Here is a 69,478-nt window from a genome sequence, read left to right on the forward strand (position 1 = left end):
TGGGGGGTCAAGGGGACTTTATAATGGTGGCAACACTCTGACAGTGAACTGCCATCGTGTTTGTGTCTAACTCACAAGTGGCTCCCAAGGAAGCATTCCATACACAGATGAAGCCAGATGGCAGAGTGACAACAGCTGCTGACTCACAGTGGCTGGCAATTAGTAATCAGTGGTCTAGTCTTTCAGCTCTTCTGAATGTCTGATGTTTTCATATTAAAAAGCTGGTGAGGGGGAGGGCAGTCATATCACAAGACTTCACACCCAAAGTCTGAGGTGCTAGTGGCCTGACAGGGCTTTTCAGCAGGAAGCTAGGAAGGTGGCACTCAAAGCCGGGGAGGGGAAGGGAAGGGAGAGGATGTGAGGTGAGGAGGAGAGGCAAAGAGAGGTTGAGGAAGGCCTGGGGGAAGAAAAGAAAAAGAAAACTTTGTAACAGGCAGATACAATCAGAGTACACAGAAGACGTCTATCTCCAAGGGCATGGTCGGGCGCTGCTGGGATGGTTCAAGGGGTAAAGGTGCTTGCTGCCAAGCCTGACAACCTTGAGTTTGATCCCTGGGACCCACGTGTTAGGAGAAGAGAACCAATTCTCCTAAGTTGTCCTCTGACCTCCAAATGTGTTTCACAGCACACTCGTGCCCACATACACATAAACACAAAATAAATGTTAAAAATAAGAGAGAGAGCTGAGTTGACCACATTAAATAACACCAGCAGGCTTAAGGGAGGACGACAATGACCAAGACAGCAAATGTGGTGACAAGGAATTCCCTAGTCACCCATGCTCTGGGAAGCCATCCCATCCAGAGTGATAGGTCAGATGAAGGCCAAAGGTGAAAGGTCATGAGAAATGGGAGAGACAACCAATTCCACCAGCTCAGGACTGGGATGCCCCAGCAGCAGGGAGAGAGGTTTTCTTCCCTGGCTAGAAGATGATGTCATCAACCTTCAGGGCCCTCCAAGTCCCTTAAGTCATTAAAACAGAAGCAGACAAATATGAGATGCTCCAACACCACATACGCCAAGCCTGACACACAGTTGCGTGCCTGTAAACTTCCCACCTGGCCTTCAACAACAACCATGCACATCACATCAGCGGCTCTCACAAAAGGCTCAGAGATGAGATCGGCACAAAGCCTGCCAGAGCCCAAGCTCTGCTGCAGTATGCAAATGAAGGATGCTTTCTTTGAGGGAGACTACAGGAAATCTCTGTCAGTGCTAGCTGTGTTTTCATCTTTCTGGGCTGGTTGGGTAGGGCTGACTGGCTCTCCCCCAACCCCCAAGCATGACTCAGTATCTTAATTTCTTAAAAAAACTTTAAATTGCCATAGTCAGACTGTTTTCCCAGATGTGTCCATGTTATCAGGTTAAACCAAAAATGACCCAGCAAGTGTTTCAGTCCCTTGACTCAGCTGTAGGCTAGCAAATGCTGCTGCTGCTGAAGTCTTTCAAAACAAGCAAAAACCCTGAAAATGCCCAACCATATATATAACCAACCAGATTTAACCCCTAAATGGTAGCCATTCCATATTTACTGCTGACTGGGTCTTTGTAAGGGTGTAGGGTTTGCCTATTGGGTATGAGGGGCCAAAGGTCATGGACTTGCTTTGAGGACCCCCCCCCCAACACCACACCACACACATTTTTCTGGGTCTCTGGGCAACCTGGACACCCATGACCAAGGCTTCAGTCAACAGTCACCCTGAGATGAAGGGCAAAACCCCTGGAACAGATACATTCAGACAGCCATTAATGTGATTCAATTTTACTCTGAGCTACAAAAAAATCCAACAAGCACCTGGCTCTTCCCTGTTGTCTGCAGTCCCAGGTTGGGAGGCTCCTAACAGACCCCTGGGGCTGACTCTAGGGTCACTGTAGCACCCAAGTGCTGTCCCCCAACCCCACCAGTGGACAGAGCCTGAGGAAGGAGCTCCAGTCAAAGGACCAAGTACCTATTGAGAATGCTTTCTAACCCATCCTAAGTGCCTTCCCCACCTTAGATTGTCAACCTCACCCAAGAACAGTCTAGTCACAAGCAGGGACTCTCAAAGCGTCTATGGACCATACTGTCTTGGGAGAACCCAGAGCAATCACTCTGACTCCACTGAGGGAATCACTAGGGCAGCAGACACTGATCACGTGCCCATGTCATTCACGTTACACATGATAACTGTACTCCTTTTTAAAAATGTGGGCCCCAAATAGTTTCCAGGGGATTCCATGAGGCCCAGTGGTGTATAAAATAGTAAAAGACAACAGTTCTTGACTAAAAAGAAAATGGAAAAGAAAAAAAAAAAAGCAAGGTTTAGTACCTCGAAGTGGTGGCCTTTAATCCCAGCACTGAGGAGGCAGAGGCAGAAGCAGAGAGAGGCAGGTGGATCTCTGTGAGTTAGAGGCTGGCCCTGTCTACAGAGGGAGGGAGTTCCAGGACAACCAGGGATACACAGAAAAGCCCTTGAAGCCCCCCCCCCCCCAGGCAAGGACATCAGTGAATCAGGTAAGACACAAACACACCTTCCATGGTCTAAAGCGAACACAGGGCAGGGGAAGGAAAGAAACTGAGGTGGACCTCAGCCTCTCCAAGGAGTCCTTCCTAACCCTGATACATGAGTCAGCATTCCCAGAAGTAGGATGACAGCAGCAGCAGAGGGGGCAAGTGAGGCTGGAGTTCCACTGTTGATGGGATAGGAGGTGCCAACTACTGAGGGTCCACCCTCCTGCTGGCCTCAGGGGGTGGAAGGTGGTACTAAGGGCTGGACTGAGTCGGGCTAGTGCTAGAGTTCCCCTGAAACACAGAGCATTCTTCATGGCTCTGAGGATGAGTAAGGTTAGGGAAGGAGCCATTGGCTCACAACAGCATATGGACCGCTCCACCTGCAACCCACACCTCCACGTTCACCTAGAGCCACCCCCATCCGCTACCCCGCTAAGGCTTTTCAATCCCAGTCTATGGTTCCTGTATGTACACCAAGAAGCTTTACTGTCTCAGGTAAAAATGGCTTTCCCTTCAGTCTGTTTTCAGGACACCCCCCACTTAGGCAGTGTGATGCCTGCTGCTCCTCACTTTTCTCCTCTAGACCACCAAGTAACAGCATCTCATTTAGATAGTTGCTGTGAGCACTGAGTGAGCAGAGTGCCTGATACACAAAAGGTAGGCCTGAGCTGTGATCCTAGGAGAAAAACATCATCTAACCCTTGGGATTCATCCTTATCACCTATCTTGTGGGAATTTCAGAAGATCTTCCAGCCAAGTTGGAGCATTTGAGAGGCAGAGTCAAGCAGATCACAGTAAGCTGGATACCAGTCTGGTCTACATACTTACACACTGCATTTCAGGCTATTGGGGCTACATGGTAAGACTATGCCTCAAAAGCCACTGCTACCGCCATTGAGGGTATCCTCCAGTTTTGGGGAGCCATTCAGTCAGCTGTGTACCTGCAGATTTGCTGTCTGCTCCTGGAGGCAGGCAGGTGCTATTCTAGTTGTACCTTAAATAAGCCCCCCCCCCCCCAGTTTTCAGACAGGGTTTCTCTGTATATCCCTGGCACTCACTCTGCAGACAAGACTGGCCTCAAACTCAGAGATCCTCCTGCCTCTGCCTTCGGAGTGCTGGGATTAAAGGCATGTGCTACCACCGCCAGGCTAAATTTCTTATAAAGTGAAAGTTATGAGATTCATGAGTACCTCTAGAAAAAGGCTCCCAAAGTCACACTTATCACCATCACTCATGATACAGGAATTAGGAATTCCCATGCTACTGAAACAAGCCTTCCAAGGTGCCTTATGCTTTAGCACTGCCCTGCGACCCAGGGAGGTGATATTCCGTGAATTAGAATAGTGTCTGAATGATCAAGTAACCCCTAGACGAGCAATGCTGTGCTTCTGACTACTCCACCAGTGCAGGCTCATTTCAGGGGCTAGAGAGTCATCTTACTTTCCACTGAAGAGAGATGAGGCAATGACTTAGCCAAGGTCAATCAGAGCAGGTGCTAGCCAGAGGAACACCCAAGGGTTTTGACTTCCAATTGCAATCCAAACACACATCCCTCATCTGGTCAAAGTGCCCTTGAGTCGGGCAATTACCACACAGAGACACAATTGTGGCCTCAAGGCCAAGGAGTTAGAGGAAAAATCAAGGAACAAAATAAAATCACAGGACAGCTGTGAAGAGTCTCCAAGCTGTGATCCTATCTGAATAGAAGGCAATTTAGAAGCACTTAGTCCTGCGTCTTGCTTTAACCTTACATAACTCCTTCCTATTGCATCACTAAGAACAATCCCTTTAATGGGCTCCCATACCTGGACAAGTGAGACAATCGTCTTGGGCTATGATGCTACACCTAAATAGCTTTCCTCATGGAAATGCTGGCCTGAGTAGGAACCAAAAATAAACTGCAAAGCCAATTCCAGAGGGACCTGTCATCAGGGCACTTCACACACCCCACACACAGCCACACAAAAGCAGTGTGTAATAGCAAGCAGCTTGAATTCAGACACCATGTCTCAAATCTGGGAGACACTAAGTGTTTCGGCAACTTAAAAGACAACACCCGGGGAGAGGTGGGAAAGCGACTGTGGGGTGTGGTGGCACACACCTGCCTGCATCCCAGCCCTTGGGAGTGGGAGGAGGCAAAAGGGTCAGAAGTACAAAGTCATCCATCCTCTGCTACAAGGTGAGTTTGAGGGCAGCATGGGTGACATGAGACCCTATTAAGGGAAGAAAGGAAGGGAGGTGGGGAGAAGAGAAACAAAAAAGCTGAAACAAGCACCACCAGAAGGAATCTTGAACTGACTGACAGGCAGCAATGGGGCTCTTTCCTCAGGACTGCTCTGTCCCAGCATGACAGGTGGCAACAAGGAAGACCACCTGTGTAGCCAGGGCTCAGGCCAGTAAGGGGCTTCATTTCAGAATGGTATTCAAAGGATGAGCAGAGGAAAAGGCAAGCTTGCACAGCCAATAGGTGACAGCCAGGCTGGTCAGAAACTGGCTGTTTGCTTAAGTTTTTTCAGGGGGTGGGGAGGTGAAGGGTGGGGCTTTTTTGTTGTTGTTGTTTTTTGAAACTGGGTCTATGTAGCTCAGGCTGTTGTGAACTCATTATGTAGATCAAGCTGGCCTGGAGTGCTAAGACTGAAGGTGTGCACCGCTACATTCGGCTGTTCTTTAGCTTAATCTTGGATGCTAGGAGCTTCAGGAACACAACCATAAATTCTACGATTTCTGAAAGAAGCAACTTTATTTCTGCTGCTCATTTTGTGGAGGGGACAGGAAGGGAGTCAGGCTTGCTGCCTATCTCTTCACCTTCTTTTAAAAAGGTTCACTAAAAGCTTGCATTTAGAGTAAAATAGTAGGGCTAGAGAGATGGCTCAGCAGTTAAGAGTCCTTGCTGTTCTTCCAGGACCCAAGTTCAGTTCCCAGCACCCATGTCAGGCAGTTCACACATCCCTACACAGACAAATATACCCACACACATAATTAAAAATATAAACAATTTTTTTCTTGGTTTTTCAAGACAGGGTTTCTCTGTGTAGCTTTGGAGGTTGTCCTGGCACTCACTCTGTAGACCAGGCTGGCCTCAAACTCACAGAGATCCTCCTGCTTCTGCCTCCTGAGTACTGGGATTAAAGGCGTGCACCACCAATGCCAGGCTAAAACAAATCTTTTTAAAGAGAGAGAGAGGTATTAAGACAGGCATGGCAGTACACACCAAAATCACAGCTATTCAGCGAGCTGAGGCAGGAGGATGTTAAGTTTCAGGTCAGTGTGGCTACAATAAAGTGTCTTGGGCCTGGATGACAGGGAAACCCAGGGAAGGGACACTAGTATTAAGTCCCATTCATATTCTCCAAGTGAACATGTGAACTACAAAAATACTCTAGGATATAAGAAATACTCCAGACACAGTTAAAACTATTCCAATAACTGGGCTGGAGAGATGGCTCAGAGGTTAAGAGCACTGGCTGCTCTTCCAGAGGTCCTGAGTTCAATTCCCAGCAACCACATGGGGGCTCACAACCATCTATAATGAGAGCTGGTGCCCTCTTCTGGGGTGCAGGCTGAACACTGTATACATGATAAATCTTTAAAAAAAAAAAGATAACAAAAACTCACTATTCCAATAACTGTAAAAAAAAAAAAAAAAAGCCAGGCAGTGGTGGCACATACCTTTAATCCCAGCACTTGGGAGGCCTAGGCAGGTGGATCTCTGAGTTCCAGTGAACTCAGCCTGATTTACATAGTAAGTTCCAGGCCAACCTGGTCTATAGGGAGTTCCAGGACAGCCAGAGATACATAGAGAACCTTGTCTCAGAAAACCAACCAACCTACCAACCAACAACAACAAAACAAACAAAACACTGGGTGTGGTGGTGTACATCTTTAACTCCAGTACTTGAGAGGCAGAGTCAAGAAGATCTCTGAGTTTGAAGACAGAATGGTCTACATAGTGAGTTCTAGGACAGCCAGGGCTAGAAAGAAATCCAGCCATTTTATTCTGCCAATAACATAACCAGATTCATGAGGAGCAGAAACCAAGACACTAACCATTCAAACCTTTCTTTTTGGCAGTCACCCTGATATTAAGATGAATGAGTTGGGGGAGGGGAGGACAAGCTCCCTAAACAAAGTGCAGCAAGGCCCCAGGGCCCACTTCTGTCATCTGTGTCTGTAGCTCATGATGACAGACAGCTGCTCCCTATAAATGCACACCCACCCCAAACATCTGCTCTCCAGTTCTCAGCAACAGAATGGGGTCCTCTCACTGCGGTGAGTGGATACTCACAGACTACCATTCCTTGGAATCCCATTGCTGGAAGCTACAAAAGTAAACACCATCAGAGCCACAAGATGAGATCCAATGCACTCAAACCAAGTTACAAGAGGGAATCTTCAAAACCTACCTGAACAGAGGCCTTTTAAAGTTGTTTTGTATGTAACTCCAAAGTAGGCTTTTCAGGTCAAATATTATTACACGTGTTCGGGAGGCAGAGCTGTAAATGAAGTTAACCACCAAGATCCCGAAGAACAGAAACAACTGACAAAAATGTCAGTGCCTGGTGGCAGAGCTAGGCCAAGCTCTGAGCCAGGGCTGCAGTCAAAGCTCGGGGGAAGCTGGGTGACAGACGGAAAGCATTTTCTGAACCTCTTAGCATGGTGGCTCTCGCCTTTAATCCCAGCACTCGGATCTGTGAGTTCAAAACCAGCCAGGGCTGTTATACAGAGACACCCTGTCTCCAAAAAAACAAAAGAAAAGAAAACTTCTGGCAACACAATGCAGACACAAAATGAGCAAGAAGTTTTTCCCCAACACAACACTAATCATTTTTAATAGGAATTCTGCTTCAAAATGGACTATGTTCCAAATTCTTTTGCTTGTGAATTCAGTTTTCTTAAGAAGCAGAGAAGCTGTTGCCTGACTTAGTTTTTCCGAGCAGCTGAGGTGTGTGGACGTGTGCCTGTGGATGTGCACTCTTGATGAAAGAGATGCTGGTATCCGCAATCACTCCTGCACAACAACTAGAATTCACGAGTGGAGCTTTTTCCTCCCTGGTCTCCTGCCATTCTCCATCCGCAGTCTCCTTTCTTAGTATGGCATGAAGCCATATTTTTCTGCTGTCTTCTTCTCCCAGTATGAAAAACCCAAATTAACTTTTGTTTGTTTGTTTTGAGACAGGGTCTCGTGTAGCTCTGGCTGTCCTAGAACTCGATTTGTAGACCAGACTTGCCTCAAACTCAGAGATCCTCCGGCCTCAGTCTACTGAGTGCTGGGATTAAAGGTGAGTGCTGCCACACCCAGCCCTAGATTAACTTCTGAAGAGCTTCCTCTGATGGGTTTAGTGGTATGGCTCCCTTTAATCCTCCATAATGGAGAGACTGAGGTGGGATTATTGAAATTCCCAGGCCTGCCTGTACAACTTGGCTTGGGTTGAGGATGTAGCTCTGTGGAAAAGCACCAGTCCATTATCAAGTCCCTGGGTTCAACCCTTAGCACTGCAAAAATTAATGAATCGCCGGGCGTTGGTGGGGCACAGCTTTAATCCCAGCACTCGGGAGGCAGAGACAGGCAGATCTCTGTGAGTTCGAGACCAGCCTGGTCTACAGAGCTAGTTCCAGGGCAGGCCCCAAAACAATACAGAGAAACCCTGTCTCGAAAAACCAAAGGGAAAAAAAAAATTAACAGCATCCCCCCAAAACCAGACCTTTCACCTTCCCGGGACCTAAAACGAGGCAGGCCTGATTCATGCTTAGAAATGTTTCCTGACTCGGCAGGAGGGAGAGCTGGGAGATACAGATAGGTGTTTGAGAAAGACTCACTGACAGAAATTACACACTCAGGAGAACAGGCCTGCAGACCAAGCTTGGTTCAAGGTTTATGAAGACAGACCTCTTTGGTAGAATTGTTCCATTCACTAACCTCATCTCACCTCAGTGGGGGAGTGTGGTATTTGCCTAACAGCTCCAGGTTAAGAAAAACCCGACAGTTTTCCCCACGGGCTGCACAGGATATCCCACCCCAAGAAGTCCAAAAGGACACCAATCACAGCTGCCACCATCTCCCCCGGTACTATTAATATCGTGGCTCTGGACTGCCCATCATCATTTTCCTCACAAAGTTCTCCACAGCAGTTCAAAGGAGGCAGCAGGGTTGAAACAAAAAGGCCGCGGGGCCGCTTCCCCACCGCGCATTCCCTCAGCATCTGCTCAACTTCTTGGGTTTTCACCTCGATCTTTGTTTTGGAATTGCCCACCACAGCCAAGCCCTCCCCGGCACGCACGGCCTTCCCTTCTGGAAGCACAATGCAGCATGGAGCCTTTTTTTTTTTTTTTTTTTTTTTTTTGGAGAGGGAGGGTGTCAGCAAAACGCCGCACTAGTGTAATGCCGAACACGCCTCAGGGCCTGAGGAGGTCCCCACGGGCGTCCGACTCTGCGCGACGCGTCCATCACCGAGGCCCACACCGCAGCGGAGCTCGCCTCGCTCGCAAGGCCCCTCCCCTCGCTCGCCTCGAGCCGGGAGCCGGGAGCCGGGAGCCGCGAGCCGGGCCGGCGTGCGCGCCCAGGCCGGTGCGATGACGGTGCACGGAGCGCTGGGGCGGCGCTCCCCCGCCTGCCCTCCCGGCCCGCCCGGCCCTCCCGGCCCGCCTCACCTTGGTCTCCTTTACGTGCTGCTTGACGCCCTCCGGGTACCACTGGACGCGCACGTAGCCGCGCCGCAGCGGGCTGGCCCGGCCCTCCTCGTGGCCCGCGCCCCCGGCCTCGGAGCAGCCCGAGCTGCCGCGGCCGTCCTCCTCGCCCTCCGAGTCCGAGTCCTCGCCGTGGATGAGGCGCACCAGCCCGAAGTGCACCGAGCCGCGGTAACGGCCCGACACCAGGTCGTGAGAGAACAGCAGGCGTTGCGAGCCCGCCTCGGGGCCGGATTCGGAGGACGGCCCTGAGGCCGAGTCCGTGGCGGGCGCGGGCGGCGGGGCGGCGGCGGGGCTGCGGCCGGGGCGGGGTCGGGGACGGGGTCGGGGCGGCGGCCGGGGCCGGGGCCGGGGCCTGGGCGGGCGCGGGCGCGGGCGCTGCGGGATCCGCCATAACTGCTCTGCGCGAGTCTCGGGCGGCGGGCGGCGGCGGCGGCTACAGCGGCGGCGGCACCTTAAGCGCGGGGAGGCGGGGCCGGCGGCGCGGGGGCGGGGCCAAGCGCGCTGACGTGGCCCTACGTGCCGCCGTCGTTAGGGCGCTGGGATGCTGTTGCTAGGAGCCGCCGCCCGGTCGCTAGGGGACGCTGAAGATGCTGGGGGCGGGGGCGGAAGGTCTGCCGCGGGGCGTGGCAGGGAGGCAGGGAATTAAGGGGGCAGGATGAGGGGTGGAAGGAAGGGCAGTGGTCCGCAGAGGCGTACAGGGGGCGGAGACTGCACCCCGGGCTGACAACTTTTTAAAAAAAATTAAGCTGTTTAGTCCGGCGGTCCTGGGACGCGCCTTTAATCCCAGCACTCCGGAGGCAGAGGCAGGTGGATCTCTGTCACGAGTTTGAGACCAGCCTGCTCTACAAGAGCGAGTTCCAGGACAGCCTCCAAAGCTACACAGAGAAACCCTGTTCCGAAAAGCCTAAATAAATAAATAAGCAAATAAATAAGAATTAAGCCGTTTTGGTGGTGGCGCACGCCTTTAATTCCAGCACTTGGAGACAGAGGTAGGCGGAGCTCCTAAATTCAAGATAGGCAGGGCTACAAAGAGAAACCCTGTCTTGAAAACAAAAATAAATAAAATAAATAAAATAAAATTTTAAATTATCGATTATGGTTATATGTGCGTATACGATGGGTGTTGTACAAGTGACGTGGGAGTTAGAGTACAACTTAGTGGAGTTGGTTCTTTCTTTTCACCTTTATGTGGGGTTCTGGGGATTGAACTCAGGTCATCAGGCTTGTATAGCAAATCCTTTGCCTACTGAGCCATCTCATCAATCCCCCAACTTTTTTTCATTTTACTGTAATAGTAATTTTTTTTTTTTTGAGACAGGGTCTTTCTATGTAGCCCTCGCTGGCCTGGAATTCACTATGTATGTAAATCAGGCTGGGCTCAAACTCAGAGATCTGCCAGACTCTGCCTCCCAAGTGAGTACTGGGATTAAAGGTATGTGTTACCAGTAGGGCATTGGTGGCACACGCCTTTAGTCCCAGCACTCGGGAGGCAGTTTGAGACCAGCCTGGTCTACAGATTGAGTGCCAGGACAGCCTCCAAAGCCACAGTGAAACCGTGTCTCGAAACCCGACCCCCAAAAAAGGGTGTGTCACCACTCCTAGTCAGTCAACAAGTTCTAACAAGCTCCTTTGGCCTTCCAGTCTAGTTGTAGCCCTGCAGGGTGATACCATCTTTATCTTTTAGGTGCCTACATCACTGTAGCACACCCTTCCCCATACCCATCATATATGCACATATAATCATAATTTAAAAATTTTTTAAAAGTTGTCAGCTAGGTGTGTTGGTATATACCCTTAACAGGTGCCTTAGAGGACAATGTCTTTGGGCACATAAAACAAATACTCATTAAATCGCTGAAAAAGCAACTCTAAGATAGCTTGTAAGCAAGGCTGTAATAGATAGGTATAGAGTATTTAGAGTCCCAAGCAGAACTTGGAAGGTCATGACCCCTTAGGGATTGTTTGGTCTAGAGGTTTCGATAGAGAGAGAGAGAGAGGCAAGAAAGTACTAGTGGTTTGCCTTTAAATCCCTCTTGCGGGGCTGGAGAGATGGCTCAGTGGTTAAGAGAACTGACTGTTCTTTTTTATTTCGAGACAGGATTTCTCTGTGTAGCTTTGGAGCCTATCCTAGAACTAGCTCTTGTAGACCAGGCTAGCCTCGTACTCACAGAGATCTGCCTGCCTCTGCTCCCAAGTGCTGGGATTACAGGCGTGCACCACCAATGCCTGGCTAGAGAACTGACTATTCTTCCAGAGAACTCAGGTTCAATTCCTAGCACCCACATGACAGTTCACAAGTGTCTGTAATTCCAGTTCCATGGGATCTGGCACCCTTGGTCAAAGTGCCAATGCACATAAAATCAAGATATAAATAAATAAATAAATACATATATACTACATACATACATACACCCCTCTTGGTGAATCTGGATCTCGGTGAGGCCTCCTATGCACAGCTCGAGGGTAGCTGGGAGTGATTAAAAGTAAGAACCAGGCAGATCTCTGAGTTCTAGCCCAGCCTGGTCTACATAGTTAGTTCCAGGACAGCCAGAACTACATAGTAAGACCTGGAGTTGAGAACAACAAAACAAAGCAATAACAGAAAAAAGTAGGAGCTATGATTCCAAATCTTGACTGCCTAGTGCTGATCTATAAAAACAAGCAATTTGAGCTGGGTGTTGGTGGCTCATGCCTTTAATCCCAGCACTAAGGAGGCAGAGGCAGAGGCAGAGGCAGTCGGATTTCTGTGAGTTCCAGGAGAGCCAGGACTGTTACACAGTCTCAAAAAACCAACCAAAGCCGGGTGGTGGTGGCGCATGCCTTTAATCCCAGCACTCGGGAGGCAGAGGCAGACGGATCTCTGTGAGTTCGAGACCAGCCTGGTCTACAAGAGCTAGTTCCAGGACAGCCTCCACAGAGAAACCCTGTCTCAGAAAAAAAAAAAAAAGAAAAAGAAAAGAAAAAGAAAAGAAAAAAAGAAAAAAAAAAACCAACCAAAACAAAACATCCCTCCCCCCCCCAAAAAATCCAAGCAACTGAGTTTCTTTCTTCCTGAAACTATTGTTTGGGGGAGAAGGACGGACAGTGAAAGAGAGAGTCCTGGTGCACATGTGGATGTCAAAGGACAGCTCCCAGGAACTGCTCTCTCTTTCCACCCGTTGGGTCCTGGGGTTTGAACTCAGGTCATCAGGCTTGACAGCAAATGCCTTTACCCTATGAGCCTTCTTGCCAGCCCTCTTCTTTTCTCTTCTTTTCTTTTCTTTCTTTCTTTCTTTTTCTTCAAGACAGGGTTTTTCTGTGTAGCTTTGGAACCTGTTCTGGCACTCTGTAGACCAGGCTGGTCTCGAACTCACATAGATTCTTCTGTCTCTGCCTCCCGAGTGCTGGGATTAAAGGTGTGTGCCAACACCACCCGGCTCCCAGCCCTTTTCTTCATTAAAATTTGTATTACTTTTTGTTATTTGGTGTGTGTGTGTGGTTTGTGTAAGTGTGGGCCGAGGTGTGCCATGGCTTCCTGTAGAAGTCAGAGGGGAACTTGGAGGACCTGAGCCAGTTCAGTTGGCTTTTTTTCCACCTCTGTCTTCCTGTATGTAAGGTCAGGTTGACAATGGCAGTGCCTGCACCATAGCAGGGCTGAGATTAAATGATGTAGAGGCATGCCTGGCATGGAGCTCTCTCGGTATCATTTAATCATTACCGTAATACTTCAAAGCCCCCTGCCTAGACTAAACTACAGACTGGCAGAACTGTTGTTATTCAGCCACCCTATGGTTGGCTCCTTATTATCATTGTAAAATATAAATAGTAATTCTATTAATTTGGTGTGTCACCTTATTCAGGCCCTAAAGATGAAGAATTTCTAGTGGGCTGTTTAAAAGAAATTAAGAATACTCAAGATCTGCTTCTAACCTTGCTCAGTGAAAAGCATTTTTCACACATTTCCCCTCGAGACACTCAGTGACAATTAGTCAGGTGGTTTGTTATTACAGTATTTAGGCCCTTCCAGAGGGGAAAGGGGCAGAAACCTGCACTTTGAGTAATTTTCCAGATACTGGGGATATGGAACTACACTCAGGGAAAGATTAATATGCACAGGACTGGGCTGGAGAGATGGCTCAGTGGTTAAGAGCACTGACTGCCCTTCCAGAGGTCCTGAGTTCAATTCCCAGCAACCATATGGTGGCTCACAACCATCTGTAATGAAGTCTGGTGCTTCTTCTGGGGTGCGGGCTGAACAGTGTAAACATAATAAATAAAATCTTTTAAAAAATATGCACAGGCCGGGCGTTGGTGGTGCATGCCTTTAGTCCCAGCACTCGGGAGGCAGAGGCAGGCGTATCTCTGTGAGTTCGAGGCCAGTCTGGTTTCTAGAGGGAGTGCCAGGATAGGCTCCAAAGCTACACAGAGAAACCCTGTCTCGAAAAAGAAAAAAAACAAAAAACAAAAAACACAGGACTGGAGAGATGGCTGAGCAGTTATGGGCACTGGATGCTCTTCCAGAGGACCCAGGCTCAATTCCCAGCAGCAGATGGGGGCTTATCACTCCAGTTCCAGGGGATCTGGTGCTGTGGTCTGGCCTCCTCCAGCACTGCATACATGTAGTTCACAGACATACTAACAGGCAAAACACCGGTACACATAAAATATAATTAAAATTTACAAGTGGCATGGTGGAAAACACCTTTAATCCTAGCACTCAAGAGGCTGAACCAAGGTAGATCTCTTGGAATGTGAGGCCAGCCTGGTGTACAAATCAAGTTGCAGATCCTATCTCAAAAGACAAATAAAAATAAGCTGGAGAGTGGTGGCACACGTTTTTAGTCCCAGAACTCAGGAGGCAGAGGCAGGCGCATCTCTGTGAGTCAGAGACCAGCCTAGACTGCATACAGATTGAGTTCCAGGACAGCCTCCAAAGCTACAGAGAAACCCTGTCTAGAAAAACAAATCCAAGCCAGGCATTGGTGGCGCATGCCTTTAATCTCAGCACTCGGGAGGCAGAGGCAGGCGGATCTCTGTGAGTTCGAGGCCAGCCTGGTCTGCAGTGCGAGTGCCAGGATAGGCTCCAAAGCCACAGAGAAACCCTGTCTCAAAAAACAAAAAACAAACAAATAAACAAAAAATCCAAGTGAAGGGGCTGGAGGGTTGGCTCAGTGGGTAAAATGCTTGCCAAACAATCATGAGAACCAGAGTTTGGATCCCCAACACTCATGGCAATGTTAGAAGTGGTGATCTACCTGTAATTCAAGTGCTCAGGAGGTGGAGAGAGGGGATGGCTAGAGTAAGCCGGTTGCTAGAATATCTAAATCAGTGCGCCCTGGATTGATATGAGAGTAGTCTTATGGCAACTTGTCACAAACAAAAGTTATCTAAGAGGAGAGAACCTCAATTAAGAAAATGCCTCCTTAAGATTGGGCTGTGGGCAACCTGTAGGGCATTTTCTCAATTAGTTACCAATGGAGGAGGACCCAGCCCTGGGCAGTGGGCAGTGCCATCCCTGGGCTGGTGGTCCTGGGTTCTATAACAAGCAGGCTGAGCAAGCCATGGGAGCAGGTCAGTAAACCACACCCCTCCATGGCTTCTGCATCAGCTCCTGCCTCCAGGTTCCTGCCCTGATTGAGTTCCTATTTGACTTCCTTTCATGTTGAACAGTGATGTGGACGTGTGAGCCAAATAAACCCTTTCCTTCCCAACTTGCTTTTGGTCGTGGTGTTCCATTGCAGCAATAACCCTGACTCAGACACCCTACTTCAATACGTAAGGTGGAGAACAATCCAAGGTGACACTTGACATCCTCTTCTGGCCTCCACATCCGTAAGCACACAAGTTCAAGGTCACCCAAACACACAGTGCCCCCACACATATGTGAGCATGCATTCACATGGATGCATACAACACCACACCCCAACTCCAAATGACTTTTGCACTTTTCTCCAGCTTATGCCTGCATTCTCTGCTTTAATATGAAGAGGCAGAGCCCCTCCCTTCCTAATCACTGAGTAAAATGGGAAGAAGTGGCCCATCTATTCCACAGCTTCCGGTGACAGTGGCTAATAATAGCTCCACTCACTGAGGTGTAACTTCATGCCCAGTTCTATACTCCATGCTTTGCACAGATTATCCGGAACCTGCCACGGTGGAGGTGAGAAATGTCTGATGTTAAATGCTGATCTCACCATCACTGGACAAAACTGAACTGTGTGCCTCGTGTCCTAGTTGTGTAATTATCGCTGGTGCCCAGTATAACACCTGGCAACAACACTGGAGTTTGCTAATGTGTCACGTGGGTAGATATGAGAAGGCCTGGCACTTCCAAACCTCCCCTGGGTGAGCTTCCTATGCTCCCAAAGGCGTTCCATGCATTGAAGCCAGGAAGGGGAAGACCTCTTCAGGCTGCCTATACCTGTGCAGCCTCCCCCAAACCCCTCATCTCCCCCGCCCCCCGCCTGCCCAGTTCGAGCTATATTGGAGTCACTGTGGAGACTCAACCTCCGGAAGTTCCGCACCACCTTTTGGTATCTTCCAGGGACTTCACCAGATCCCAGATGCTCCCAAGCCTTGGGGGGTGACTCCCTTCTGAGCCCTGAGCTGCAGCTACATGGTGGCTCACAACCATCTGTAACTCTAGTTCCAGGGGATCTGACACCCCCTTCTGACCTCTACAGTCACTGCACATACATGGCACACAGATTCAGGCAAAACATCCATACATGTAAAATGAAAATACATCTTTAAAAAGGGGAGGAGCTCCACCAGGGGTGAAAGTGGGGGTGGGCTACCAACGGAGAGAATGCAGCCAGGCTTAGGGAATCTCTCAGGTACTGGAGAGTTAAGGGGGACACAGTAACCAGGACTGCAGAATGGGGTGGCTGCTGTTGGGGACAGTTGAAGCGTTAGAGGCAAGAAAGGTGCTGAGTTAATTGACAATTGAAAGCAACTTAGAAAAGTTAGACCATCTCCTTGGTAGCATATAAGGAAATTGACCTGAATAGGGGGCAGTGGGAAGTCCAGGGTCAGGATCTAGCTTAATTATGCGGGCAGGTGGATCTCTGTGAGTCTGTGGCCAGCCTGGTCTACAGAGAGAGTTTCAGGACAGTCAGGGCTATATAGAGAGGCCCTGTCTTAAATATATGTATTTACTTGCCAACCGTAGGGAATGCATGGAGGAGCCTGACTAGGAAAAGTGAGACTCCAAGACACCCAGGGATATCTGGGTCGCTGCACTCAAGAAAATCCTGAAGTAGGGGCTGGTGAGATAGCTGACCAGACGCAGTGACTGTGGTGCAGGTGTGAGAACTGGGGGTCACATGCCTATAACCCACTTAAAATTGGGCAGGCTTGGTAACTCCTGGTGTCAACTTCAGTGTTGTGCACGCATGTATGCATCCAGGCATGCTAGACAAAATCTTGGAAGTGCCAACTTCTTGATCCCTTTTGTTTTTGTTTTGTTTTCAAGACAAGGTCTCACTATGTAGTTCTGGCTGTGCTGGCACTTACTATGCAGACCAGGCTGGCCTTGAACTCACAGAGTCCTGCCTCTGCCTCCTGAGTGCTGAGTGCTGAGTGCTCAGGAATTCAAGGCCTGCGCCTCTACACCCAGCTTCTGGAGCCTTTTGGATTAGGAGAAGTCTGGCCCCCTCCTTGCCTGAGCAAATATGTGTTGTCTCTCCCCCCACCCCTAAATTCTATTCCATCTCTCTTCCTTTGCACAAGTCCATCTCCAGCTTTCAATCCCAGGGGGAGAAAGAGACTGCTCTGGGAGCCCAGACGGTGTCTGCAGACCAGGAGACTGGGCCTGAAGAATGCTGGGTAAGGATGGTGTTACCCCAACAAGGACCCCAGAAGTTGTATAAACCTACTGCTAAAGAGGTTCTTGGGAGCTTGGAAAAAGAAATCCAGAACTCCTTACCTATCTGACCCCCTGGCTCACAACTCCCAGCTGTTGCCTTGACTGAAGAAATCTGCTTCACCCAGGGTAGGACAAAAAAGCCTGGCCTGACCTTGAGTTTCCTGTGCTTCTGGCCCCCGAGTTCTGTGGGTCCCCAGCAAGTCATCACTGCCCAGATGCACTTCCTGTGACGGCCAGCAGGGGGAGCTCCCAAGAGCGTGCCTGCTACGTCTGCAGCACCTGCTCCTCAGCCCAGGCTATTCCATTGGCCTAGGAAGCTGTGTTCTGCACAAAGGTGAAGAAAAGAACTCAAAACGATATAGTGCAGGGCATACGAGGCCGACTTCAAATGAGGATGCGTAAGGTAGAAGCTTCCTTGGCCCAGGGGCCTGTGTCCTGCCACGGGCCTAGGCAGATACTCATTGCCCCTGCAGCACTGGGCTCTCCAATTGCTGTAGGCCTCAGGCCTCGAGACAGGGAGGGACTGTAAGTGTCAGTGAGTCAGCATGCCTTTAGCAGATGGCCACCCCCACCAGCTGCCTGCTACTCCTCTGTGCCTGCCTATCCTCAGCACCATCCCTCGCTCCAGAAAGGAGTCTTTTATTTTTCAGAGAGACAGAGAGGGTATAAATGTGTTTGCACGTGCCCACGGCTGATGCTAAGAGTCATTCTCCATCACTCTTCTACGTTACTCATTGACCCAGGTCTCTCAATGAAACCCGGAACTTGCCAATATCGCTAGTTTTGCTAGCCAGCTTGCTCCGGAAATCCCTGGGCTCTGCCTTCTGAATTATAGGTGGACTGCCATGCCTACCCAACACTCACCTGTCAGGGTTCAGGGGATAAACCTCAGTCTTCGTGTTTGGGTGACACCACTTTTAATCACGGAGTCATTTCCCCAGTCCTTCCATTTAAGGTCATCAGAGTCTAGCTTAGTGTTTTGGTTCTTCCCTTTAATCCGGGCACTCAGAAGGCTGAAGCAGGATGGCTTCAGTAAGTTTGAGCCTAGCATAGGCTACAGTGTGAGACATGATTCCAGGCCAGCCTAGGTGTCAGTGTGAGATTCTACTTCACACACACACACACACACACACACACACACACACACACACACACACACACGGCAGGGGGGCATCAGGAGCCACCTTGTTAGCAGAATCTGAGATCTATTCCTCATTCTTGGTAGCATTTGATGGTGTGGTCTGTCATGTCCTTTGGGTTTTGGAACATGTCCCACCTCATGACCTCACCATTCTTCCTACTAACGGCTTTTCCCCCCACAGTGAACAACCCCAAATCCCAGCCCTTAGCATACCTGCCATGCCCTCCCATTGTTCATCTGTTCTTTCACTTAGCATGTTTCCAGGTTCATCAGAGTTGGAACTTCCATCTGCCTTCCTCTTAATGGCTGAGTAGCATCCAATCATACACACAGACAATTTGTTTATCCACACGAGTCTCTGCAAGGAGACGTTAGCGTCTCTCTCTCTCTCTCTCTCTCTCTCTCTCTCTCTCTCTCTCTCTCTCCCTCCCTCCCTCCTTCTCTGTCGTCTCCTCCTCCTCCTTTGCTGTTGTTTTTCAAGACAAGGTTTCTCTTTGTAGCCGTCCTGGCTGTCCTGGCTGCTCTATAGACCAGGCTGGCCTCGAACTCACAGAGATCCACCTGCCTCTGCCTCCCAAGCGCTGGGACTAAAGGTGTGTGCCACCACTGCCTGGTGACATTGACTTTCTTAAAGGCTTTAGTACTTGTGGCAGTTTTCAGGTCACAGCAAAACTGAATACAAAGCACTCAACCTCTCCCTCCTTCCCTGCCATCTCCTACAACATTCCTGCCAGAGTGGTCCTTTTGCTATAACCCTCAAAAAGGAACACACAATCCTCCAACACTGTATTAGCCATCATTCTTGATGTTACACCTTCCATGGGTTTGGACACATTTAGGATGGAATTACGGAGTTACATGAGTAGCCTCCTGGCCCTAGACATCCTCTGTATTCTGTATTCTGGGGCATCCACTTTTTTGTTGTTATTGTTATTGTTTTTGTTTTTCGAGACAGGGTTTCTCTGTGTAGTTTTGGAGCCTATCCTGGCACTCAATGTGGAGACCAGGCTGGACTCGAACTCACAGAGATCCGCCTGCCTCTGCCTCCCGAGTTCTGGGATTAAAAGCATGCGCCAAGACTAACTTCACTTCTAAAGGACAGACAGGAGAGGAATCTGGGCTGAGAACACAGCTCAGTGGCACATTTGCCTAGCATGCTTGAGGCCTTGTTTTCAATTCCCAGCAGGAGGTGGGAGGCAGAAGGAGGGAGGGAGGGAGGGAGGGAGAACCAGGAGAGGATGGAGTTGCAAGACAGAGAGATGGGGTCAGCACAGCCCAAAGCCCTGCGGACTGGAGTGCCCTGGAGACAGGATAGCTGTCCGGAAGCCAGCAATCTCCATGGACTCTCAAAGGCTTGCTGGCTGGAGAAGTCAGTTTATAGTCTTTCCCTATGGGAAGGGGAGGGTCATTGGATTTAGTTGCCGAGAGCGGGTTAGGGCTGTGGGAGGTGTATCAGTCCATTTTCTGATGCTTTAATGAAATGCTGTTACGCCACATGCTGCGTGCTTCACAAGGCAATATCTATCGTTTTGGTTGGTGAAAGCCCAAGGTCTCGGAGCCCCATGTACTCAGTTTCTGGAAAGGCCAGAACGACATGACATCACATTATAGTGGGAGCATGTGTGAGAAGAGATATCACATGTCAAGACAGCAAGCCAGAGAGAGCTCACCAGACACCCTCTGTATAACAACCCTCTTGATAGAAATAGCCAGGGTCCTATGAGAATTACAGCAACGCTTTTTGAAAGCAGTACTCTCAGTTACTTCACACAGGTCCCCGCCCCTTAAAGGGCCTGCACGTCTCCTCCCAACCTGGGCACACCGATCACCAACTTCTCAGTACATGTACTCTTGAGGGACCCACTCCAAACACGTCCAAGCCACCCGACCACAGGTTGAAGCCGGGGATTGAGGAGATATCAAGAACAAAGACCTCGGGGTTCACATGCACACCGAAGCTCCCTACAAGGATGGTGCTTTCTCTCCATCCCCTGAACCTGGGCAGAAGGGGGCACACTGTTGTAGTCAGCCACAGGCAGACAGAAACAAATGTCATTTCTGGAGAGGATGGTGTCCCTGGGAGAAAGCGGGGCACAGGATGCTGTGAGATGGTCCATCTGTGTGGCATTCGGTTTCTCTCGGGCGGGGGGGGGGGTCCTCATTTCCCCATCCCCCACTCCTAGCAGGCCTTCTGGCCAGTGGGGGCTGAGGCACTGACTCCCCACGAGGAAGATAAACAGGTGCAACCCTACCAGGCCCAGAAGGCTGTGGAGAAAGCACAAAGGACACTGGTTCTCTGCTTAGGGCTGAGCTGTTGGTGGCAGGGATGGCCTCAGCTTCTCACATCCAGCTCTCCAATGCTAAGATCCAGGTCTCTAGGGCTGACCAAAGTTTTAGATTTTTTGTTTGTTTGTTTTGTTTTTTGTTTTTGGTTACTCGGGACAGGGTTTCTCTATGTAGCTCTGGCTATCCTGGAACTCACTCTGTAGCCCAGGCTGGCCTCGAACTCACAGAGATCCACTTGCCTCTGCCTCCTGAGTGCTGGGATTAAAGGTGTGTGCCACCACTGCCTGGCTAGAATTTTTTATAATTACTGTTTTTTTGTTGTTGTTGTTGTTGTTGTTGTTTTCTAGACAGGGTTTCTCTGTGGCTTTGGAGGCTGTCCTGGAACTAGCTCTTATAGACCAGGCTGGTCTCTAACTGTGAGTTCTGCCTCCCGAGTGCTGGGATTAAAGGTGTGCGCCACCAACGCCCGGCAATTACTTATTTTTTTATAAAAATTATTTTTATTTTTTTAGGGTTCAGGTGTTTGCCTGCATGTATGTAACTGTGTCACATGTGTGCAACACCAGTAGAGGTCATGAGACAGCATTGGAATCCCTGGAACTGGAGTTACAGATGGTTGTGAGCCACCATGTAGCTCCGGGACTCAAACCTGGGTCATTTGGATGAGTAGCCAGTTCTCCTAACCACTGATCCATTTCTAGTCCCCTAATTATTTTATTTTATGTGTATGGGTGTTTTGCCTGCGTGTAGGGCATCTGTGTTCCACATACATGTCTGGTGCCCACAGAGGCCAGAAGAGGGTGATGGAGTCCTGTGAACTGAAGTTACAGATGGTTTTGAGCTGCCATGTGGGTGCTGAGGATTGAACCCATGTCTTCTGGAAGAGCACCCTGTGCTCTTAAAGGCTGAGCCATCTCTCCAGCATTGCCCAGCCCCCAAATCCCAGGTGATTCCAATCTTTAGCCAGGAATGAGGACTACTGGTTTGGAGTAGGGATGTTCTGGAGTCTGCTTAGGACCAACACAACTCACACACCAAGTCAATGCAAATGACAAGAATTTTTTTGTAATCAAGATGATGTAGCCTTTGCCTGCTGAGTGTTGGGATTAAAGGAGTGCACCACCACCGCCACCCGACTAGTTTTGTCAACTTGACACAAACCGAGACACATCTGGAAAGAGGAATGTCAGTTGAGGAATTGCCCCCATCACATTGCCCTGTGAGCATGTCTGTGGGGCATTTTCTTGATTATTGATTGCTGTGTGAGGCAGTGCCATCCCTGGACAGGTGGTCCTGGGTTGTATAAGAAAGCAAGCTGGTGCTGGAGACATGGCTCAGAGGTTAAGAGCACTGGCTGCTCTTCCAGAGGTCCTGAGTTCAATTCCCAGCAACTACATGGTGGCTCATAACCGTCTATAATGAGATCTGGTGCCCTCTTCTGGCGTAAAGGCAGAGCACTGTATGTAAAATAAATAAATACATCCTTAAAGAAAACTAAACAAACTATAAAGAGCAAGCCAATGAGAGGCGTTCCTCCATAGTTTCTTCTTCAGTTTCTGCCTCTAGGGTCCTGCCTTGAGCTCTTGCGCTGACTTCCCGGCATGATGGCCTGTAATTCAGGGCATCCGATCTTTGATCATTGCACCTCTCAATATGGGATGCTTTCCCCTATGCCGTTTTCCTTCCTCTCCCCCCTCCCTCCCCTCCCTCCTCCCTCCCTCCCTCTCTCTTTCTCTCTGCCTCTGTTGTAACTAAGATCGATCTTAAACTATGTAGCTTGAACTCCGGATCCTGTCTCCCCATCCCATCACAGGCCTGTGCCATCACACCTGGCATTTACAGTGCTGGGGTAGGTAAGCATTCTACTGGCTGAGCCACATCCCCAGTTCAGTAGCGTGTTTTCTTCCTATTGCCCAGCAGAGAACCCGGCCATCACCTTCCTTCTCCTTCACTTCCGCCTCTTGGCTGGTGCAGCATGATTCCCCAGTTTAGCCATGTCCAATACATTGCCCTTTCCTGTTTTCAGAGGGTCACCATGTGTAGAGAGTGGTGTTTTCCAGATGGTACCTAGCCATGAGGATGGTCCATGACAAGGGATGGAACTGTGGGCATCCACCCGTAATTGTGATTGGACACCAGGGGGTGCAATGGAGCCTTCAACTAAGAAGGACACAGCCTTGGGAAACCCTGGACGTTGGCAGTATGGGTGCTTAGCTGGGGGTCCTGAATGTGTTCCCCACCAGGCCCAAGGAGGTCTTTCTGATCAACCATGGGAAGTCTGCTGAGGGTCTCCTGCAGGGGAGAGATGGAAATGGCCGGGAGCAAGCAGTTGGGGCAACAACAGGAACATCAGACAGCAGAGAGAGGCCCTGGGGAAAGAGGACGCCACAGATAGCAAAATGTGTGTGTGGTGGCAGAGAGGTTCAGGCATTATGCTGGCCTGCCCCTGTTACCTGGCGGAACAGGCAGTACCCTGGTCAGCCAAGGGTTCCATGGGAACTAAGTCTGCACTCAGGTGCAGAGGACTCCTTTAAAAGACAGACCCCTGCCCATTTATACTCTCTCTACTCATCTACACCCTCTCTTTAACTCTCTACATTCTCTCTCTCTGCCTCTCTATGGCGACCAGCCTTGGCGGTCAGCCTAATACCATGTTTCTCTTCTCCCTTAGTCTCCCTACTCTGCCGGGTCTATAACAAACTGGTTAATATGTCTCATCTGACGCCTCTTCTTCCTCTTCCTCTTCCTCTTCCCTCCTTCCCTCCCTCCCTCTCTCCCTCTCTCTCTTTCTTTCTTTCTTCTTCATTTTTAATTTAAACAAAAGAATGACAGTGCGCCCTGGTCTCCCCAAGGTTCAAGGCTGGAACTGCTGCCCCTGTGTCAGGATCATGAATAGTAAGTAGCAGGTGCACCCTCTGCTGGTGGCTTCGGGGAATGCACCTCCTGGCTCAGAGCCTTGAGCGGACAAGGAGCCTGGTACACTGACTGCCCCTGGTGAAGAAGGGAACATATGATATAAGGACAGGGCAGGTGCTGGGCAGGGCAGAGCAGAGGGTGGTGTGAGTGGGGAGGCGAGGGGGACAGCTGTGTGAGGAACAGAGATTGCAGGTGCTGAAGGTCCTACAGGCTGGGATGGTTGGAGCTGAGATGGAGCTCAGAGGTCTTTGGAGTTTAAGAATGCAAATGTAACAAGCATACAGACAGTTGCATGACCTAGCATTGTACAACAGACCGGTTACCTCACTAGTATCCCTAAGGTCAGTCCCTGGGCAGCCCCCAGCCGGTCCCCGGTACCTGGGTCCTGTGCTAGACTGGAAACCACCATGTGTTTCTTGCTTTCTGGCTTCTATCACCCTTGTGTTGGTGTCTTCCAGATGCTGCCTGGTGGCAGCTCAAGGTGGCAGCTCTCTCTTTGGTTGACGGTATTTAGGTGTTTCTGCTCTGAAGGCTATGAAAACTGTTTCTGGGGACTTCTCTGCTCTCTTAGTGCCTGACTGAGTCCATGAGGTTATTGAAGAGCCTCATTTTCCTCCTCTGTAAGATGGAGGCAATTACACTCACCTGGGAGGATGTCCCCTGGGTTGTAGAAAATGCCTCCCCAGGCATGTGGCTATAAAAAGTAGCAGGCTGTCTGACCAGGAAGGACCCTCTGAGGCATGGGCAAACTGGCCTCTGAAGGACATAAGGTGATTGCTGGTACCCAGCCAGCTGGGGACAGGGCAGGGATTACAGTCAGACCCCCAGGCTTAGCCCATGCTTTTCCTATAGCCCAGGGCTTGAGACAGCTACTAGTAATTCCTTCTGTGTCGTTTGCGCCACTGCTGACGCCTGTCCTCAGCATGATGGGGCCAGGGTCTGACCGCCCAGTCCTGCTGGCATCATACCGCCTGATGTAACATGGGAGGCAGGGTCGGGGGATTAGACATCTCAGAGCTCATCACATGCTGCCAGGGAAACAGGTGCTACAGCTGCCTTGCAGACAGGAGTCTCAGGTTCGCCTAGTTCCTGCACCTGGCGACAGCCCCTAGGGTGACTGGCTCTGTATTGGGGACACTTGGACTACTGACAGTTCTGGTAAGTGGACGCAATGCCTGACTCTTTGTGTGGATGTGTGTGCATGTGTAATGGAGGCCAGAGGTTTGGTTTGGGTGTCCTTCTCGGGAACCATCTACTTCATCTTTTGGGATAGGGTCTCTTGCTGTTCTGAAGCTCACCAAGTAGACTAGGCTGGCTAAGGGAGCCAGTGAGCTCCAGGGGTTCGCCCATCCTGTCTTGCCCGTTCTAGGACTGCAGATACTGGCAATGGGTACTGACTCTGGGTTTTTCTTATGTTTTGGGGGGATTGTGCTTAGGCCCTCATCCGGGAGCTATCTCCACTGCCCACCTAAAATAAGAACATTTTTATTCTATTTATTTAATGTGCGTGTGTGGGTGTGAACATGTGTGAGACAGGGGCAACTTGTAGGAATCGGTTCTCCCTCTCACTTGGGTTCCTGGGATCAAACTCAGGTTCTCAGGCTTGGTGGCAAGTCCCTGTACCTGCTGAGCCACCTCACCTTAACTCCCCAGCCCCTTTTGAAGGCAGAGACATGGAAGGCATCTTTATAGGGTGTCATAGGAAAGAGGGTACCCACAGGGGCATCTGCCATGAGTCTAAGCTGGTGGACAGTCTCCCTGAATGCCCCCCATACCAGGCCACTCTCCAGTCTCAGACTCTTTAACCATCTTATCCCTCGTCTCCTGAGCATGACCTAGTCTTGACGTCATCTGGGGAAACGGGCGCTCAGCCTCACATTAATTAAAGAGCTTTTTCTCCTGGACTAAAGTCTGGGGCAACCTAAAAGGAAGGAGAGATGACTCAGAGATTAAGAGTCTGTATCCCTTTCCCTGAGGACTTGAGTTCGGTTCCCAGCACCCACACTGGGTAGCTCCAGCACCAGGCCCAATGGCTCTGTCCTCTGTGGGCTCCTGCACGCATGTGGCATAGCCATCAGATACACCTCCTTTAAAAAACAAGAACCAAACATTCTCATGGCCACTGTACTATCTCATACAGAAAGAAGGCTAGAAGTCTCCTTTTGGGTGAGAGAAGCCTTATGACCTCAGTATCAGAGGCCTGGGTGTCTCCCACAGATTCAGGAGAGGAGGCTGGAGGTTCATGCAACATTGCTCCACTGTCCCCTTGGGCAACAGGGTTGGGGTGGCCACAATCTGCCAAGGCTCAGGTACCTGGAGGGCAGTGGAATCTGTCTGGAGCATTGGACAACTTCTCAGAGGGACCGATAGCTCTTTTGTTGTTGTTGTTTATAATTTATTTATTCTTATTTTATGTGCATTGGTGTTTTGCCTGCATGTGTGTCTGTGTGAGGATGCCCTGGAATGGGAGTTACAGACAGCTGTGAGCTGCCATGTGAATGCTGGGAATTGAACCCGGGTCCTCTGGAAGAGCAGCCAGTGCTTTTATCTGCGGAGCCATCTCTCCAGCTGACCTCTAGCTCTTGAGTGAAAAGAGGAGATACACTAACATTCCAAGTTCCTGGAATTTGCCTGGAGGTCCAGGCACCTGAGGACGGCACTATCCCCAGAGATACCTGACTTACATTCTTCAAGACGAAGGCCAGGCTCCCTGTCTTCTCTCACAGGAGCTTAGAGACCACTTCTGAAGCTGGAGAACCCCAGGGAGGGTTCAGCGACCAGATGCCCATGTTGAGCATCCACTCCCTGGAACCTGAGGCCATGCACCTGCCGCCTGGGACCTCAGAGTTCCTAGGCTGCCAGCGGCGCCACACACTCCCTGCCAGCGAGTTCCGTTGCCTTACCCCCAGGGATGCTATCAGTGTGTTTGAGATTGAGCGTGAAGGTGAGTGGCTCTTGGGAAGGTGCTCGAGGGAACTGTTGTCTTCCCCTGAGGCTCCTGCCTTTGGGAGTTAAATTTGAGAGAGAGAGAGGACTGAGGGAGGGAGGGAGAAAGGGAAGGAGGGAGGGAAGGAGGGAGGGAGGGAAGGTGCTCTCGAGTAGGAGGCAACAGCCCAGAGTCAATGCCTTCCTGGAGGGGGGCGTCTGAGTGACCACTCGTGAACACAAACAGTGAGCAAGTGGCATAGCAAACAGTCGCCCATCCTTGCCTTCCGCCGTAGCCTTCATCTCTGTCTCTGGTACCTGTCCCCTCTACTTGGAGGAGATCCGACACTTCCTGACCCTCTGTCCAGAGCTGTCATTGGGCTGGTTTGAGGAGGGTCGCCTTGTGGCCTTCATCATCGGCTCACTTTGGGACCAGGAGAGACTTACTCAGGTGAGGGCAGGGTGAACTCCTCAGAGATGGAAGTCTCCTTCCCAGCAGGGAGTAAATGCAAGCAGCAGACCCTCCCAAGGCAAGAGCCCTCTGCCCAAGCCTCTACAGCAGGGTTCTCAGTCTTCCTGATGCTTCGGCACTCTAACACAGGTCCTCACGCTGTGGTGACCATAACATTACTTTTTGTTGGGACTTTTATTACTGTAACTTTGCCACTGTTATGAATCGTAATGTAAGTACCTGTTTTCCGACAGTCTTAGGTGACACCTAAAACTGCCGCTTTAGAGTCTCGAAAGACCACTGAAGCTTTGTCTGTAGGAGTGTAGATGTGGCTCACAGTGGGGCCCTGTCAGGGTAAGAAGGGAGCCTGGGCTTCTCCCGGTACCCGGGACACCCTTCCTCTTGGTTAGGGTTGGGTTTGGAGGAGCAGGTTATCAGCAGAAGTAACCCTGACATCGTCCCTTACCCACCCCAGGAGTCACTGGCACTGCACAGGCCTGGAGGCCGCACGGCCCACCTGCACATACTGGCAGTGCACCGCGCCTTCCGGCAGCAGGGCAAGGGCTCTGTGTTGCTATGGCGATACCTGCACCACCTGGGGAGCCAGCCAGCCGTGCGCCGGGCTGTGCTCATGTGCGAGGATGCACTGGTGCCCTTCTATGAGAAATTTGGCTTCCAGGCTGTGGGCCCGTGTGCTGTCACCGTGGGCTCCCTCACCTTCACGGAGCTACAGTGCTCCTTGCGGTGCCATGCCTTCCTGCGCAGGAACAGCGGCTGCTGAACCAGGCTGCCTGCTTGGCCATGGAGAGGTGGGAGCAGCAGGCTGGGGGTTCCTAACTCCCATGCCACACCCTCCTCTGCCTAGAGCCCATCCAAGTAGAGCTGGCTAGCACGAAGGGAGACAGCAGCTGCCAACTGGAGTAGAGAGGTAAGGGTCAGTGAAGAGGACAGGAGGTAGCTCCGCCCCAGGGCAGGCTGCCACCTGCCCCCAAAGGCCCTCTTGCATTCTGAACTGTGCACAAAGCCGAGACCAGGATAGGCAATCAGTGCAATGGCAGGATTGTCCCCACACTTCCTCCTCTACCCACTCTGTTTCTGCATCCCACATCCCAGTGTAGCTCCCTGATTCCTGCGGTCCTTGCCCTCCCCAGACTGACACCCCTTCCTGGCTCCTCACAGGAATGAGGGCCAGCCAGGAGCTTAATTTGAGAAGGGCCTGGGGCTTGGACCTGTGAATGGTGGCGAACTTGGAGTAGGGACATGCTGTGGGGCCACGCCCACTGCACCTGGGCACCAGTGTGCCCACCTACCCGCTCGCCCAGACTTGCCTTCTATTCTGGTTCCCCCTAATAAAGTCCCACTAATAAAGCAGTTATGTCCCAGTGGCTGACTTATGGGTGTGTACAGGGTCTTCTAAGTGAGCTGACTGGAGAAGCAAACACTGCCTGATCTCCCGCTAAGAGTGCCTCTGCCAGAACAGGCCATTTCTGCAGATGGTCAGCCCTCTGACTGCCCGAGAGCAAAGGCAGAGCAGTTGGGGTTAAAAGGTCTCAGGGCTCTACATGCAACCCAGGCCTCGCAGGGTTCTCGGCGTCTTTGTGATGATCGAATCTGGTTTTGGGCTCAACGAAATGCCAGAGAAATCCTAAGTTCTCTAGTTTGCCTCAGCCCCGTGGCTGCTGCCCTCTCACCTAAGTGTTTATTTTTTAAATTAAAAAGAAAATATTTTTGATAGGGTCTTACTAGATAGCTCAGGCTGGTCTAGAACTCACTATGTATACCAGGCTGCCCTCAAGTGCCACCATGCCTAGCTTTCAAAATGAAAAACATTAAAAAACTTTATGTACATGTGTCTGCATGTCTATCTGTGTAGCAAACATACAGATAGAGTTGGATCCCCTGGGACTGTAGTTTCAGGTGAGCCGCCATGTGGGTGCTGGGAACTGAACCCAGGTCTTCTACAAAAGCCGCCAGTGCTTTTAATCTTGCCAGTCTTTGAGTGGTTTTTTGTTTATTTTGTTTTCTGAGACAGGGTTTCTGTGTGTAGCCCTGGCTATCCTGGAACTCCCTCTGTGAATCAATCTGGCCTTGAATTCAGAGATCTGCCTGCCTCTGCCTCTTGAGTGTTGAGCTTAAAGGTGCCCACTACCACTGCCTGGCTTGAGTATTTCTTTTTATAAATATTCATTTTTATGTGTGTGTGTTTGTGTGTGAGAGAGAGAGAGAGACAAGGTGCCCACAGAGGCCAGAGGGGAGCATGGGATTCCCTGGAGCTGAAGTTACAGTAGTGTGAGCCACCTGACACGGGAGCCAGGAACTGAATCCAAGTCCACCTCAAGGACAGGCCGTGAGCATCTCTCTAGCTCCATTCTCATTCTCCTAGAAGCCTGAGGCTAAAAGCAGTATTTTAGAGACACTGAATAGAGAATGCTATTTAATAAATTTGAGACATTGTCCATACAAAGTTAGCGTTACTTTAAAAAATTAGGACCGGAATATAAATTGAAAAAGAAAAAAAAAAAACCCAAAAAACAAAAAAATAAGACACCAGCCCTGGCTGAGCCTCAAGTGTTCCCTGGGAGTCAGTCCTCAAGGTGGGTCAGCACCTGGCCACACAGGCAGGAGTGAGGAAGAGGTGGAGGGACACCCAGCATCAGAACTGACCTGTGTGGTCAGACAGAAGTCCTGGAGCTAGGGCTGAGCTGGTGGTTCACCAGATCTGGCTTCTTTGATTAACAAAAGCCCTTAGCAGACCCCTATAGCCATCTCTCCTTGCTGTCACTGGCCCTAGACAATGGCCAAAGCCTCTCCCACACACTAATCCAGGAGCCTTAGGAGCAGGTTCATGAACCCATGGACAAATGCAGGGAGGGCTTGTAGGACAGGGAGGAGAGGAGAGACAGGAAAAGGGTCATAGCAGCATGGTGGGGACCTCAACCCCGGGGACAACTGAGGGAGCAGCTGTGTGTATGTCTGGTGAGGTCACAGTCACAGTGACAATGAGAAGATGGCACCTGCAGAGGCCAGAGCGCTGAGCCCTGGTAAGAAAAGTTATTGTCTCTATAGGGGAAGAAAGGCAGGCAGGGCCTAGGACCTGAGCTGTGAAGAAACAGGCGTTCTGGACATCCCCCAAACTTGGGTCAGGAACATTCGGGCCCAAGATAGGGAGGTCTCATCTCCCTGGGGAATCTGCCTTTACTACCTGTCTCATCTGGAGAGTGAGCCCCGGCTCAGGGCTCAGCGGTCAGCAAGTCCCTACAGACACCACCTCTGCAATTAGTGTAGCACCTGGTCCAGGTCGTACTTCTCGCAGAAGCGGCTGGTGAAGGGAAAGCAGGTGAGGTGTTCGATCCAGGGCCAATTGATGGGATAGATGTACAGCCACAGCACCAGGGAGGCAAAGAGCCCAGCGAACACCAGCAGCGAGGCCAGGATGAGCGCCCGCTTGCGGTACTTGTCACTGGTGCCGAAGGTGATGTAGGGCAGGAAGGCGAAGGCCAGCAGCATACCGCTGAGGAAACCGAAGATGTGGGCAATGTTGTCTATCCAGGGCAGGAGGCCACAGATGAAGAGAAAAAGCACGATGGCCGACAGGTTGAAGAACGCCTTCCACGGCCGCTCCAGCAGTTGCCAGCTCTGGAAAAGCTCCACAAAGAGACACGCGAGGAGGCCAAACTGTGACCCGGCTGGGCCCACCTAGGGTTGGGGAGGAGAGAGGCGGCCCACGGACTCAGTCCCAGGACACAGGCAGTGGGCAGAGCACAGACCAGAAGGAGCAATAGACTTAAGGTGAATGGTCAAGAGACATTTCCTGGAGCTGGGCGGTGGTGGCGCACGCCTTTAGTCCCAGCACTCGGGAGGCAGAGGCAGGTGGATCTCTGTAAGTTCAAGACCAGCCTGGTCTACAAGAGCTAGTTCCAGGACAGGCTCCAAAGCCACAGAGAAACCCTGTCTCGAAAAAAAAAAAAAAAAAAAAAGGCCTTTCCTCCTGAGGGTGGAGATCCCCACAGTGAGCAAGGAGTGGGGATCCCTGGTGACTTCAGACTATCCCTGTGCCCCACTGCCAGGAATGAAGGGACCAAACAGTAAGTCCCAGCTTAACTGTCCGTCTTGTAGTTAAGCTTGACACAACAAGGACTCTGTATCCTTGCTGCAGATCCCGGGGTGGGACTAGAGCAAGAACCAGTGGGGTCGGTCCTCCCACGTGCCACAACACTTTAGGCCCACAAGGAAGGGCGCATCCCACCCTCTCTGCCCTTGTCTCCCAAGTCCCTACCTCTGCCCGATAGGGGAGGAAGATGGCGCTGGCCAGGTTGCCTGTGATGCCGCTAAGGATGAAGATGATGGAGATGCGGTGCCAGCCGGCCAGCTTCTCTAGGTCCCTCAGGATGGTCATTTGGAAGACCACAGACACGAGGCAGTGCACTATCCTGGGGGCAGAGACACCAGCATCACCAGCCAGCCGGGCATGCCTCAGGGGCGTCAGCACTGGCAGGGTGAGCCAGCTGTATGGGGGCCAGAAGCCCTTTCTCTAGCGTCTAAGTGGGAAGGCACCAGAGTCTGGGCAGGGGCAGTGAGCACCTCTTACCCAGCATGCAGGAACAGGCACCAGAGTCTGGGCAGGGGCAGTGAGCACCTCTTACCCAGCATGCAAGAACAGAGACAGCCAAATGCGGTAGAACTGGTCGGGGACCTCGGGGTTGAGGAAAGGCAGCAGCCCGCACACCTTGTCCAAACAGTGCACCTGGGGGGACACAGGCCGTCAGTGCTGCCTTAGGAGGCAGGCCAGGTGCAGCCTGCACACCTTGTCCAAACAGTGCACCTGGGGGGACACAGGCCGTCAGTGCTGCCTTAGGAGGCAGGCCAGGTGCGAGGCTTCCAAATGGGAAGGACCCAGTGAGCCTGAGGACCCCTACAGCTTCCACTGACTACCCAGAGAGCCTTTCCTACCTGGGAGCAGAGCGTGGCCTCCTCGTGGAAATAGCCATGCATGAACTCACAATACTCCCGCGTGGTGATCTCACAGCTGTGGACAGGAAGCAGACAGGGCGTCAGTGGTCCAAGTGGCCCCTGCCCACTTAGGCGAGAGCCCAGCACCTGGCCATGGCAGGCAGGATGGAGCAAGTGCTCTTTCTATCTCACCGCCCCCTTCACCCCTGCCTCCTCATCACCCAAGGGCAGAGAATGGAGGACAGTTACAGAGGCCCATCAGCCTGAAGGTGTCAGGATGCTGGCTCACCTGCCCTTGGTGCCGATGCAGCAGGGACGGCCTTTGATCTTGCAGTCTATGTGCAATAACCCCGTGTGGTTGCTCTGGGCTTGCTCTGTGCAGATCTAAGAGAGAGAGGGTACCAATGGCGGTGGGCCTCAGTGACGGGAAGCCGAATGTCCCCACCCTCATCCCACGGCCTTCTGCATGAGTCACTCACTCACCGGCCACTTGGTAATGTCATCAGGCCAGATGTGGGCCCCACTGGAGGCTGGTTCTTCACAGGTTCTGAAAGCAGCCGTGGAGTGGGTAAAATGAAGATATGGGACACACCCACCTGCCACACCCACCGGCCAGCCTCTGGGAAAGCTTGGATAGCTGGGTGCCACTCTAGACCCATCGGTGGCCCCAGGCTGTACCTGGGGTCTTGGTGGCACACAACCGCAGATGGCTGCTTCTGGCCCTCAGACAAGTCTGAGGGCCCAGTATCATTCTGCCATTTCACGAAAGTGGCTAGCGTCTCCTAGACGGTGGAGAGGAGGTCAGGTCATGCCAGGGCAATGTTACTCAGGGGTGTGGGCAGGGAACCCTCCAGGACCAGGACTACTCTCATTTCCCAGGGCTCAGGTACTTCCTAGGACCCAGTCTGCCCAACTTTCCAAGCCTGGCTCTGGGCTTGCCGGCTGGCTGGGCTGGAGAGGGAACAGCAATGTGGCAGGATTGTGATGGGGGGTCGCCAGGGTCAGAGGGCTGGACCCACCGAGCAGTCCTTCTTCTGCGTCTGGATGCACCCTGAGCGGTCATTCTGGACACAGCAGCCTGAGGCACGCTCAACATCACGCTCCCTCTGCACCAGCTGTTCAATTTGCTGGTCTTTCCGGATGCAGGGCGAGAACTTTGCTCCTAGGTGGATCAGGTCAATCTGGGATTGGGAGAGGGGCCAGTGAGCCAGCACTCAGAAGGGTCAGGGTACTCCGTATCCACCGTGGAGCCTCCCCGCAACTGCCCATCTGCCCAGCGTGGAGTGACAGGAGACAGGGCTCCCAGGCATCCCCAGGCTGGGCCTCACCGAGCTGGGGCCAATCCAGAAGTTTTCCTGCTGGATGTATTTCACGCTCTCATACACACCTCTGTTCTTTAGCACCTACAAGGGAGGCAGCGTGAGGCATTAGAGGAGCCAGAGTCCTGCGTCTGAGAGGGGAGGGGATGGGTGGTACCCCCAGAACAGAGCCTCTAGGGGAGATTCAGGCTATGTCAGCCTCAGCACCTCCAGCTTGGGCCCGGCCGCTGTGGTGGGAGATACTCGGGTGCCCAACATGCTGAAGCCCCTTGGCAGAGCCCCACTCACCAGCTGGGTGGTGACATGCTGGGCAAAGCCCACAGGTGCAATGCCGTATGTGCAGATCACCAGCAGAGTGACGATGATGTGGACACAGGTCAGCCAGTAGGTGAAGTAGGGCCTGTAGGCAGAGGCCTCCGTCAGCCCCGCAAGCTCACGCCCCGCCCTTCCCGGGGCTCTTTGCTCACCCCAGTTCACCCTTCCCCACAGAAACTTTGAAAATGCGTCTCCAAGTGTCTCTCTGTTCAAAACCCCCGATGGCTTCCCACTGCCGTCACCATGGGATGAGGTTCAGTGTCTCCCCTGCTGCCGACTGGCCAGCCCAGCTGTGCTCACCTCCTCTTTCTCCTCTGCTTGCCCTTCCTGGATCAGCCCACCAACCCTGAAGCCCAGGGTCTTTGTGCACTTTATATCACCTGGGAGACTCCGCCCACCCCTCCTCTCCTCCCCTGGGAGACTCCGCCCACCCCTCCACTCCTCCCCTGGGAGACTCTGCCCACCCCTCCTCTCCTGGGAGACTCCGCCCACCCCTCCTCTCCTCCCTGGGAGACTCCGGGAGACTCCGCCCATCTTCCTCCCTCCCCTGGGAGACTCCGCCCACCCTCCTCTCCTCCCCTGGGAGACTCTGCCCACCCCTCCTCTCCTCCCCTGGGAGACTCTGCCCACCCCTCCTTTCCTCCCCTGGGAGACTCTGCCCACCCCTCCTCCCCAGACACTTACTCTCCTCACCTGCCATTTCTTACTCTGTATAATTTGGAGTCCAATGTCTACTGGATCGCATTGCCAATCGCACTGCGACAATCTCATTCTTTAACCTCCGGCTTCCCTTAACATTTCTGTGCCTAGCTTCTCCCAGAATCCCCTACTCCAGGCTCCAACTCCTTTAGTTCTTTTATAACTCCTTTTGTTTTGAGGCAAGCTACCTCTATGGAGCATTAGGTAGAACTCAATATATAGACCAGGCTGGCTTTGAACTCACAGAGCTCTGTCTACCTCTGCCTCCTGAAGACTGGGATTAAACATTAAATTATGTATTATTAGTGTTGCATGATGCACATTGGGGGTGGGGCGCACAGGACACATGAATGTGGGTCAGAGGACAACTCTGTGGAGTTGGTTCTCTCCTTCCACCTTTATATGGGTCCTGGGGGTCAAAGTCAGGTCACCAGTCACACTAAGCCATCTTGCCAGCCCCAGGCTCCAACTTCCATCTGTCCTTCTGCCCCAACCACCCACAATACCCTTCTCTCAGGGCTGTGTCCTAGAGCCTGCACATGGCTGTGCTTGCCCAATGTTTGTTGACTGACTGCTGTCTGGGAGCCATGTTGAGGATAGGGCAGCACAGGTTACACACAGCCTGCTCCCCGAGCACGTGTGCCTGGTAGTTTGTCAGGACCCAACAGACCTGCAGGGGGTGCGCTTGAAACCCTTACTGAATGAGAGGGGCCTGCGTTGGGGTGAGGGCCCCTGAGGGCTCGCCCCTGAGGGCTCACCGGTGGCTGTCGAAGCTCTCCAGCTGCCGCTGGACGGTGCTGCTGATGCTGCGGCGGTAGCTGCGGTTCAACCAGTTGCCCACCACGCCCAGGCCGTAATGCCGCTTCTTCCGGTCAAAGGCAAAATGCTTCACCTTGGAGGCGATGCGCTTGCCGCGATGGGTCCCAGGAACCGGGGGTCGGCTGCTGTACTCTTTTCTGGTGGTGACAAATGCTCTCAGCCTGAGGCCCCTCCCAGGGCTTAACAGGGGTCAGAGCTGGGCAGAGGGCAGGTCAGGGCGCTGGAGAGTTCCAACCCCATACTCACAGAGGGATCTGGACTCCATCAGGGGAGACCGGGGAGGCGGACTGTGGGACCCCTCGGAAGTTGCTAGCAGAGAGTGGAGGAGACTCAAATACATCATCGTGCATAGAGCTCATTTCTTCCTGGAGTAGAGGGCACCAAAGACAGGGTAAGGTCACTGTCCCAAGGACCATCCCCAGCACGCCACTCAAGGGCAAGACAACGCTGGAGGGAAGGGGAAGCCACATGCTTGTCACCCCTGAAGTGACTCTCCCAGCGGGTTCATCCCCCACTCCACTTGCCCCTCTATGGGAGCCCAGCCCAGTGGCTCACAAAGGACACGCCCCATACTGCCTTTGGATATTTTGGGGATCCTGGCAGGACACAGTCAAGGCCCAGGTTACTTCTCCCTGCTCCCAGGCCACCCCAGCCCCTGCCCAGAGAGTCCACACCCCATGCTTGCCTTACTAAAAAAGGAGGAATCGAAGGTGTCTGCTCCGTCGACAGCATCCTCCTCCAGGAAGCTGGGGTAGGCGAAGCTGCGCTTGACATTCCGGCACCGCTGCCCAGTGGCATCCAGCACTGAGCGCCCCTGGGCATGGACAGAAGCATATCCTCACTGTCAGCACCCAGGACCCAGGGCCAAAGGGGCAGCGTGTCGGCTGCCAAAGGCATGGAGCATCTGATCAGGGGAGGGGCTGAAGGATCTTCTGGGAGCAGGAGGCCAGGATGGGGCTCCAGCTGCTACTGGCCCTACACAACCTCTTCCCAAGGCTTAGGACCAGCTTTTCCCTCGTAACCTCTTGCCCCTTAACACGAGCAGCTGGCACTCCAATACTCAAGGCATCCATATTCCACACCGTCATGCTCAAGGCTGGAGCTATGTCCCTCACTGCTGCCTCTTGGCACGGCACACTAGGCCCCCGCCCACGGGTCTGACACTTTATCTCCTGTCATGTCTCCCATAACTGTAGAAAGTAGCTTCCTAACTGGGAAGTGGCGCACGCCTTTAATCCCAGCACTCAGGAGACAGAGGCAGGAGGATCTCTGTGAGTTCGAGGCCAGCCTGGTCTCCAGAGCGAGTGCCAGGACAGCCTCCAAAGCTATACAGAGAAACCCCCTGTCTTGAAAAACCAAAAAAAAAAAAAAAAGAAAGAAAGAAAGTAGCTTCCTAAACAGAGGGGCAGCAAGGGTCTCTCGGGGGAACTGAGGCCAGGGGCCATAGGTGTCTCTGGGCTTCAGGGTGCGTGTGCACTCCAAGCCCTGATACTACGTGAGCTCAGTGGCTGCCATGGGTGGGGCCATAACTCTTCAGCATGGGCCTCACCTTGAGGAGGGCAGCAGCTGCCTGAAAGCTCATATGAGCAACGGATATCCTTTTGCGGCGGGGCACATGGGAGTAGCCAGAGCGGACGCTGGTGAAGGATGTGAGCGACAGGACCCCTGGAGTCAGAGGTGGGTGGGGAGCGTGAGGCCGGTCCACCTCATCCGGGTGGCGGAAGGCCCGGCCTCGGGCCAGAGGATCCACAATCTGGAAGAGACAGTGGGTGAGCAAAGCTGCCCAGGCCCTGGGAGAGCCGCTCACTGCCCCTCATTTCCAGAGAGCCCACCTTGGGCATCTTGCAGGGTTTTGGAGACTCAGTGCCCTGGAAGGAGGGCACCTCCTGGCTGGGCAGCTCCAGCTCTCTCTGGCATGAGGGCTTGAGCCGGCCATAATGCACGCTGCAGTGGTGCAGACTGCGGCGCTGCCAGTTTTGCCGCTTGCCTTCCCAGTCACCACTGACCCCAAACCACTGGGCCGTGCCCCTGTTAAAAAAAAAAAAAAAAAAAGACACAGTGTGGGTGGAAACCTGTGCATTCGCTTCCAGGGAGGGGGTAGTGTGAGGGGTCCTGGTACACATGTATATACAGGGGAGCTGCACGTGTGTGTGTGTGTGTGTGCGTGCGTGCGTGCGTGCGTGTGTGTGTGAGACTGTAATGAGAGGTACTTTGTCCCAGCAGGGTCCCGCCACCCTTGAGATCACCAAATAAACACATAAGACTTATATTAATTATAAAACTATTGGCCAGTGGCTTGGGCTTCTTATTGGCTAGCTCTGTCTTAATTATTAACCCATTTCTGGGCTGGAGAGATGGCTCAGGGGTTAAGAGCACCAACTGCTCTTCCAGAGGTCCTGAGTTCAATTCCCAGCAGCCACATGGTGGCTCACAACCATCCATATGAGATCTGGTGCCCTCTTCTGGTGTGCAGGTAGACACGGAAGCAGAATGCTGTGTAACATGATAATAATCTCTGTATTCCACATGGTCTTGGATTACCACATCCTCTCTTCCCGGGCTCTGCATGACGACTCTATCTGCCTAGTTTCCCAGAATTCTCCTCATCTCCTAGCCCTGCCTATACTTCTTGCCTGGCCAATCAGTGTTTTATTTATCAACCAGTGAGAGAAACCTATATATAGAAGGACATCTCCCATCAGGTGCACAGGGGTAGCATGGGAGATGACAGCACGTGTGTGCTGGGAAGGTAGCCAGTGAGGAGCATGTATATCGGGGAGGCAACGGAGGAAATGTGCACGTGTTTAGGGAAAGTGGTACAGGGAGGGGGAGAGGTGGCTGGAGGGTGATAGCACGAGTTTTCCCGTGTGTGTGTGTGTGTGTGTGTGTGTGTGTGTGTGTGTGTGTGTGTGTGTGTGTGTGTGTGTGTAAGGCAAACCACCTGCTGTACCATATACCTTCAGGGTCCTGGGGAATCAGCTTCCCTGAGCCTCACGGAGTTCCCAGCTACAGCTCAGTGACCAGGCTTAGAGAGAAGGCTCCATGCATCATGAGGAACGGAACTGGGAAGGCCTCCAGAGGCCCTCTACAGCATGCCGTGAAACTTCCTGACAGGCACACAGGAGACAGGCTGCCCTGTCTCCATCAGTTAGAAGCTGGCACTCCACCTCTGCGGGAAGCTGTCTCTTACTATCTATGCCTTCTGGAACAGGGACACAGGCCCTGTGAAAGACCAGGTGCCCAGAATGTGCAGGCTGCTGGGTGTCCAGGTGGGGCCCAGGTACTCACTTTCGGATGCTCTGGGACAGGGAGGCCTGGCGGCGGAAGCCAGGGCGTTTCTCTGTGCCATCCTGCCATCGTCCTCGGGGTTCCTGGAGGCTGACACTCTTCAGGTAGGCTGGGTTCTTGGGCCTCTGTGGGATGGCGAGGAGGACATGTGCTGAGTGCATGGCCCGCTCATCAGCCAGCTGCTTTTGGCCCATTCCCTCCTTTTCACTGGAGTGTTGGGGACAGAACCCACACCCGTAGCATGCTAGGCCACGTTAATACCAGACCACTGAGCCTCGCCCCCTCCTTCCACAAGTCCTTCATTCTGAACTTGAAGTGAACATTTTCTAGTGTTTTCTAGCAAGGTCTGGGGCTGTAGCTCAAGCTGGTTGAGTGCTGGCCCAGCATACATAAGGCCTTGGGTTCCATGCCACCACTGCAGACACCAGATGCAGCTCTGAACACAAGCAACCCCAGCGCTCAGAAAGTAGAGGCAGAAAGAGCAGATGTTCGAAGTAAATTGTTGACTACGTAGCAAGCTCGAGGCTAACCTGGGCTACATGAGACCCTGTCTCAAAAAATAAATAAAACACCTAATGTTTTCCAGTGAGTCCCAGCAAATACTCCCTATACATACATGATCTGCTCGTGATCTGGGATGGTCTCGCCTCTTTTCACATGTCCCACAGAGCCTGCAGGGTGAGTGGGTGGCCCCAACATAGCTCCCCTTTATGTCTTGGGCTGTGTGCAAAGCCCACGCTATCTGGGGCCTGTTCTCAATGAAGTCTTTATGGGACAGGAGTCCAAATGGACAGAAACACTGACCCATCCCCCCAAAAGCCAGGCACTACGGGGGTGGGTTGCTGGCACTGTGGGACCCTGCACCCACTCAGGCCACCACAGACAGCCCACACCCCCTCAGAAGAGGCCAGCCAGGGCCAGAGAGGAGAAGTGTAAACAACCAGAAACTATGCTTGCCAATAAGCCCTTTTCTTGAGGACAGTGTTCTTTGTTCCTAGGCCACCAAGCGACGGAGCTCCCAAAGTTTCAGAGTTCAAAGCCTCACTCCCTACAATATTTCAAGGCCACGATGAGGCTGCAGGACGGCCAGGGGGACCATGAAGGATGGGCGTGTCTAGAAAGTGCAGCCATCCAGAAGGTTCTGTGCGCCTCTCACCTCAGGAATCATGCCATCCTGCTCACTGGGGGCCTGGGCCTCTGGCGGTGGGATAGTGATGGATAGATTGGGTGGCTTCCGGCTCTGCAGGCGGCTACCAGACGAGGCAGAGAGGTTGCTGCCATTCTTGTCAGCTGAGGCCATGGTGGACACGATGACGCTAGAAGGGAGACAGGGAGGACAGGCATGTAGAGGAGGCAGGACTTGAGGGGGTTGGGGATCATGGAAGCAGGGAAGGCAGCCTAGGGCCAGCACCAGCCTGCCCCACACCGCTAGGCCACATCTGGGCTGCCAGAGGAAATCGGGGTCTATTTCTGACTTTCATTTGCATTTCTGACTAGCAGGGGTGAGGAGGACCTTGACCCTCCCCCCACCTCCTGAGTCCCTTTCTGGTTTCTCTGCTTTAGTGAACGATAAAGAGTGAGTGTGGTCAGAGCAGGTCAGGGGCCATAGGATGGGCCTGGACAAAGGACCCTTCCTTGGTCTTTGTGGGCATGTTCAATGGACAGGAATGCTCCAGACAACCAAGCACGCCAAACTGCCAACTGGAGCTCTCAGTGTTGCTGGGCAGGCACCAGCTGCTGCCACCCGGGGTCAACTGTCCAGAGCAGGTGCTTCTCCTGGGGAAGCAGGCCTTGTCATGCACAGGAGTGGTGGCTCTGCCTAAGTCCCAGAGGAAAGAGAAACCCACCATGCAGGTCTCCCAAGGCTGCCTAGTTCCTCCTCAAAGTTAAGCGAAAGCACCTATAATCCCAGCTGCTCAGGAGGCTGAGGGAGTATTATTTGGGCCCAGGAGTTCAAGGCCAGCCTCAGCCACTCAGCATGCCTCTGAGTGGTTAGTACAAGCCTGTAATCCCAGTGCTCGAAACTGAGGAGAGAATATTGTGAGTTTAATATTCTGGATTAACCAGCCTGGACTAGGTTAGCCTGGGCTACATCTGTTAGGAAAAGAGAAGAGAAGAGAAAGATAATTGAAACTGCTACAGGCCAGTTATTTCTCATGTTTTCCTTTCCTTTAGGAGCAGGCTTCATCCCAGGCTAGCCATGAACTTACTGTGTTTCTTTCTTTCTTTCTTTTTTTTTTTTAATTAATTAACTAGGTATGTAGTGTTTTGCCTTTACACCAGAAGAGCACACCAGATCTCACTGTGTGGTTGCTGGGAATTGAACTCAAGTCCTCTGGAAGAGCAGAGTTCAATTAACCCCTGAGCCATCTCTCCAGCCCCATGCTGTGTTTCTAAGAGTGACTGTGAACTCCTAGATCTCCTGCTTCTCCCGCCTGCCCTGGGATTATCTGCTGGGGATCAAGCACAGTGCTCTACTCATGCTGGGCAAGCCCTCTCCTCAATGAGACTCATCTCCAGCCCTGCTACTTCTTTTTCCACAGTGACAAAATATTCTAACAAAGGTGATTCATGCTCACCGAACAAAAGACTGAGCAGGCAAAGCAGAAAATAAGCTTGGGGCCGTCCCTCAGGGCAGCCTCTGTGCTCCAGCAAACAGGCATAGGCTCTCAAAGCAGCTGAGGTTCTCAGGTCGGGTGTGAAGCCGGCTCCCTGGGGAGCACACAGACATCTTTGAGGACAGAAAAGTCCTCACTGAATGGAACACACCAAGACTCAATTCCTGATGGATGGTTATACAGGACATTTTGTTCAGCGTGGATCATACTGTGTGGGTGTGTAAAAAGTACTACATACAAAGTACTACATGCAGGAGGCTGGCGTGAAGAACACCAGCTCTGAGAATTTCAATGGATCTGGACAGGTGGCCCTGTACAGAGGAGGTGGTCGATTGCCTTAGGGAAACTTTCCCTGCTTGGGCCAGGCCACTGAACCCCATTCCCTTAAGATGGCTCCCAGACGGGGCACCCACCCGTTGTCTGTTTCTGTCCCTGTAGCTCTGGGAAGCTCAGTAGGAGGCAACAAATGTGCAAAGTGCATGCGTGTGTGTGTGTGTGTGTGTGTGTGGTGTGTGTGTGGTGTGCGTGCGTGCATGTGTGTGTGCGCGTGCGTGCGTGCGTGCGTGCGTGTGTGTGTGTGTGTGTGTGTGTGTGTGTGTGTGTGTGTGTGTGTGTGTGTGTTCCATAGCCACCATGTGTGGAGCCCCAATTTCTAGCTCTCAATAGCTTTTACTTTTATTTTTTAATTTATTTATTTTATATGTATGAGTATTTTGCTTACATATACTTTATGCACATTTGTAATATATTTCCTGGTGCCTACGGAGGCCAGAAGAGGGCAATGGTGCTGGGAATTACACCAGGTCCTCTTGACCGCCGCGCCCTCTCTCTGGGCCCCTAGCTCTCTCCATCTTTACCCTTCTCCACAGCCTGCTAGCCTGCTCTCACCTCAGTCTCCCCAACCCTCCATCTGCTGCCCTTAAGTTCCTTCCAATGGGCTTAAATGAAAAAATCATGCCTGTCTCTGCTCAGTTCCAAGATCCTATTCTTCTAGGCCAAGCTCCTCCATGCGGCTTACGGGCCCATTTGCTTCCTGACCCCACCAGCTTTGTTCTGACTGTGCATCTCTGGCCCCTCAGCTGGAGGTGGGCGCCCCAGCTGGACCGGCAAGTGGTCTTGGCTTGTCTCAATGAGAGGGCTGAGCCATTGCACACGCCCCCCCCACGCTTTCACTTACATAACAAAGAGAACAACATTCTCCCTCCTAGGGACTCCCAAAACATTCCTCAAGCACAGTGTGCAGACACTGTGCAGGAATGTCCCCAGCAGTGTATTCACCAGAGCTGAGGTGACAACCACCAAATGCCCGTCAATGGAGGACTGGATAGACAGAATGGGGCAGGTTCATACAATGTCCTCATCTTAACGCCCGCTCATTGCAAAAAGAACTGAGGTGCTGAAATAGGCTGTGACCTTGAAAGCATTATCTTAAGTGAAGATGTCACTCACATAGGGCATAGTGGCACACATCTGTAAACCCAGCACTCAGGAGGCCGAGGCAGGAGGATCGTGAGTTAGAGCCAAGGCTGGTGAGAAGGCTCAGAGGGTAAGGGTGCTTGCCATCAGACAACACCAGTGTGCCCTGTAGAACCCCCCTGTGGAAGGAGAGAATTGTCTCTTGTATAAATCACCCTCTGGCCTCATAGGTACATTGTGGTAGCATGTAAATACACACACACACAAAATAAATAAATAAGTGTGGAAAACTTGAGAGTTGGAGGCACAGTCTGGGCTACACAAAGAATTCAAGGGATTCAATACTTGAGACTGTATTGAAGAAAAAGAGGAGAAAGAAAGAAAGAAAGAAAGAAAGAAAGAAAGAAAGAAAGAAAGAAAGAAAGAGCAGGCAGATGGCTCAGTGGTTAAGAACACCGGCTGCTTTTCCAGGGGACCTGAGTTCAGTTCCCAGCACCACATCAGGTAGCTCACAATAGCCTATAATTCCAGTTCCAGGCCATCGGATGCCTTCTGACTTCCACAGGCGCCTGCACACACAGAATACACACATACACATTGACAAAAACTAAAAGAAAAAGAAAAAAGCCAGGCATGGAGGCACATGTCTGTAAACCCAGCATCTGGGAAGCTGAGAAAGGAGGACTGCTGGGAGTTCAAGGTTAGCTAGGGCTACATAGCAAAGCCCGGTCTCAAAACATACAACATAAAAAGAAAACCAAACAGCTAAAGATTGTGGAGAGGTCAGTGCATCAGTCTGGCACGTGCAGGTCCTGGGTTCCAAGGATGCTGGGTCTCAGCCTGCACACATCCCATGCCCCTCTGATCCCTGGTCATCATCTGGCTCAACCTGGATGCCTGAGCAGCTCCAGCCCTGGCTCCAGGCATGTGTTCTTTTCTGAAGCTGAGTTGACTGTCTTCTAAACCAAACAAGTAGGGGCACCTGAGGCCACCCACCCAGCCACCACCTAGCCACCAGCTTCCTACCTTCAGCTGTGTGCAGGGCCCGTGCTTCTATGCTTGTTGGAGGGTGTCTTAAACCATACTCCACTCCCTTCCTTGCTCCTGGGGCCACAGTGGGCAGATGGAGCGACAGATGGCTGTAGGTCAGCCAGGACAGCAGTCTTAGCAGCCAACCTATGAGAACAGAAGGGCAGGTTAGAGGGGACAGGCCAACCTCCAAATCACCCCATTTCCCTGACCTCTCCTGTCTCCCATAGGACGGACAGGAGGAGTCCCAGAGTGAGGACCCTTCATAGTGCTGGTCCAGCCAAGGTCCACGTGGCCATCAAACTTGGGGTACCAACCTACCACCACTCAGACAAGGTCTGCTCCAGGGCTTCAGTGGAGCCAGGCATGAAGGTCTGCCTCTAGTCTTTTTTTTTATTATTTTAAAAGGGTCTTTTATCCTTTAGAGATAAGATCTTATGCAGTCTAGGTTGGCCTTGAACTTGCTGGTAGCTGAGGATGATCTTGAGCTCCTGATGTTTCTGCCCTCTACCTGCTGAGTGTGGGGAATCACAGGTGTGTACCACTACTCCCAGCTCACTAGAACTTTAATTCACAAGTCCCACAGTTATTGACTTTTAAAAATCAATTTAATCTCTCCTCCATTGTTGGTACTTGCCATCAAACCTAGGCTGTCAGGCTTGTGTGGCAAGCACTTTTGAAACAAATGTGTGCCAGTGTTTTGCCTTTATGTATGCCTGGTGCCCAGAGGCCACAAGAGGGCTTTGGATGCCCTGAAACTGGTGTTACAGATAGCTTCGAGTCGCCATGTGACTGCTGGGAATGGAACCACTGAGCCACTTCTCCAGCCCCAGCAGCATCTACCTAACCCTGTCTTCTACTAAGATTTACTGTCTGGGGTGGGGAGATGGGCTCAGTCCTAAAGTACTTTCTGTACAGTGTGGAGCCTGAGCTGGGCATGGTAATATGGGTCTGTAATCCCAGCCCTGGACCAATGGAGGCAGGAAGAGACCCACGGGGCTTGCTGGCCAGCTAGCCCCGCCTACTTGGTCATGTTCCAAGGTAGTGAGAGACCTTGTCTAAAAACAAAAAAGGGGGCTGGAGAGATGGTTCAGAGGTTAAGAGCACCAACTGCTCTTCCAGAGGTCCTGAGTTCGATTCCCAGCAACCACATGGTGGCTCACAACCATCTGTCATGAGATCTGGTGCCCTCTTCTGGTGTGAAGATATACATGGAAGCAGAATGTTGTATACATAATAAATAAATAAATTATCTTAAAAAAAAAAAAGAACAAAAAAGGTATGTGGTCCCTGAGGAATGACACACCCAAGGTTGTTCTTTGGCAGGCTCAGGCTCATCACACACACACACACACACACACACACACACACACACACACACAGGGCCAGGGATGACATAATCAATACAATGCTTGCCATGCAAGCGTGAAGAACCCAGCAGAGCCAACAACAGCACCTGTTATCCCAGCAAGACTGGGAGGCGGAGACAGAGGGCCTTCAGATGCCTGAGGGGCAGCTAGCCTGGTGTACACACAGCAGACAACAAAGAGATCATGTCTCAAACAAGGCAGAAGGTGGAGGACTGACTTCCAAGACTGTTTTCTGACCTCCACATATGTGTCACGACAGACACACCCTCATAAACACACCCCGCCCACAGGCGAGTACACACAGAGAAAGAAAAGGGGCTCAGAGGTATGGTGCCTGCCATATATGCCAGCACTACAAATAAAAACACATTTATTTTCCAATAGTCAGCCTGATACTACGGCAGTGTTCAAGATACAGGGACCTGTTCTGCTGTGTGTGTTTTTATTGACGTAAAATCCACACAACATGAACATAACATTAACCATTTGAAAGAGAGCACCACGGTGTCTGTGTTTTAGGAAGCCTTGTTGGGGCACACATTATAAACAAGGCAGAGGAGTACCTCGAGCCTCCTTGGAGTAAGCCCCAGGAGCTACCAGGAAGTATCACAGTGCCACATGTGCTAGGCCTGGCCCAGCCCTCCACAAGCACTGTCCCTCCAAACATATCTTCCAAGAGGGACATAATCACACTTCTGATTTGTAGGTGGGCAATGGAGGCTCAGAAGGGTTGATTAACTTACTCAAGCTTACACCGCAGGTAAGGGGTGCAGCTCAGAGACAGTAGGTGTGAGGCCACCTTGGGAGTCTGGCAACCTCTTTTCCAGGGTACATTTTGGGCTGGAAGACCCTCATGATGGGGCCAGAGAGTCACCCATAAAAGGAATCATGGTGTAGCATCCTAGTGATTTTCAAGGCATGACTGGCAGAGCCTGTGCTGTCCAGAGGCTACTGTGGATCAGCGGGAAGCAAGAGCTGCTCTGGGCCTCCTAGGTTTTGATTCTGTATTGGGGCAGTAGAACTCTCCACATTGCAGGTGCAGAGCACTGGGTGGGGAGGGGGCTTTGAAGAGCTGAGGCAGAGCTGGCCCAGGGCATCACTGCTTCTCTAAGCGGGACCAGTCACCTCGGCTTTGGCTCCATCACCCCAAGGTGTCAGGAGTCCTGTCCCTCAGCCCTCTGAGATCACAGATGGAAGACACTGGGGGTTGGACTGGCAGACTCCGAGGAGCACTGGTAGTCACATGAGGACACTGTTAGGGATAACTCCAGGACAACAGCCTCACCTGGGGCCTCTACACAGAAGCTCCTCAGCTTGGCAACCATCTGGGACCAGAGGGCAGGGAGAGGGCATCAGGCAGGCATTACCCTGGGAAACTGGCACCGATGGGGAGGGGCAGGCAGCACCCCAATCATGCTCACTTCCCCTTCCTTCTAGGCTCACCCTCCCCCTTGCACCCTCCCCTCCAAAACCCCACCAAGTCTAATTCGTGTTGCCCATGTATTCACTGGAGCATGGTCGAATTCCCAGTGGCCAGCTTCCTCCCCCAGAAGCCACCAACAGTGAAGATCACACTTCAGCATCTTTGTCGAATTTTTGTTTCTTTTGTTTTGTTTTTTGTTTGTTTGTTTGTTTTTAGACAGGGTTTCTCTGTGTAACCATGGGTGTCCTGGCACTCGCTCTGTAGACCAGGCTGGCCTCGAACTCACAGGGATCTACCTGCCTCAGTCTCCTGAGTGCTGGGATTAAAGGCGTGCAGCACAGGTCACAGATACCAATATGGCCTCTAGTGGCAGCACAGACCATGGAAGTCTCTGGAGGAGACTTAACCCAGAAAATGAACCATTCTTCGTCCAGATATCTTGTTGCTCAGAGTCAGGGTGATGGTCCAGCTGGGCAGCGTGCCCAGGGTCAGGACCTGTGTGACCCCTGGGCTGCTGTACACCACCCTACCCTCAGCACCGGCAGCCCTGCCAGAACCCCGGGCACAACTGTCATGTCCCCCCCACCTGCTTCTTTAAGGAGTGTCACCTCCAAGAAGCCTGCCTTGTGACCACCGGACCTGACCTCACACACCTCACAGAGCATCCCAAGGCTCTGTCTGACAGCAGGAGTCCCCTGCTCTACCCTCACACCCATGGAGTCCTAACTGGAGGCGTCTGGGGAGGGTGGGGGTCTGCAGCTGGGGATGACCTGAGTCTGCACAGATGCTGGGCAGAGGCCCTCTCTCAAATCTTGCAGCTGACTCTAGAGGTCACTTACTCACCCTGCCCCGCCCCACTGTAGGGCTTGGACGGAGGCTACTGGGTGATGGCTGAGGATGAGGCCCAGCGGCCTAGTTCCCTGGCTAGCCATAAATACTCTTTTCCCTTTAGAGGAGATGCCCTCAGAGGCCAAGCCACTCCAGCTGGGGACCCCAATGTACACCCTGGTGCCCCCATGCCCCTGTGCTGCTCTCTGTGCTAATCACCAAATGGAAAAGGCAGACATGATTATGGCCATAGGACCAGGGAAGTTCACAACCTCTGGGACAATCTTAAAGTTTGATGGCAGGGGCGGGGCAGGCGGGGCTGGTAAGGAGTCCCATGCCAGGAAAGCCTCTACCATCACCTGTAAAGACGGCACCAAATTCGATGGACCATAGGGAGTTGAATCCCTGTGGCTCAGTTTCCCTTTCTGCTCACTGGCAGTTAGACAAGGTGACAACTCAGCCCAGATAATGACGGTTTTCCCTACCACTTTCTCCCAGAACTTCTGATCCCTCTGCCCCGACCTGTGTAGGGGTGACCCCAACCCTTCCCAGGACTGCCTGGCACATCAGTGGGGATGAGCAGATTCACTCTCGGCTCCTGTGTGACCTACGTCCATGACAAGCCACAGAGGCTAAGCAAAAAAAAAAAAAAAAAAAAAAAAAAAAAAAAAAAAAGTAGGAGCCGCCCTACCGGCCACTTATCTCCCGCCCCCAGAAATGCTAGTTCACTGCAAAGGAAATTGTGACATCCTGGGAGCAGACTTCCTCTTGCCCACAGTCATATCCGCTGAGCTCTCCAAGACCCCAGGCTTGCGGCCCATGGGTGTGGGTGGAAGGGGCCACGGCTAGGGTTGTAGCCTCTGCCACCTGGATCCTGGTCTAACTTCTAGGGAGAAGCCTTCCCTACAAAAAGTCTCCAGCCAGAGCCCCAGAGATGGGCTTGGATTTAACAGCCAGGGTTGAGGGTGGGTCACCGTTTCCTCTTCCTTTAGAGTGGTATCCAGCAGGAGTGGGGGCAGGGCAGACACAGAGGAAGAATGCAGAGCCACACTGAAATCGTCCCAGGTGCCCTTGATAGATGGCCTCCATGTCCTCCACCAGGGTCAGCATGCTCTCCCGAGAGCCTTCAGATGGCACCTCCCATCCAGCGGTGGTGGCCCGGATTAGGAACACAAACTGCCCGGAATGCCCAGAGAATCCGGTTTCCCCACAAAGGGTGGGGCCTGGCCACTCCCAAATGAGAAAGGTCCAACCCAGGCATGGTAGCATGGTAGGCAAGGTCACCCCCAGGGAGTGCCCCCCCACCACACTATGCAGGGTGCCCCTCCCATATCACACAGGTGCCACTGGTGCCACTGTGCTCCCACTCCGCTCCAGGAGAGGGTCCACCTGGACCACAGGTCTGACCTGAGTCCCTTCCTCTAATCTTCCCAACATTCTTATTAATAAACTCCCTACTCCTTTAAGCTCTGTCGACTTGAGGAGCCAGGGCGTTAAGGTGGCTCCACAGTGGTAACCCCAAAGGCGTGGGAGCCTGATGTCAGAGCCAAGGCCACATACGGCCAGAAATGGGGGCAGAGGCAGGGGCCGATGGACAAGAAGCGAGTAGCCCCCTCCCTTTCAGGGAAAGAGGGAAGACCCTTATTCACCACTGAATACGACTGTTACGAGTCACCTAAACAGAGGACTTACGTAACCCACACCTGGCCCAGAAGCCATGTCCAGCTCTGGGCTGTGGGCAAGTCCTGGAGCGTGCAGAGAGTGGGCAGAGGAGGAGGGGGTGGGGGCAGACGGGCCACACGCCCATGCCAAGTCCCTGCTGAGTCACAGATGATGACAGTGTGGGCTGGGGGCAAGGAAGCAACTTCTCTCCCCGACTGGTTTCCCTGCCACAGAAACCAAAACTGCACAGTCTCTCCCTCCCGGGGCCCTGCTGGGAACCTCTGAGTTTTTAGAAAGCTGCAAAGAGGAAGCGGAACCCTCTACTGCTGCAACCCCCTGTGAAAAAAAGCGACTGTTGCTGACCTCCCAAAATTCTCCAGCTCTGATGGTCCTGAAAGGACAGCCCATGTAAGACAGCTGTCATCTAAGAAGTCTCCAAATTGGTCCCACGAGGCTAGTGACTCACTGTGGAGCCAAAGGCAGTAATGTAAAAGGGCTGACACGAGGTCTCAGGACAGGACCTGGGAAGGGTCCTAAGGCAGGGAGTGGGCGTGGTGGCAAGGACCACAGAGAGGAGGAGAAAGCGCTCGCTCTGTTCCTTCCCCACCTGCCTTGCCCCAGAGGCAGGGAGCAGCAGCTGCTAGTACCAAGTCAGCACACTCGGCTGGCCTGTGCCTGGTGGCCACCACAAAAGAAGACAAATGGTTTTGCGGGTTCGCACCCTGCACAGCTCTCACAAGCAGCAGGCCTCCCCACCACCGAACCCCCACCTCTTTCCCCCTTCACTGCCCAGGGCTTGTGCCAAACTCATTTCACAAGACCAGACCTGCAGGAGCACGTTCAAGGATTTGGCAACCTGCTGACTTCTTTGGGGTTTCCCTCATTAGACCCTAAGCTCTGGGCTCCCTCTGACCCAATTAGAGCAACCTGGCATCACAGCCCGCCACAGACACGGGAAGCGGGTGCCAGGTTCCAGGGGGCTGCCAACGGCAGAACGTTAAGTGTGACAGTACAATGTGTAGGCAGTACAATGTGTAGGCGTGGAGCCTGCTCGCCTATCCTCCCCTCTGCCCCCATCTCTCCGGGCTTTCTCTGGACCACTAGCCAGCTCCTCTGGGGCAACTCTAGTCCTAGGAACAGGCAAGTGGGGGTGGAGGGCAAGTTCTGTATCCCTAAGGCTCTAGATGCAGCAACAAATGAGCATGAGTGGCCCTGGATTCCATTACAGCAACACACACACACACACACACACACACACACACACGCTGCTTGCTAACATACTGGGAAATGGGTATGCAGCCTGGAGTCCCCAGCTCAAAGCTCCTCTAGAAGCTGCGGTTGGAGGCAGCCCCCCCCCCACCCTGCGCCCCCAGCAACAGAGTAAAGATGAAGGTTCCTTGAATAGAACCCAGTACAGAGTCCTATCACACCCCAGGCAAGTGGCAGGAGGTCACAGGGCTGCTGAGATGCTGACCACAGACAGACAGCTTTAGGGGACAGTACAAAAACAGCAAACGGGTAGCTGGATGCTTTGTTCAGCAGTCTGGGCTCCTAAGACTGTATACTCTGCTGCCCCTCCTGGGGGGAGGGCAGAGGTCAGGAAGCCCCCACAGAGAGCATCAACACTGGCTACCACATCAAGATGAGCTTGCTCCAGTGTGGAAGATCTGCTTGTCATGGCAGCCTTGGCTACTGGGAACTGAGTTTCCATTGCTCTTCAAAACCAGAAGAGACATGCCCAGTGGTTAGGGCAGGATGCAGAGCAGCCTGCGGTGGGGGGGGGGCGTTGAATAAAGTGGGCTTTTGACTTCTCTGGGGTTCCCTGACACCAAGGTGTGACCACTGCATACACACAGTTGGGGTTTGTCTGATATTTTCAAATCAATCACCCACCCAGTTTCCACCTGCCTTCTTGGAGTGTGGCTGCAGATGAAGCAACTGCCTGACTTGGGGGGGGGGGGTGGCGTCATGGGCCCAGCTCTGCTGTGTGATCTTGAGGAAGCTACTTAATATCTCTGAACTTAATTTGTTGTTTATGTAGCACCCCCACCAAGTCTGAGACCTGGATGTCTCTGTCACCAATAACCAGGGCTCACCACAGCGTGCTCTACTGAGAGACAAAGTCTCACCCTATCCTACAGCCCTCATCCAAGGTCATTCAGCAAGAAACAGAAAATGGCCAGGCCATGTGTGGCCACTCAAAAGTGACAAAGGATTGTGGGTTGCCCTATGTTGTTATCCTCAACATACTCAAGCCAGCTCCCTGGGCACCCTGCCCAGTTCTGTTTCTGCAGGCTAGGAGCCCCTCCACAGGGAATATGCCAGCCAGACACTTTTCAGCTTGTAAACTGTTATTAAGGAGCCAATAAACTTGATTTCCCAGAACTCTGCCCTGAGGCATCCTACTTCCCTAGGAAGATGCTAGCCCCAGACACAAATGCTTACCAGGGATACAGGGCACTTAGACACAGGACAATCCAAGCTGTGTCCGTAGCAGGTGAACCTTCAATGTGACCGCCCACCACTCTGCCCACACCTCACTCTGGGGCAGTGCAGGACTCTAATGTTGGAGAATGAGGCAGGCTGGTAATCAGAGCCAGGGCTCACATGTGGCCTGGCTACCCTGCCACAGTTCCCTCTGCTATGAGATGAGGTGACATTCACTCCAAGGAGGGCAGACCCTGTACATTTAATGCACAAGCAATAGCTAACTGATGGCTCTTCCCCCGTATCTGAGCTTTACCATCATGGCCCACGTGGTCTACTTATGAGCCAAGAGACATGTGTCAGGGTTCTTTCTGATGGGCGGGAAAACAAAAATCAAGGCTCAACAATTTTAAGTCCAGATCTAGATCCCACATTCAGAAAATGGTGAAGCTGCAACCTGCTAGGGTCTTACTTACTTATTTGTTTATTTGCTTGTTGCTTTGGTCTTTCCAAACAGGGTTTCTCTGTGTAGCTCTGGCTAACCTGGAACTCACTCTGTAGACCAGGCTGGCCTCGAACTCACAGAGATCCACCTGCCTCTGCCTCCTGGGTGCTGGGATTAAAAGCATGCGCCTCTGCCACCTGGCAAGCTTTTTTTTAATTTTTATTTATTTATTTATTTTTATTTTATTTTTTTTTTTGGTTTTTCGAGACAGGGTTTCTCTGTGTAGCTTTGGAGCCTATCCTGGCACTCGCTCTGTAGACCAGGCTGGCCTTAAACTCACAGAGATCCACCTGCCTCTGCCTCCCAAGTGCTGGGATTAAAGGCGTGCACCACCAATGCCCAGCTCTTTTTTTAAAATTTTTTTAAAGATTTACTTTTATTATTACTTTTGCTGTGTGTGTACGGGTATTTTACCTGCATGTATGTCTGCACAATAGGTAAACAAAGTGCCTGTGGAGGCTAGGGAAGGGTGTTGGGTGCTCTGGAAACAGAATTATAGATGGCTGCAAGCCACCGTGTGGATGCTGGGAATAGAATCCAAGTTTTCTGCAAGAACAGCCAGTGCTCTCAACTGCTGAGCTGCCTCTCCACCAGTTCTTCAACCTACCACTCTGGGAACATGAAACGCCTCGCGGCAAAGGGACTTCTCTGGAATGGCAGCTCACTCTAAGTAGACTGAGTGCAAAGACCTTTGGCTCATGAACCCCTCCTCCACCATCCAGAACAGGTGCCTATGAGTGGCAACACCTACTGCTTGGGGGAGCACTCCTCAGCTTATCAGGGCTTTCACAAACATTATCTCATTAACTGAAGCAGGGCTGAGGCAGCTGTTATTATGCCACCCGGCTGATAAAGTCCCTTAGGCCTCAGCTGAGCCTTCAGTTTTCAGTCCTGTTTCTACCCAGAATCCCATGGCAGATTCCCCACCCTTCAGGGACCCACCTGGAGAGGGAAAAGGCATCCTGTGCCAGGGACCGGGGCAGACAGCACCCCTGTACTAGCTGTGATACTGTGGACATGGGCTCAGTGGCCACCTATTGAGGCAGAGGAGCAGGGCTCTGCAACATAGCCCCAGCCCCAAGGGGTTCTCTGCCTCAGACACAGCTCTTTTTAGGATTCAGAAGACCTGGGTGTGCTTTCTCATCTGACACCCCGAGAGCCTACAAGGCATGGTCTCTCCAAAGATGCAAATCTGTGCCATGCACAGCAACCTCTCTCCAAACACGAATAATCTCAGGAGTGTCATGATGGCTCACTTCTGTGTCCCCACCCACAATCCTCCATTGTACATCTAGAGAAACTGAGGCACTCTCACAGACCCGAGTCTGCTGCCCCAATATCTTGCCTCCTGGTCCTTGAGCTTGGGAATCACCTGCCCGTCTGGTTAACCACTGTGTCTATCTCACACCCTGCCAGGACTCACTTGGCTCAAGCCACTATGCGGGACGGGCACAGACAGACTGAAACTGCCTTCCAGCAGCTTTTAAACCTCAAATGTTTGCACCTGGGCCTCCCCACCCCCGACTAAATCTTGGTCAAGGGAGGTGACACCCAGCAACTCTCCATAGCTCCCCAAAGATGTGGAGAAGGTTTTTCTTTATGTGAGCTTGTTGCCTGGGGAGACCAAGGATACTTGGGGGCAGTCCTAGAAAAACCTTCACTCTTCCCAACAGCAAGGCTGGCTCTTCTAGTGAGGCTGCCTGTGTGCCAAGAGCTGCCCGTCCTAGCAGTGTCCCTGTCCCAGGGCCGTGCTGGCTGTTGAGGTCAGCCAGCACTCGAGAGTGCTGAGTCCGAGCCCTCCTCCCCCAGCCTGTCTGAGCTGGACGGGAAACTAGGAGCTGCTCCCAACAACGCAGATGGTGAGGTCACTTTGGAAATCCCCTCAGGCAATGGGGCAATACCTAGGCAGGATCCCACGAGTCTCAAGGGACACGTTGGGTTGGGTTTGGGGGTTGGGGGACTGCCTGAAGAACACCCAGCTCCCATATGCTGTGTGAGGGGACCCAGGCCCAGAGGACAGCATCAAGTCACAAGAAGACAAGCATACACATTTTGACTTTTTCCTGCTGTCATCCTGATGCCTGTCTGAGACACAGTTTATACAAGTAATGGAACTGGAGAGATGGCTCCACAGTTAATAGCACTGGCTGCTCCTCCAGAGGACCTGGATTTAATTCCCAGCAACCACCCACATGGCAGCTCACCACCACCTGTAACTCCAGTTCCAGGGGATCCCACACCTTCCTCTGGCTTCAGCAAGCATCAAGCATACACAAGCTGCACAGACATACATGCAGGAAACACACCACACACACACACACACACACACACACACACACACACACACACAGAGGCAATGTCCATAGTTTAGGTCACAGGAAATGTATCAGTGAGCCCAAAGCAGGACCGAGAGCCCAGGGTTCCTCCTGAGCTTGCTGCTGTGATTTATCCCGGCTCTTTCAGCTCTTTAGAAGCCTCCTTCCCAGGCAGCAGAGTGTATACAAGGTGTGGGGGGAGGGGGCCACTGAACAGAAGGAGCAAGGTTTGGGGTGGGTGGCTTTGAGGAAGTCTGGGTGTTTAGCTTTCTGCCTTCAGAGGCACATACATCAGGGGTAACTACTTTAAGTTATGTCCAGTTGAAAAGGTCTGGTCTGGTATTTTGAGACAGATTCTGTCATATAGTCCAGAATGGCCTCAAACTCACTCTATGGCTGAGGGTAACAAACTCTAATGCTGGGATTTCAAAGCACGTACCGCCAGATCTGGTGGCACAGCAGACTTTTATGGTAAAACGGCCAAAATCAACCAATCAATCAAAGACCCCTTTGCCTCCTTTCTCGCTCTACTGGGCTCCAAAGCAAGAAGTCTGAAACAGGACAAGCAGAGATGGAAATGTTAGTGACTGGGGAGAAAGGATCTGGCTGCCTCTTCTGGCCCTGCCCTACCTAGCTAGCAACACCCTCCACCTCCATTCCCAGAAAGCTAGGAGCCCAGGAGACCAGGAGCCCAACACAACAGTTTTTGGTCATCCCAAGGGGGCTCTGTTAGGACGGCTTTAACAGCCTTCATCCTTCACTGCCACACAGCAAATACAACAGGGCGGGAATCCAACTGGACTAGGATTCGTAACACCACAGAGGCAAGCTGGAAGGAAAGAGCGGGTAGCCATGGGGAATTAGGAGATCCGTTATTCCCTGGATGAAGCTTTCCTGGTGTAAATAACCAGAAGAGTTAGTTCTGTGTTTAGAAGGAAAATTCCAGTTGGTCACATGGCATCACCCATCCATGAGGCCTCAGCTTGTCCAGCTTTGGGAAACTGTGGGAGCAGAGCTTGGTCCTGCCCTTCCTCCATCTCCAGGGATATGTGAACTCAAGGGTTACTCTGGCTAGCCCTAGGCTTCTCCTGTGTGCTGAGCTATCCTAGGTGAAGTACTCCAGGCCTGCACTCTGAGAAAGCCCCTGTTCCCAGCTCCTCCACCAACGGGCCAGGAGCCAGCAGGCAAAAGACAGACTTGTAGCATCCAAGCAGGACACTTGCCAGGGCAAAGACTGCCCTTACACCCCCTTACCTCCCTCTCGTCTCATTGAGATTCGTCCTGGTTCTTCCCACAGCCCCTGGAGAAACTGAGGCAGGGAGAAGAATTCATAAGCAGTACCCCGATGGACCCGGTTACAGCATGGTTTCTCAGTAGTGACTTTTGGGGGGGCCCAATTCTGTGCTGTGGGGCTGACCTGTGTGTGCATTGTAGGGGGATCTTAGGTCTCAGCCACAACATGCTGGCAACATGTGCTTCCTTCCTGATTAGTGATAGCCAAGATGTCTCCAGGCATCGGCAGATACCCTTAGCAAGCAAAACCGCCCCCATGAGAACCCCTGCTCAAAACCAAGTTTCATCTCCCCGACCTACAGAGTCACAATAGCACAGCACAGACACTGAGGACTCTATTCCACCAGCAGATCACACCCCCACACCCCCACACACACCCACACCCCCCCCACACACACCCCCTCCCCCACACACACGCAAGCTGGAACCCCCCAACCTAGCCGGTTGAGAAACAGCTGCCACTCCACTTGTGGGGCAATTCCTCAGATACACATCACCTTCGCTCTGTAAGCTCCAACCATACAGACTCAGTGTTTCCTGGAGCTGGGTCAAGGCATGGACCTGGGTTCCTCCCCCTGGAGGAAGAGGCCTGGGCCCTACAGATCCTAGAGCTCCTACAGCTCCCTAACCTTTAACCCAACACAGAAACATCAGCTGGGGGGCCCAATTCCTCAAACCTTCCTTCCACAAACCAGGTTTATTCCCGAACACAGTTTCTGCGCTTCGGTCCACCCCAGTCCACCCCGGTGGACCCCCCCCACCCTCCCACCCCCGCACCTGTTTCCACTTCGGCGACGCTCCACGCACAAACTTAGGGCCCGGGCTCCGGGAGTTCGCCCGGGAGAAAGGGGAGCAGAGTTTAAGAGGTCTAAAAGGGATTTGGGGGTGGAAGGCGGGGCCGCACGCACGTTCCAACACTAGGCAGTGCCCTCTTCCTCCCCGGGCTTTTAAACTTTAGTGCAAACCACGCGCCGGGACGTCTGGTGACCGTACCCCGGGGAAGCCCTCGGGCGTCCTGGTCCCGGTGAGGCCGGGGATCTGCGGGTGGGATCCAGCGGCCCAGCGGGCACAGAGTCCAGCCTGGGCCTCCAGGGCGCTCCGCAGGGCGCGCAGCCCCCGACCCTCCCCGCGGCCGTCCCGGGCAGCTCCGGGACTCCCCAGACTCCCGCGGCCTAGTGGACCCGAGCTCACCTCTCAGAGTCCCCACGTCCCGGGAAGCGGCAGCGAGCTGAGCGGGCAGCACGGCTGGGCGGCGGCTCCACCGAGGCTGGGCGCCGGCGCTCCGCCTCTTCCCTACCTGCGCGAGGGCGCAGGGGCGGGGCCTGAGGGTGGGCGGGACCCGGTGGGGCGGGGCTTCTTGGTGTGTGGGCGGGGATTCAGAGGGGCGTGGTCGACCCACGGCTTCTGCCTCGGAGGGCCTCCTGGGCTCTGTTAGGCTCTCCGTGCTCCAATAAGGCCACACATGAACACTTGCCTAGCATACAGATCTTAGGTTCGATCCCCAGCAACTCACGCACACGCACACGCGCGCACACACACATCGCCCCCCCAAGAAAACCCCAACCAAACAAAAACCATCCGGTCTTCCTTTCTGTTCCTCATGCGACCTGGCTCCTTTGACACCAGGAGCCTCAGCTTGCATCCTTTCCGGCCTCCCAGTCGCTGCTGCTCCCTCCTCCAGGGAGCCTTTGGTTTTCTCTCCCTGCTGCTGCTCCTCTCTGCCCTAGAACGACCTGACCAGGTCTTGCTGGAAGCTGGGTCTTGTCCCCAGCTGTAAACACTGAGCAGTTAGAGGGGGGACTGGAGTGTGCAGAGGGTTAGTCTCGGTGCCCCAGGCTGGCAGCTAGTTCTGAGTAATCTTCCTGGGGTCTAAGTGGTTTTGCTCTGCATCCAGAACACAGGCTTCCTGCTGCAGCAGAGGAAGGCCCCGACATCTTTGAGTAGTGGGTGGTCCAGGTCCAGGCCTTAGGCATTCTAGCCGAGTCATAACTGACCAAGTAGCAACACCCACTAGGCCTTCTGGCTTGCTTTATTGGCTGTAACAAGAAATAAGTATAAACAATTAAAGCTAACAGGCTATCCTCAGGAGCTGAGGGGTTCAAATCCTGACCTGCCACTGACTCACCTCTGTAGCCTTAAACAACTCCCCACGCTTCCTGGGCCTCAGCTTCCCCCTCTCTGAGTGAGTGGGGATAGCGACAGGAAGCCCTGTAGGGCCAGGGCTCTGACTAGCAGCTGCTGTTGTTCTTGCTATTATTAGCAGTGTTGAGGGCAGGACCTCCCTCAGTTTGCCCCAGCGCCTTCATCTCCAGCCACACTGTTCTTCCTTATCTCCCCCCTGGACCCAGAAGCCCTCCTTCAGGTCTGCTGCACCCGAGAGACCGCCCCTTGTGATGCTCTTACCCACTTCCAAGTAGGGTACCGCTCTTCCTTTTCAGGTCCCTGTCCCTGGGCTAAGGACAAAATGTATGACACCCGGTCCAACAGTCCTATGCTCCCACCTAGCAGCACACACAGGATCGGTACAGCCAAGCTGGAGAAGGGGGGTGGTGTCCCTTCTTCAGGCTCCAGGGGCCTGGTTAGCCTCCTACCTGGGATCTGATGTGGAAATGTGTGACAGGAAGGGAAGTACTCCGCCTGTACCCCCAAGTCTGGAGTCCTCATCCTCAGCCCCAATGCCAATGGCCTCAGCCTTTCTCTCCGTTTCCCTGGCCCAGTCGGAGAGGCCGGCTTTGAGGAGACTCACACCAGGGAGGGCTGCAGCCTTGCTGGTTACAGAGGCCAGCCAAGACTCTGGCCTCTTGTTATGTTCTTAACCATCCCCACACCCCAGCCTACTACCTTGGTGTTTGCCACAAACTTAGGTAGGGTAGAGAATGAAGAAACGGAAAGGGGAAAGTCGACAGCAGTGCACACCTTAAATCCCAGCATGAGGGAGGCAGAGACAGACAGTTCTCTGGGAGTTCAAGGCCAGCCTGATCTATACAAAGAGACCTGGTTTCAAAACCCTCCAAACAAAATACAAAGAAACCAAACAACCAAATAACAACAAGAAGCCAACCAAAATAAAATAAAAACAAAACAAAAAAGAAGAAAGGAAGAAAAGAAAGGAGAAAGGAGCCGGCGTGATGGTGCATGCCTTTAAGCCCAACACTCTGGAGGCAGAAGTGGGTCTCTGAGTTCGAGGCCAGCCTGGTCTACAGAGTGAATTTCAGGACAGCCAGGGCCACACGGGAAACCCTGTCACATGGGAAAGAAAGAAGGGAAGAAAGAAAGAAAGAAAGAAAGAAAGAAAGAAGGAAGGAAGGAAGGAAGGAAGACAGAGGCAGGGGCTTCTCGGTTGCTATATGCTGTCAATACTGGTCCTGACTCACCTGGCTCACAGCTCCTGGGAGCAGCTCCAGGCCCTGGATGTCACCACTGGTCTCATTTGCTGAGTCTCCTCCTGGCTGGGTGCTGTCACACCTAGAGAGCATAAGAAGAAGCCAGACTGAAGGGAACTGTGACCTCATCCTGTGACCAGACAACTCTGGACAGCCCATCTCATTTTTAATTTATTTACTCAGTTTCTAAAATTTGGGGCAGAAGAAATGGTCCAGTAGTTGGAAGAATTTGCTGCTCTTGCAGAGACCCAGGTTCAGTTCCCAGAACCCACATGGGGACTTGCAGACACCTGTACCTCTCCTGGGAGATCTAATGCTCTCACCTCACCTCCACAAGCGTGCACATGATACATGCATACATGCAGGCAAAACACTCACACACATAAAAACAAATACATTAAAAATAATAAAATGAAATGTGAATGTATATGTGTGTGCTTGCATGAGTTTATGCTACCACATGTATGCTGTGTGTCTCCTTGCATGAGTTTATGTGTACCATGTGTGTGTGTGTGTGCTTACATCAGTTTATGTGTACCATGTGTGTGTGTGTGTGCTTACATCAGTTTATGTGTACTCCGTATATGTGTGTGAGTTTGCATGAGTTTATGTGTATTGCCTGTATGTGTGTGTCCTTGCATGAGTTTATGTGTATTGCGTGTATGTGTGTGTCCTTGCATGAGTTTATGTGTACCATGTGTATGTGTGTGTTTGCATGAGTTTATGGCATCACATGTGTGTGTGCTTACATGAGCTTGTGTGTGCCCCGTGCTTGGAGAAGGGCATGAGAGCCCTTGGAGCTTGGGTTAGCTCATGTTATCTGGGGTGACAAGTCTCTCTGCCCAGTCCCCAGCCATGGACAGGCATGGCTGGTGTGAAGACGTATAATAACCCCAAACCTGGGGGTAGTTTCTTGGAAGCAAATGCAAGAAGCCTTCACTGGTTACTCGGCACATCCTGGTATTCATGCAGATGGAAGGAAAGAACCAGCCCTTGGGGTCAGGGGCACAGGGCGGTGGCTGAGCTTGCCTGGGCTGCATGTGAGTTCCATGATGTAAGCACCAGTTTGTCTATGGCATGGTGGGAGGTGGTGTGGGTGTCCTTCTGATGCTGAGAATATGTGTTGCTTTTATTGGTTGGTGAAGAAAGCTGTTTCGGCCAATGGCTAAGCAGAGTAAAGCCAGGCAGGAAATCCAAACAGAGATAGAGACACCATGTAGCCACCAGGGAGGCAAGCTATCAGGGCATCTTTGGTAAGCCATAGCCACATGGTGATACACAGATTAGTAGAAATTTATGAGAGCTAGCCAGTAATAAACCTAAGCCATTGGCCAAACAATTATAGATATATATTAAGCTTCAGAGTGGTTATCTTACAAGCCACTGCAGGGACTGGGTGGGTGGAGAGAAACTGGTCCAGGGGGACAGGGTGGAACCATATAAAAGCTTCCAACTACAGGGAGGAGCATCAGACAGAGGGAGGCTCTGATGGGGTGATTGCTACCATATTCAGGTACAGTCTGACCCTCCATCTTGCAGATGGTGCTCCAGTACCTAGGCTGAGTCCTCACTTCTGGAAGACCAAGGACAAGGACATGAAATGGTGATGCTTCAGTGACATCAGAGAATTGTGCCATGCTGTCCCAGCCCTGGAGGTACCGAGGGATCTCAGGCTTGGCTGCAGGAAGCCACCTGTCCTGCCTGGCGTGGGAGAGTGAGAAACGGGTTGGGTGTAATGTGTGGCAATGCCACACAGCAGCTGTTAAGGCAACGCAGCAGCTCTGCGTCGGAATTATCCCCAAGATGCACTGATGCGTATGCTACATTTTATAACTTAAAACAAAACAAAGAACAACCTGGACTGGCTCACCTGTTAAGAGCGCTGACTACTCTTCAGAGGTCCTGAGTTCAATTCCAATCAACAGTATGGCAGCTCACGACACCTATAATGGGATCTGATGCCCTCTTCTGGCCTGCAGGCATAAGTGCAAATAGAGCACCCATATATACAATACATAAATAAATGAATAAAAATTTTAAACCCCCAATGGGTGTGGTGGTGCATGCCTTTAATCCCAGCACTAGGGAGGCAGAGGCAGATGACTCTCTTGAGTTCGAAGCCAGCCTGGTCTACAGAGCAAATTCCAGGACATTCAGGGATGTGTGGATGTTTTACCCACATAGTATGACACAGTACTACCATGCCTGGCTAAATTTTATTTCTTGTTGTTGGGATCTGTTTCGTTTGGTGTTTTTTAGACAGGGTCTAGGCTGGTCTTGAACTCACTTTATATCCCAGACTGGCTTCAAATTCAACAATCCTCCTACCTCCACTTTTTTTTTTTTTCAAGACAGGATTTCTCTGTGTAGCTCTGACTGTCCTGGAACTCGTCTGTAGACCAGGCTGGCCTTGAACTCACAGAGATTGCCTGCCTCTGTCTCCTGAGTGCTGGGATTAAAGGCCTGTGCCATTACCACCCGGTTTAAACTTTTTTTTTTTTTTTTTTTTTTTTTTTATGTGATCCCTATTTGGGTTTGGAAAGATTCAGGGCTGTGTCCAGGGCTGAAGAGAACAAAGACAGGGGCGGGTCCTGGACTGGAGGCCATGTTCTTTCCAGCCCTCACGGTGAACAACGCTTGTGCTTCAGGTCATTTTGGAGGTGCTCAGGACACACTGGTTTGTGTGGAGGTAGAGAACACGCCTGGGAGAGGGTGTAAGGAAAGACCTCAACACAACAGGATACAGGAAAGATGACAGAGAAGCCTCTTCTCCCCAGAGAGTTCCTCACAGAGGCCCCAAGCATACTCCGCGTCGGCCTTCCCTCCAGGAAAAGTTAAACTTCCCTGAGACCCAGGATCATTGGGTAACGTCAGCTGTTACTAATGGTACATCGTCTCCATCTAGTGGTCATATGCAGTATTGCATGGAGGAATCCACATGTTGGTTCCATCCCCACCCCCAAAAAGTGCAAAGAAGGATTGTCAGAATTTAGTGAGATGTCAAACCCTAGGTCAAACCCTCTGGAAGTTTCTTTGAAAGAGTGCTGTGCTTGGGAAGAGCACCAGTGTCCATGTCGGGACCTGCCTGCCACTAGGGCACCAGCATGGCAGGGAACGAGGTAGGAAGCTGATACGGCCAGAACGTTGGGAATCAGAGAAGTTGCTCTCTTCCTGGTGCCTCCCTCCTTGAAGGTGACTTTGTGTTCTGTCCTTTCCCTCCCAGTAGCCTGCTCCTGGTCTCTGCTGTCCCTGTCCCTTACCAGAGCCACCCTCCTCTGAGCCAAGGGGCTGTCAGTCTAGCTGGCCTTTGGGAAAGAATGGATTTTGCTACTTCAGATCACTTGTCACCTACAATTAACTTCCCAGCAGGTTTTATTGTCAGACTCTCCTGGGCAACACATTTCTTAGAGCCCCTCCCCATTTCCCACCTCTTTGGAGGCAGCAGTCACCATCGTGGCCTGGAGGGACAGCTTTGGGGACACAAAGACTCAGTTATACTCATCTCTTCACTGCCAGCTTGTGGTGTTCGACAAATGACCTTGCCTTGAGGTGCTGAGTCTCCCTAAGAAGACACTTTACTTAGAAGTCACCAGCTAAAAGACCACCAGATTTAATATGTAAAAGCCTCGAGTGACACACCTTTAATCCCTGCCCTCAGGAGGCAGAAGCAGGTGGATCATCTGCATAGTGAGACCCTGTGGCAAAAATAAACAAAAATTTCTATTCCACAAGAATGGTGTGAACAGGGGCTGGAGAGGTGGCTCAGTGGTTAAGAGCACTGACCACTCTTCCAGAGGAGAAATGGCTGCCTCAGACATGCCAGATGAGATTTGAGTCTACAACAGAAAAATGACCACAGGTGACTAAGATACATCACAGTCAGGAAACGACATGTATATCTGGACACCAGAAGAGGGCACCAGATCTCATAACGGATGGTTGTGAGCCACCATGTGGTTGCTGGGAATTGAACTCAGGACCTCTAGGAAGAGCAGTCAGTGCTCTTAACCTCTGAGCCATTTCTCCAGGCCCTGATCTTGTTTCTTTAGGTAGAATCTTAGTGCCTTTCAGATCCTGGACAACTACCTGGCTGTGGACCTGTCAGAACACAGTCCAGCTGACCTCAAGTCCGTACAGCTGCCCACCACTGCAAACTAGAACCGCCTGCGTGAGGAACTCACTTTAAAAAAGGAGAAGGAGTAGAATTTGAAACGACAAACCAGGTGTTGGTGGCACATGCCTTTAATCCCAGCACTTGGGAGGCAGAGGCAGGTGGATCTCTGTGAGTTCAAGGCCAGCCTGGTCTACAGAGTGAGTGCCAGGATAGGCTCCAAAGCAATACAGAGAAACCCTGTCTCGGAAAAAAAAAAAAAAAAAAGAATTTGAAATGACATTAATTTGTTTAAAATAGCCTGTCCTGTTGGAAACCAGTGTTTGGATTTGGTACTTAAATGATATGTTTGGAGTGAAAATTAGAGCTAAGGTAATAAATGACTCCAGCTCATATCTTAAACCACAATTAGGAAGCAGAGTGAGCTAGCCTGGAACAGCACCAGCCTTTGAAATCTCAAAGTACACCCCTAGCAACATAACCTCCTCCAGCAAGGCCACACCTCTTAAATCTACCAAAACATTGCCACCAAGTAGGGACCAAGTATTCAAATACCTGAGACTTTGGGAGACATTTGTTACTCACACCACCACAGTGGCTACCCATATTTAACAGACTGTTTTTTTCACTCTACGTTCTGTCTGTGCAGTGGTTCGGATGGAACCCAGGGCTGCACTTATGCTAGGCAAGCAACCGAGCTCCTCTCAGCCCCTATTTTAATGTCAGAGGCGCCCATGGGTGCTGTGTGACAGCACCCTCAGGATGGAGATGTACAGGGATGTTCAGGGCAGCCACTGGCTTTCCTGGAGTGTTGCAGAATGAAATGAAATAAACCGGTCGAGTTGGTTTTTGCAGCGGTTGGCTGCTCTGGTGAGAATAATACAGGCTGAGGTCTAAGTACAAGTTGTAAAAGGTGAGCTGTGTGAGTGTAGTGAGTCTCTGCTTGAGCTCTTCTGTCTGTGTACACTCTGCTGCTGGCCACCAAGCCTGATGACCTGGGTTTAAAATCCCTGGGACCTACAGGCTGGTAAAAGAGGATATGTTCCTGGAAATTGTCCTCAAACCTTCATCGAAAAACATATTTTAAAATTATGAAGCTGGGCAGGGGTGGCGCACACCTTTAATCCCAGCACTCTGTAGGCAGAGGCAGGTGGATCTCTGTGAGTTCAAGGCCAGCCTGGTCTACAGAGTGAGTTCCAGGACAGGCTCCAAAGCTACACAGAGAAACCCTGTCTCAAAAAAAAAAAAAAAAAAAAAAAAAAAAAAAGGAAGGAAAGAAAGATGAAAAACACCTCTCTTTTAAAGACAGTTTCTCTCTACACAGACCTGTACTAACTACATAGCTCCACTTGCTGCTGGGATTAAAGACTTTTGTCACCACAACTGGCCTAAGAAAAGCATCTTAAGTGAGACCACTGAAGTTTATGTTCAGGGGTGGAGAGGTGGTCCTGTGATTAAGGGCGCTTGTTACTCTTACAGAGGACCTGGGTTCAGCTCTCAGAACCCAAATGGTGGCTCACAATTGTCTGTAACTCCAGTTCAAGGGGTCTCCATCCTTCTGCTTCAGCCCTGAGCGTAGGGGTTACAGATGTGAAACAAACACTAAGCTGCCTGCTAGTGGATTCTGCCTGTCAACAAATCCACCTGGCCCTCTCAACAGCTCCTTTATGGATGGCAAACTGAAATACAGTGTGGTTTCCGTCTCTTGGGGACAAATGGAGCCTGTGATCTTGAGCCTAGTCCTGCAGCAGTTTAGTTCCTGTCTGGAACTGGTCTCTCTCCACACAAACCAGGGCCATGACTCAGGTCAGAGTCCCAGAAGGGGACCTTCCTCCATCAGTCCCCATGGCTAGTTCTTCTCCAGTGTTCAGTGTTTGTATTTTGTATTTTTGTTGAGAGAGGGTCTCACTGTGTATACCTTGCTGGTTGGCTTGGAACTCACTATGTGAATCAGGCTAGCCTTGAACTCACAGAGATCTGTCTGTCTCTGCCTCCCAAGTGCTGGGTGTACCACATGCCTGTCTTTTTTTTTTCTTTAAATCACTTCAAATCTCTGGCTGACCTGGAATCTGTTTCAACCCAGGTTAACTTTGGTAACCCCTGTGCTGCTATGGAGACACACTGTGTTTGCTTTGTGTTTTTCTTCTGTGTATGCCTGTATATGCACGTCTCTGTATTCTCCTATTGCTATGGTAAAACACCACAACCAGGGCAACTTAAGCAGGAAAACAGTTATTTGGGTTGCAGAGGGAAGAGTCCATGATGGTCGAGTGGAGGCTTGATGGTTAGAGCAGGGTGCTGGGCTCACATCCTTTACTGTAAACATGAAGCGGAAGCGAGTCTTGAGATTGAAAGACCCCAGACCCCCTAAGGGACACAGGATCCCGAGGAGCCCCCAAGACTCAGAAACCAGACCAAGAGCTGCAAAAGCAAGAGGGTTTGTTGAATGAATGTGCATTCAGGTGTCAGCAATACCGGGAAAGCTGCACACCCCAGCATGGGGTGCAAGCTCCTTATATAGGAAAAAGCTGCAGATCAGCATACAGGCAAGGGGCACAAAGTGATTGGTTACAAAGTATGATCTCGTGTTAAAGTGGTCACCCAGGTGTGACCTGATTTTCTACAAAGGAAAAACCATAGAATGTACCCTGAAAGGTCCTTGATTGTCTATTGGCCAGCCAGGTGTGACCCAAAGAGGGTTGTCTTGGCGATTGCCCCCGTCTAAACCATAGGATGTGCCTGGGGTTGGGGCCAAGGCCTGTGGAAACTTTTTCTCTCTATGAACTAAAATCTTTCAAAACTTTTTCTCTCAGCAAACTAAAATCTTTCAAGATGATGACTGGAGTCTTTTAACTCTCAAAACCTGCTCCAGTGACTCACTTCCTCCAGAAAGGCCACATCTCCTAAAGCTCCCCAAACAGCTCCACTAACTGGGGACCAAATGTTCCAATGAATGAGCTTATGGGGACAATCTCACTCAAACCACCTCAGAGGGAGTGCATGTTGGGGCTGGAGGTCAATACCCACTGTGGTGGTTGGAATGGGTGTGGCCCCATGGACTCGCATGAGTGAGTGTGTGTGTGTGTGTGTGTGTGTGTGTGTGTGTGTGTGTGTGTATGCTTGGCCTTTGGGAGTGGCACTATTTTGAGGTGTGGCCTATTGGAGTAGGTGTGGTCTTGTTGGAGGAATTGTGTCAGTGTAGAGGCAGGCTTTGAGGTCTCATATGCTCAAGCTATGCCCAATGTCTCAGTTCACTTCCTGTTGCCTTCAGATCAAGATGTGGAACTCTCAGCTCCTTCTCCAGCACAATGCCTGCCTGCACGCCACCATGCTTCCCACCGTGATGATAACGGACTAAACCTCTGAAGCTGTAAGCCAACCCCAATTAAATGGTTTCCTTTCTAAGAGTTGCTGTGATCATGGTGTCTCTTCACAGCAATAGAAACCCCATCAAGACACTATGCATCTTATTGAGACAAGGGCTTTCACTGGACCTGGAGCTTGCCAATTCCACTAGATTAGCTGGCCAGCAAGCATCATTGACCTTCCTGTCTCCCCAATGCTGGATTATAGTCCTGTGCTGTTGCACTCAGTATTTGTGATGCTGCTGGGGCTCAAGCTCAGGTCCTCATGCTTGTGCAGCCACCAACTGAACCATCTCCCCAGCCCCTAGATGCTGTTATCATACCCATGTACCCTGGATATAAACCTCCTCACTGCGTGGTCCTGGGAGATGTCTTCCCTCAAGAGCTGTATTAAAGCCAGCAGGTGTGACTTGACACAATGTGTATGTGTAGAGCATAATTCTGGGGATGTGCAGAAGGCCAAGGAGCAGAGGGAAGGATTCTACTGCCTCTGTCACTTCCAGGGCCAAGGCTTCATGCAGCATTTCTGTTATCCCAGCCCTGACGATTCTAAACCTTCAGGCTGTAGTCTGCCTGCTTCTTGGACATGATCTTTGTGTGGTTTCCTTTCCCCTAGATTTCCTGTAACAATCTTATCATATCTTTGAAAATTCTGCCAAAGCCGCTAAAGCTGCACATAAAAATATAAGGATTATGGGGCTGGAGAGATGGCTCAGCAGTTAGAAACACTGGCTGCTCTTGTAGAGGACCTGGGTTCAGTTCCCAGCACCCATGCCCATCACCTTCTTCTGATCTCTGAGGGTACCAGGAACACACACAGTACACAGACACACATGCAGACAAAACAGTCACGCATGTTTAAAAATATTTTTTTAAGGGGCCGGAGAGATGACTCAGCGGTTAAGAGCACTGGCTGCTGTTCCAGAGGTCCAGCACCCACAACCATCTGTAATGAGATCTGGTGCCCTCTTCTGGCCTGTAAGCATACATGCAGTCAGACACTAAAACAAAATCAATAAATCTTTTTTTAAAAAATCAATAAATCATGGGCTGGAGAGATGGCTCAGATGTTAAGAGCACTGACTGCTCTTCCAGAGGTCCTGAGTTCAATTCCCAGCAACCACATGGTGGCTCACAACCATCCATTATGAGATCTGGTGCCCGCTGCTGGTGTGCAGATATACATGGAAGCAGAATGTTGTATACATAATAAATAAATAAAATCTTTAAAAAAATCAATAAATCTTAAAAAATTGTTTTAAAGATAGAGTTTTTGCTGTAGAGCCCAGACGGTCCTGGTACTCAGTATGTTGCTCAGGCTGGCCTTGAACGTGTGGCATTCAGCCAAGCCCCCCCCCCCGCCCAAGTACAAGGTTTGTGGGCACGAGCCATCATGCTGGGCAGGTTGAGGCCCTATAAAAGAGACTCATGGTAGTGCTTGCCTGCAATCAAAGAACTTGGGAATCAGGAGTTCAAGTCCATCCTCAACTACATGAGATCAAGGCCAGCCTAGAACTTTGCCTCAAAAACCAAACAAACAAGAAAGAGAGCCAGTCAGACCCCTCCCACTTCCAATTCAGGAGCACACAGGGAAGGATCGTGGGCTCCTTGATCTTCCCAGTCTCCCAAACGGTGAGTGGCAAGTTCCTGTAGTTTACGAGCTTGCAGTACTTGGTAAATTTTATCAATGCCCAGATGGTCGGGGTACCCTCTTTTGTTTATTGTGGGCTCCCCAATTGCCCCCTGCCCCACTAATTCCTCTCTACCCCTCTCTGGATCAGGGATACTTCCTCATTGCTGCAGCCTGTCTCTGGACCCATATGTTCTTGGGTTCTGGTTTGGGCTCTGCCTCTTCCAAGCAGACTTCCCTCTCCTCCAGAGCAGCCTTGTCAGGTCCCCAGGCCCCGCCTTGCCATCTGTCCTCAAAGCAATGGACTCAGAGAGCTGACACAGCTGGCTGATCCCTACAGCGTCCTGGCTTCTGCCCTCTCCCTGGTCTCCTCCCTCTTCTCCCTAAATCCTCTGAGCCAGGGACTCTGTTTCCAACTCCCTACCTGTCCGATCCAATTCTGAGCTGAAATCCCAGCCTCGGCACCTCTGAGATGCTTGTGGTTCCAATATCCAACAGCCTCTGGCCACCGTGTGCTTAACACACACAGCCGAATCCGTGTGTAGATTGCCCTTGGAAAATGGTGACCCTGGAGTCACCTCTACTGCCCCCTGTTACCCTCCCCTCCATACACACATCCCATCAGGCAATCTTGCTGGATCAGCTTCACAATGCAATCTCAAAGCTGAGTGTCAGGCCAGGTTTTCGTGATCTTATCATTTCAGGGTCATAAGTTCAAGGCCAGCCTGGGCTACACTGTGAGACCCTGTCAACAACAATAACAAGACAGAAAACTGACTCATGGATGTCTGTCTCTGCCATCTCCACAGCTGCAGCCCTGTCTAAGCATTAACCCTGCTCCCCAGGCATTCTGGAGCCTGGTCACATGACCTTCCACCCTCAAGCCCCAGGTGTCAAAAGTGATGAATTCAGACCAAGTGTCTTTCTTTTTTTTTTAAAACAACTTGTATTTCATGTGCATGTGTGTGTGTCTGTGTGAGGGATTCTGAGCCCCTGGAACTGGAGTTACAGACAGTTGTAAGCTCCATGTGGGTGCTGGGAACTGAAGAGTAGCCAGTGAGCCATTTCTCTAGCCCCTAGGGCCAAGGGTCTTGAAAGCTGGGCTTCTCTCAAACTTCCCTAGGCATGGCCACCACAGCATTGACTTGGGCTTGCGCCTGTCCCAGAAAGGCTGTCGAGAAAGGCTCTGGAAAGGAGACCACAGGAGCCTGAGAAAAACAGCACCATTTTCATTGGAGAGGAGATAGGTTGGGGACTGTTGCCCTGTGGTGGAGAGAGAGCTGAGGCTGGAGACAGTCAAACTGTGGAGGATGGTGACTCCAGTGGGATTGGTCAGGGAGGGGTCTCCATGGCTGAGGAGATGGTGGGCCTGTGTTCCAGTCCACAAAAGCCCCCAACTTGGGACTGGTTCAGTGGCCAAGAGTACTTCCTATTCTTGCAAAGAACCACAGTTTGGTTCCCAGATCACAAGGGTCTGTAACTCCAGTTCTAGGAGATCTGACACCCTCTTTTGGCCTCCTTGGAGGCCAAAATGGGATATGGGACAATGGGGGTTGTTTTGTTATTGGTATTGGTGACTTTGCACGGCTGTTGTCTTCCCACTAGGAAAGACTTTCATTTTTTCTCCCCTCCACGCTTTCTGAAACGCTTTTATTGGTCTCTAGACACGGGACAGGGTAGATGCACGGAGGCTGGGGTATGGAGGAGGAGCAAGGTGTTGGACTGGCCTTTCTCTGAGGACAGAGAAACATGGGCTTCACTAGAGAACCATGTGGAGGCCCTGGCAGAGAAGCCAGTATGTGGCCCAGGTGGCTGGACACTACCCTCCAATCTTGGCAAGGTCTGAGGGTGGTGGCCATGGGGGTGCATGCTGAGCACGGTGTTGCCACAGGCTTCACTTCTGGCCCTGCTTGAAGCTGTTGGTAAAACAGGCCCAGGTCTTTTTCACATCCTGCTCCAGCTGTATGAAG

At 51.8% G+C, this 69,478-nt stretch overlaps 3 protein-coding genes across 5 annotated transcripts in view; 1 reads left to right on the top strand and 2 right to left on the bottom strand.

The window, feature by feature from the left end:
- Ube2o (ubiquitin conjugating enzyme E2 O) overlaps positions 1-9,584 on the bottom strand; it is a 42,446-nt gene extending 32,862 nt beyond the window's left edge. The window contains 2 exon segments of the mRNA XM_027425585.2: positions 9,140-9,460; positions 9,462-9,584. Coding sequence (XP_027281386.2) covers positions 9,140-9,460; positions 9,462-9,569 — 429 coding nt within the window. The 5' untranslated portion in view covers positions 9,570-9,584.
- Positions 9,585-25,867: 16,283 nt separating this feature from the next.
- Positions 25,868-28,102, top strand: Aanat (aralkylamine N-acetyltransferase). Its single transcript, XM_027425584.2, has 3 exons — positions 25,868-26,311; positions 26,589-26,743; positions 27,219-28,102. The coding sequence occupies exons 1-3, from the start codon at positions 26,149-26,151 to the stop codon at positions 27,522-27,524; spliced, it is 624 nt and encodes a 207-aa protein (XP_027281385.1). The 5' UTR covers positions 25,868-26,148; the 3' UTR covers positions 27,525-28,102.
- A 1,058-nt stretch (positions 28,103-29,160) lies between these two features.
- Rhbdf2 (rhomboid 5 homolog 2) lies at positions 29,161-56,364 on the bottom strand. Of its 3 annotated transcripts, XM_027425581.2 has the most exons (21): positions 56,211-56,295; positions 54,981-55,035; positions 54,166-54,277; positions 43,194-43,343; positions 39,290-39,449; positions 38,134-38,258; positions 36,678-36,873; positions 36,395-36,598; positions 35,531-35,659; positions 35,092-35,210; positions 34,785-34,982; positions 33,301-33,412; positions 33,022-33,096; positions 32,713-32,874; positions 32,372-32,475; positions 32,177-32,240; positions 31,983-32,077; positions 31,694-31,769; positions 31,387-31,487; positions 31,020-31,173; positions 29,161-30,439 (listed from the first exon to the last, which is right to left on the bottom strand). In XM_027425581.2, exons 5-21 carry the CDS (start codon positions 39,431-39,433, stop codon positions 30,020-30,022), a joined length of 2,478 nt encoding a protein of 825 aa, XP_027281382.1. In that variant the 5' UTR covers positions 39,434-39,449; positions 43,194-43,343; positions 54,166-54,277; positions 54,981-55,035; positions 56,211-56,295; the 3' UTR covers positions 29,161-30,019. The 3 variants fall into 3 exon arrangements, with proteins under 3 accessions (XP_027281382.1, XP_027281383.1, XP_027281381.1); XM_027425582.2 differs by lacking the exon at positions 54,981-55,035 and having other exon boundaries at positions 56,211-56,328; XM_027425580.2 differs by lacking the exons at positions 54,166-54,277; positions 54,981-55,035 and having other exon boundaries at positions 56,211-56,364.
- Positions 56,365-69,478: the final 13,114 nt, after the last annotated feature.

The sequence above is a fragment of the Cricetulus griseus genome, chromosome 7 (genome assembly GCF_003668045.3).
Source record: "Cricetulus griseus strain 17A/GY chromosome 7, alternate assembly CriGri-PICRH-1.0, whole genome shotgun sequence".
Classification (NCBI taxonomy): Eukaryota; Metazoa; Chordata; class Mammalia; order Rodentia; family Cricetidae; genus Cricetulus; species Cricetulus griseus.

Coding starts and splice junctions, on each gene's coding strand:
- Aanat (XM_027425584.2), top strand. CDS start 26,149: ATGCCCATGTTGAGCATCCACTCCCTGGAACCTGAGGCCATGCACCTG. Junction 26,312..26,588: donor GTTTGAGATTGAGCGTGAAG/GTGAGTGGCTCT, acceptor CTTCCGCCGTAG/CCTTCATCTCTGTCTCTGGT. Junction 26,744..27,218: donor ACCAGGAGAGACTTACTCAG/GTGAGGGCAGGG, acceptor TACCCACCCCAG/GAGTCACTGGCACTGCACAG.
- Rhbdf2 (XM_027425580.2), bottom strand. CDS start 39,433: ATGGCCTCAGCTGACAAGAATGGCAGCAACCTCTCTGCCTCGTCTGGT. Junction 31,488..31,693: donor AGGCCACGCTCTGCTCCCAG/GTAGGAAAGGCT, acceptor GTGTCCCCCCAG/GTGCACTGTTTGGACAAGGT. Junction 31,174..31,386: donor TCTCTGTTCTTGCATGCTGG/GTAAGAGGTGCT, acceptor CTCTGCCCCCAG/GATAGTGCACTGCCTCGTGT.